This window comes from Aphis gossypii, chromosome 1 (genome assembly GCF_020184175.1).
Source record: "Aphis gossypii isolate Hap1 chromosome 1, ASM2018417v2, whole genome shotgun sequence".
Classification (NCBI taxonomy): domain Eukaryota; kingdom Metazoa; phylum Arthropoda; class Insecta; order Hemiptera; family Aphididae; genus Aphis; species Aphis gossypii.
The window spans coordinates 1-71,551 of record NC_065530.1 but is presented as its reverse complement, the minus strand read 5'-3'; the positions used below and the strand labels follow the sequence as shown (position 1 = coordinate 71,551).

Below are 71,551 nucleotides of genomic sequence, written 5' to 3'. Positions count from 1 at the left end.
TTTTGAAAACGTGTTTTTTAGGTGGCATATAAACAAAAAGTTCAAAATAATTATTACTTAAAACGTTAAACGAACGTATACCATAAGGAAACGTATGGTTATATGAAAAATAACCTAATGCGTTATTTAACTTTTTGCTTCTCAGATTACAGGTGAAATAATGGTCGTACGTACTTCGACCATAGACCCTTTTTGAATTTTCATACGATAAAATACTAAAATCTCGAGTTTCATAGTGATCGAATTAAAATTCAAAATCCAAAAAACACGTTACTACGTAATTTTCTAAGTACAAAAAACATATGAAAAATCATAACTTCCGAACCAAAAGTCGGATAACCTCGATCTTGGAACTCATCGATCTGGCGCAAAGTCCTCTTAACATTGAACTACAAAAACGGTTTGTTGCGCACAAATCTTAGTGCCCATGCCAAAAAAAAAGAAAAAAATGTAAATTTTGAACTTTCGAAGCACCAAAATACAGGAAAAAACGGCTTCTACGGTCTCGACACAAGACGCCAAATTTGATCACCGACCTTCAAACTATCCAATTCCCGAGTTTCAGAAACATCGTACAAAAATTAAACATTTTCAAAAACACATCTAGGAGGGGTGTTTAAAGGCCCCCGACTTCGGGAATGCGCATTAGAAGAGCCCAAACCGAAACGTTTGGTGAATAAATGGTACCCCCAAGTTTTCTTCCGAAAATTCTTCTCAATGCGATTTAAAATTTAGGTAATTTTGATATAAATATCGAGGGATTAAAGTAGTCCCGCGCAAAACAGTTTTTAACCATGTTAGGCGTATATTATCTTCCTTTGTTATCTCTGACATGCGGGTATAGTGTATTAGTGTCCTCTTAATGGGAAATCATTAATCAACTAAAAATAAACGTTCTATGTTATAACAGTATATCCGTTGGCCTACAAGGTCATGCATTCTGGGTAAAACCGTTCAGTTATTAATTTGATACTAATATATATATATATATATTATACTGAGTGTTATCGTCTATTATAAATAGAATTTAATTAAATCTAGAAGATTAAAATATTATTTTTATAAGTTATTATGTTATAAGCAAATATATTTGTAGTTTCTACAATGATATTATATAATATATATGTATCTATGCAGCATTTCGTCGACAATGTAAAATTAAGTTACTAATCGAAATAGTATGATATTATATTTAATAATATATACAGAGTGTAACTGAAGTATATGACAAATAACTTCAATGAGTATTGAGTAATAAGTAATAACATAATATTATATTACATTTGTCGACCGAGTGGATAGGCCGCGACATTGAATCCGTCGTTACTTGCATTGTTTCCGTTATCACTTTTACTCACATGGGGTATTTTTTTCTAGTTGTTTTTCGTATATTATACATAATGTATTATTATAGGAGTGTTAAATTTGAATCCAAAGATAGATATCATTGTATACGAAAAACGATTCTAAACGAATCTAGGAGCCTAAGGATACCATTTCGAATGGTTGGTGAAAAAGGTGGTTTATGTTTTAATGGTCTGAATACACCAGACTTTAAGTTTTTTTTAATTATTATAAGCTTTACTTATGGAAAATCTCTTATTGAATTTTCACTTCTTAGCTACTTATACAAAAATTTTTACATTTATACTGTAATGATAGCCACATATAATAATAGTGGCGTCATCATAATCCCTTGCATGTGCGTGGTCGCACATATGTTCAGTGAATTGTTCACTCGATAGTGAACATATGTGGTCAGACACTGTTATGTCCTTTGACCATTGTATAGTTTTATTACACCACCGGCCAAAGGAGACACCCATCAACCATCGGGCTCTGGTGCGCGACATCACTCTCCCTACGTGCGCCTTTGGTGATGGACATACGTTTAGAGCCAATTCATGTAAAATAAATGCTTGTTCGTGTCTTAATTTAAAAACAATAAACCTATTACCTAATTCAATGTAAATGTTATATCATTTGTGTTCTATTTTAATTGATATTATATTTGAGTGAGTTAACATCACACCTATCCACTTTTTCTACACTGGCTGCATTCAATTGCTGTCAAGTCTACAGTCAGACAAGGGTAAGTCAATTTACTTCATAATATAAATCCTTATATATGTATCTGCATGTGTGTGCAGATATATACATAAGAGGGTAGTAAATCATTTTTGATTTACTACAATACCAACAAAATAATTTGCAAATATTCATGGTTTTGACGAAGTTTTACAATGATGTATGTTTTTTATTTTTTTTGTGTCTGTGTACAGCATAACTATATAGTCGAAATAATGCTTCAATTTCAAACTTCGGGGGTGGTTTCCGATGGAAAAGTGAATATCCTTGGTGCATTATACAGGTAAAAAGTAAACATTTTCCAACAGTTTTCAAAAAAATCGAGAAAAACAAAAAAAAAAATGACGGAAAAACGGTAATTTTTACGCAAAACCAGTTTTCGACCGAATCGATTTTTTTATATGGTTGTAATTCAAAAACTAATCACTGTAAATACTTGAAATTTTCATCAAATGTTTATATTAACTTTATATATATATAATAATATATATTGTATAATGTATATATACGGTTAAATTTTAAAATATTTTAACATATTTTGAGTTATTTATAGACCACTGAAATTTTCGATTTTTATGCGAATTTTTTTTTGAAGTGTCGGTAAAAAAATTTTGGATGACCAAAAAAACTTGAAAATTTAATACAAGGTTCCTTGTGAGTTTTTCTTATTGTAGCTAAAAAAAATTAAAAATCGTTAATTTTTTTTATAAGCGTTTATAGTTCAAATTTTTACGAAATCTGTCGAAAACGCGAAAATTTGCAAATAATTTTGAAGTTGAAAAATCATAAAAATGTTTGTGTTAATAACTAAGAATTGAAAATACGACACTAAGTTTTCCATAAGTTTTCCTTCAAGTATCTATAGAGAAAACTCAAAGCATCACTATAAGAAAAATTTTAAGTGCGTTTGAATTTTAAATTTTTACGAAATCGCGTAACGATAACGATTTATCCTCAAACGGTTTTAAATATTTGTTATTATTCAAAAAGTATAAATCGTAGATACTTGAAAATTTTACCAGTTATTTAGATTGGCATTTTCTTTACATGATTTAATTTTCAAAATATTTTGAGTTTTTTTGAGCTATTTATAGACAACTGAAATTTTTTTTTGAAGTGTCGATAAAATTTTTTTGGCCCAATCAAAATACTTGAAAATTGTATACAAAGTTCCTCATATTATGTTATTCTTATAGTGATTAAAAAATTATAAGAATACATAGGCACAATTTTTTTTTATTAGCATTTGAAGTTCAAATTTTGACAAAAATTCGTCAAAATCATGAATATTTGCAAATTATTTTGTAGGTATAATTCATAAAATTGTATGTATTTATATCTAACGTTAAATATTCCAGACTGACAAATCATCTCCGTTCAGAATCGTTTTTCATATACAATGATACCTATCATTGTATTCAAATTTAACCTACTCTAGTCCGAGGTCCACCCCACCCCCTAATGTACAGCAGAGCGGTACCCACTTGCCGACTTTTTTTTTTGTTTTTCTCGATTTTTTTGAAAACTGTTGGAAAATGTTTACTTATTACCTCTATAATGCACCGAGGATGTTCACTTTGCCAATGGAAACAAATCATCCCGAAGTTTGAAATTGAAGCATTAATTCGACTACTTATGCTGTACACAGACACAAAAAAAAAAAAAAACATACATCATTGTAAAATCAATACATTCCTTACTCCGTGCAGAATCTAAAACACATATCATTGTAAAATCAATACATTCGTCACTCCGTTCAGAATCTAAAAATAGTTATAAGCTAATTATATGTAGTGAAGTATAATATACTTAGCCATAAATAAAATGACCATATATTTTTTTTAGCTAAAACGGGACAAAAAAAAAACCATATTTTTTCGTTATAAACAAATATTTTTAATTTGATAATATTTTTTTTTTTTTTTTTTTTTTTTATTAGGAAAGAACCCTCGGCAGCATAGGCCATTGGGCTTACAAAATATGAATATCTTAAATTAAATATTTACAGTAAGGATAATAAACAAGAGAACTTAATTTTAGATTTTGGATTGAAGGTTTGTTGCTGTGATGAAATGGATGATGTCTGTTATGGCCTTGGGATGATTTTGCAGTATTTCGGAAAGTGGTACGGTAAGGTTGAGGCTTGATCGGATGTTGTGGTATGTGCGGCATTCGGTGAGTATGTGTTTAATGGTAATTTGGACGCCGCATGTTGCGCATGTTGGAGGATCTTCCTTAGCCATTAAAAAGCTGTGCGAAATTTGAGAGTGGCCGGTTCTCAGTCTCGTTATGATGACTTCGAATCTTCTGGGAGTTTCGATGGGAAATGTCCAATTGTCTGTGTTGTGTTTTATTTGATTAAGCTTGGTGGAGTAAGATAACCATTTCTGATGCCATCTTAGATGACATTTGTTAGTTATCAGTGCTTGTATGTCCCTGTATGCGATGATATTGGTGGGAGAAGATAGTGTAGAGGTGATTGCCGTTTTAGCGGCAAGGTCGGCGCGCTCGTTTTCAATGATGTTGGAGTGTCCGGGGATCCAGAAAAGTTTGATTTTGAAGTTATTGTTTTTCTGTAGAGTGTATATTTTGTTTTGAATATGAAGACCGATGTCTGATGGGTTATTAGTATTGTTAATGTTGTTGATGGCGCTGAGGTAGTCAGTGAATATGATGGAGTCTTGGAGCTGGTGATCGGTTATTAAATCGAGGGCTTTGATTATTGCGAATGATTCAGCTGTGAAGACTGAGCAGGCGCTGGGGAGTTTTTACATGAATTCCATGTTATTCCAAACAACTGCAGCCCCGACCCCGATAAGGCTTTTGGATGCATCCGTGTATATTTTTTCGCTTTTTATGTTTTGTATAATGTGGAAATATTCTTGTTTATATATTGAAGAAGGAGTGTCTTTTTTTTTAATATGGAGAGTTCAGTATTTGCTACGTTGGGATTTGTCCATTGAGGAGTTAAAGGAGGAGAAATAGTTAATAAATCGGAGATGACTAGATTGTACTCCTAGAGTAGTGTTGTTAAAGTTTTAAATTTTGGATTGAAGTCGAGCGAAGGAAGAGTGTTAGCTAGCTTTAATTCGTGATTTAATGTTATTTTGAGTCTTCTTATATCGAGAGGAGGAGTACATGATAGGTTGTAGATGCTCGGTATTGGACTAGAGCGATAGGCTCCAATTGACATACGAAGTCCGGAGTTGTGAATTGTATCAAGTTTTTTTGTAATCGATTTATTAGCTGTTGACCAAATGAATGATCCGTAGTCAAGTTTAGATAGTATTAGGGATTTGTAGATTGACAACAATACGTGTGTTTTAGAACCCCATGAAGTATGGGATAACATTTTTATAATATTGAGACGTGGAGAAATGGCTGATTTCAAAAAATTGATGTGATGTGTCCAAGAGCATCTTTTGTCGAAAATGATACCGAATATTTTGATTGTATTACTATTTATTAATTGATGGTCGCCCAATTTTATCTTAATTGGATTTAGAGCGCGTTTGCGTGTGAAGACGATGCATTGTGATTTTTCGGGAGAAAAGGTGAAGCCGGATGTTTGTGTCCATTTTTGTAGGTTGTTGATGGCTTTTTGAAGATGGCATTGGACCAGGTTAGGTTAGGTTCAGTCGCGTGTAGTCGTTGCCAGTGAACGGACGTGTTTTGGACGAGTTCTGCTCCGAAGCCCGCCCCCAGTGGCAGATTAGTGCGTAAATAGTGTTCAAGCGCCGAGCGCTCCGAGGCCCGCTCCCGGTGGAAGTTTCGTGCACTTAAACTAGTGAGCCAAGTGGCGCCATCTACGTTGTTATAAAAAGTTCGTGTTCAGGCCGGTGTCGATTTTGAGTCGGCCTGATTAAACACCCCCCCGTGGGGCATCGTGGGACCCCGTCACACCCGGTAAGTCAATAAGTTCTTTTGACTATAACTCGGCAGGGAGAGGCTCGGGAGCAAAAATTTGCCCCCCGTACCCCCTCGTCGCGCGAGCCCAACGCAGATAAGTACCCGCAAACCCCGATCCTCTAGCCCCACCAGGGCCGGAGATAGGGCCTAGGGACGTTTAAGGTCCGAATCCGGTTTTTCGCGGATATCTCGGCAGGGAGTGTCCGGAGCGGCTCGGGAGCAAAAACTTGCCCCCCCAAAGTGCCTTGACCTCCCACGACCGTCACCGACAAGGCCCCGAAAACCCCGACCCTCTAGCTCTTCCAGGGCCGGAGATAGGGCCAACGGGACCGAGTTCGGCCCCGCCGCCAACCCACTAGCCAGGGAAAGCCCGGGACGACTAGGGTGCAAAACTAGCTAGGCTAGGTTGCTGCCCCGGTCACCAGCGGCCTCCGGCCAGGCCAGCCGTGCCCTCCTTAGGTTAGGTTAGGTTCCGGAAGGAAGTAATGCGAAAGCGGTTCCCTTCCGGTCGTCGATTCAAACCCGGAAAAAAAAAAAAAAAAAAAAGGTTAGGTTAGGTTAGGTTACGGCCACGGAGGTCCTAGTCGCTCTTCGGGAAGCCATCCCCGGCGGAGATGACCCAGTCGCGAGGGCGGAACGCGATACCATCGAAGACGTCCGCATCTGGCCAACCCGCTCCGGGCAACAGGTAGCGACGGCCAGGATGTCTAGATACGCCGCCTCGGTGAATAGCAAAATACCAGTAGGATGGACACTGTGCAGGGTCCGCCCCAGAACTTTACCTCCCGAAAGGTGTTTTCGCTGTCAAAAGTTCGGACACAACGCTAGAAACTGCACCGAATCCGACAGGGCTGGCGCGTGCTGGAGGTGCGGCGATACAGGCCACCGCATGAAGGAGTGCAAGGCGGCAGAGGATAGCTGTCTGGCCTGCGACTTGGCAGGTTTCACCAAGGTACCGCACAAGCCCGGTTCCGGCTCGTGCACGGCGAGGAAGATGGCGTCGAGTCCGATGGTTCCCCGTGATGGTTAACTTCCTCAAGTTAACCTCAACGGAAATTGGGCGGCGGAGCAACTGCCTGCCCAGACTGCAGTGTAAGGAGACGTTGATGTGCTCATCACTAGTGAACCATTAAGAGGAAAGGAGGAGGCAAGTGACAGGAGGGAGGTGAAGAAGGCCTGTCTGGTGATCCATCAGTCCGATGCAGTCCCTCAACCGAACAACGAAAAACTATTTGTAATATAATATATATTATGTATTATCTTTTTGTTCTGTTTTTGTACTGATTATTTAGAAATAAGTACTTTTATTGTATAATTGTTGTAAGGTGACAAGTCGGTAAGATTGGCCCCATCTTGCGCCATAATGTTTGTGTAATTTGGTTTCAAATAAACGATGGCGGCCGGAAGGAAGTAATGCGAAAGCGGTTCCCTTCCGGTCGTCGATTCAACAGGAAAAAAAAAAAAGATTAGGTTAGGTTAGGTTCAGTCATTCGCGCGGTAGTATTATCACAGAGCAGTCTGCTGTTTCTCGTATAGTCAAGCTCCGAGGCCCGCTCTCTGCGGCAAGTCACGGTTTAAGCTGTAATAGCACTTAAAGTGAATCGTTTTTTGTAAAATCTTTTCCGTTAAAGGTGTAACAAAGTTCGCGAAGGGTCGGTGTCGATTTAGAGTCGGCCCCATAAATACTCCCCCCGTGGGGACGGATTTCGTTTCGCCCTATCTTACAACACGGCCGCCCAACTTTGGTGAGTAACATTTAAGGTTACAACATACTCGTGCAAAACGCATGTTCCGGTCTCTCGGACTATTGTAGATTAAGCTCAAACCCATAACGCACCTGCGCGTGCGGGCATTAACAAAAAGTCCCATATCTTGCGTTCCACTTGACCAAAATCGTCGCGGACGACTGCAGCTTGTAGTGGGCACCCACCCCCACTACATACTAAAAGTCACCCCTCCGCTTCACCATTTTGGTTTAAGTATATCTCTGCGGCTATCTGCGTCAGAGACCCCGTTCCTGCGCAAATAATTTTGGTTATACAAAGGGAACAGGTCCCCCCCATAGTCGGGGCACCTATATTTCTTCTGAAGGGATTTCGGAAACCGCTGGTCCGATCTGGCCAATTTTTTCGGAGCATTCTAGGGACTAGGTTAGGTTAGGCATTCTAGGGACGCTACCTCCGTGATCGACGTTACTTTCTCTAGGGGCGTTGAGATCTCCGGATGGGAAGTTCTTGACGAATTAAGTCTCAGTGACCACTTTTACGTGGCGTACGGAATAAAGCCTGCTCTCCCAGCCCAACCCGTGGAGGCCTCAGTTGACGCTATTCACCCCGGTTGGTTTCTCAGAAGCCTGAACCTCGAAGCTTTTCAAGGTTACGTCAGGAACACCCCACTAACCACGGGTAGAGGTTTCGCCTCGAAAAATCACGCAAACGCGTCCGCCGAGCGTCTGGACAACTATATCGTCAGTGCTTGCGACGTCGATATGTCGCTAAGGACTCAGGGGCCTCCGGGTAAGCGCCCGATGTACTGGTGGTCGGACGCGATCGACGATCTGCGCCAAAAAGCATTAAGGCTACGGAGGGCATATCAGGCGAGTCTCAGAAGAATCGGCCACCCGGGCTCCCAAGCCGTCAGGGCCGAATTTACGGCGGCCAGGAGGGCTCTCAGGACTGAGATCCGCAGGTCCAAGGAACAGGCCTGGAAGGATCTGTGTCGTCAGGTGGACTCTGACCCTTGGGGTAGACCGTACAAGGTTAGGTAATTTGGTTACGGTACGGCGAGACTTGCATCCAAGGGGAGAGAGGACGCCATATCGGATCATCTGTTCCCGGCCACTCCAATCACGGATTGGGACAGCATGCCGTCTCCCGAAATCAGGAACCTATTTGATGCGATCGACCCGAAAAACGACGAGTTGGTCTTCACTCGTGAAATTCCTAGGTTCTCCGCTGACGAGCTCTTCAAGGCCGCCAGGAGGCTCTCCTCAGGCAAGGCGAGCGGACCCTTGGGGATCCCCAACGAAATTTTGAGGCGGATCGTCCAGGCTCGCCCACTGAGTATGCTCAAGGTGTACAACGACTGCCTCGAGTCTTTGACATTCCCCACGAGGTGGAAGAGTGCTAAACTCGTGCTCCTCCACAAAGGAGCGGGCAAGCCGGTAGCATCGCCATCAAGTTTTCGGCCAATCTGCCTCCTTGACACCCAGGGAAAACTCTTCGAGAGACTTATTCTGCAGAGGTTAGAGGCTCACCTTGACAAAAACGGGTCTGCTAGGCGCGCTCCAAATCAGTTCGGTTTCCGCAGGGGCATTTCTACGGAGACGGCAATCGCAGTAGTAACTGGACTCGTTGCCAGCGCGGCCCAGGGCACGGGACGGTACAAACCGCTCTGCGTCCTCGTCACGTTAGACGTGCAAAAAAAAATGTTTTCAACTCCCTGAGGTGGCCAGTGATCGATGAAGCACTAAGGAAGAAGGCGACGCCTGATTACCTTGTGCGTATGATTCGCTCCTGGCTTTCGGACAGGGAGTTGCTCGTAGGCGAGAACAGGACACCTAGGCCAGTAACTTGTGGCGTTCCTCAGGGGTCGGTACTGGGACCCACCCTGTGGAATGTCGCATACGACGAATTACTGGCGATGGACGTTCCTACTGGCGCGCATCTGGTGGGCTTCGCTGACGATCTCGCTGTGGTTGGTATAGCTAGGACTGGAGAACAACTGCAGGAGATCGTCAATCGTACGCTGCGTATGGTAGATGAGTGGATGGCTAGCCACGGTCTCCAGCTCGCGCATCACAAAACAGAGGCGGTCATGCTGACTAGGAGGCGGGCCTACAACCCTCCTCAGCTGATTATCAGTGGCCACCAGAATCTGAGGTACCTCGGCGTGATACTCGACAGCAAGCTGTCGTTCGGTAAGCACGTCGAGACGGTCGCGAGCAAAGCGGCTACCTCAGCTTCGGCGCTATCGAGACTGATGCCAAACGTGAGCGGCCCGGGTCAGTGGAAGCGGAGACTACTCAGCTCGGTGGTGGAAAGCCAGCTGCTGTACGCTGCTCCCGTCTGGGGCGAAACCGTCAATCGCTCGACGAAAGCGACTACCAACCTCCGGAGGCCCCAGAGGGACGGCAGCGCTCAGGGTGATAAGAGCTTATAGGACAGTGTCGGACGATGCAGCCTTTCTCTTGGCAGGCATGCCACCCGTCGATCTGCTCGCTCTGGAGAGTGGCTGAATTAAAGCGAGAGCGGCCAAACCCCCCGTTGAAGGAGTCCGCCCTACTTCCAAAGCGGCGATCAGATTGGCGGAGAGAAAGATTACTATACGTGATTGGAGCTGGAGGTGGCTACGGTCTAACAAGGCCCCTTGGACCCATCTCGTCATTCCCAACTAGGACAGATGGGTGAATAGGACGACTCCGAGGGTGCCCTTAACGTATCACATGACACAGGCGCTAACCGGACACGGCTGCTTCCAGTCCTACCTGTATCGAATGGGCAGAACCCCGAGTCCCCGATGCGTGCACTGTCCCTGCGAGTCCGACACTGCCGAGCACGCCCTCTTACATTGCCCTTACTGGGACGGCGCGAGAGTGAGTCTCCGCAAGTGCTTGGGGCGCTCTCTGACGGTCAATGATGTGCCGGGAATACTTTGCGGGCCTCAAAGAGAAGATCTCCCCGCCGATCATCTGAAGAGGGCTAACGCACTCCAGGAAGCGGAAGAAACTTTTAGGCGGTTCTACAAGATGGTGGAGGAGGTTCTTACTCTCAAGGAGGTCGAAGAGCGTGCACGACAAGCCGCGGAGGCGGCGATCCTGCATGATTGATTGAAGAAGAAGAATGTTGGTAACAAAGGAAGCTTACAATCAGCAAAAGCTGAACCGTCGGAGGTGTCACCGACCACCGCGTTCTTCTTTCTTCTATGGCACCACGGGAGGGACGACGATCACGGCTCGAACGAGACTCCTAGGGTGACGGGCTCCGGCCGGCCCGAGAAGCGGATCAGGTGAGAACGCGACACCGAGGGCGACGGGCTCCGGCCGGTCCGAGAAGCGGACCAGGTCAGAACGCGACATCGAGGGCGACGGGCTCCGGCCGGTCCGGGAAAACTGGAAAGCCGGTTTTGGAACTCGGAAGCTATTGATACTATACCTATTATGTATATTTTATTGTAACGAGCCTGTGCACCCGGACTCACTTTCAAATCGGGTATATAAACTAGCGCACGCTAAGGAAAACCGATTTGAAGTGCGGAAGGGTCAGCTATTGATGTATGTATTTAAATTTTCTTGAATAAACGATGCTGCATGGGGACCAAGTAATGTGCAAACAGTTCGGTCTCCATGTAGCGATGCCACAACAAAAAAAAAAAAAAAAAGGTTAGGTTAGGTCAGTCGCGTGTAGTCGTCGTCAGTGCATGGACGTGTTTCGCTGAGTATAGCTCCGAGGCCCGCTCCCTGTGGCGTTTTCTTACACTCGTGTCTAGTGATAAGGACGTGTCTCGTCGAGTATCTCCGAGGCCCGCTCCCCGTAGCGTTTTTTCGAACTACTGATAACAGTGATTGTGTTTACGCCGGAATAGCTCTTACGAGTCTAGCAGTTGACTACTCCGACTTGCGTCGATTTCGGAATGGGTGACCGTATAATGATATAATATATAACGCCAGGTAATAAGATTGACAATAATATAATACTTTAACTATTAAATATATCGAGACAATAATGAACTACGGCTGTCAAAGACGTCTCTTCGAACAGCAAACAAATAATAATATCAGTGTATCTTACGGATAAACAATACGCGGATACACCGTATACAAAATAATACAAATCAAATAATATAAAATACAACGATACCGCACGCTCCGTATAACGACGACGATGGTGTTGATAGCGGCTATTATGGAGGCAATCCCGGCGGCGGCAGATGATGTCACCAGACTATCAGCTATCTATAGAACTACGGCTGATTACCGCACTGACGGGGCAATGACCTCGCAGCGGTGACGGCGGCGGTCGCAATAAATATAGTTCGGTCGCGTTATGGATTGTCGGCTATTATAAACCGGACACTAATACGATCACTGACGCGAACTTTACGTGCTCGATGTTCCGCCGGATATCAATATATAATATCGACAGCGGCAATTGAATTCCGCCGTATTAATCGCACGGAGATATATACAAGAAAACCTCGGTAAAACGTTCAGATGGCACTAAGGTATCCGATAATCGGCGCAATATTAGCACTCGGCCAAACTAAAGGAAAACACTCGCAATTCGCAAACACGCGCGTGATGAAATATTGGTACGGGCCGTGCTGCACCGACACCGTTGAACTAGAGCAGCCTGATCGGCGGATACGAACGAACAGCGACCGGGGCGTGCGGAGATATCGAGCGCTGGCGGACAGTTCAGTCGCAATCGCAATCGCATACCGACGGATGACGAGAGCAGAGCACAAAGTCCACCAAAGTTCAGACCAACGGCCGGGCGCGCAATGTGCGGTTCAAACAGATTGTGATAAAAAGTGCGCGTACAGGCCGGTGTCGCTTTTGAGTCGGCCTGCTAACCACTCCCCCTTGTGGGGCCGCGTGCCGCCGCCAGTTGTCGCAGTCTGCCAGATCCGGTGAGTAAACCGATCAGTTACCTAGGTTAAGTTTCAAACCGCGATATCTCGGTAGGCTTTGGTCGGAGAGCTTCGGGAAAAAAAATTTGCCCCCCTTGAACTCTTGATCTCCCCAGGAGATAACAAAGAGCTCCGCGAAAACCCGAACCCTCTAGCCCTATCCAGGGCCGAGATATAGGGCCACAAAAACGGTCATTTTTCCGCAAAGTTCGGAGCCGAAAATTTCTGGCTGCGGGTACGCCGGCGGCATCCCCTCCAGGTTTCGGGCAAGCGGAACCCCACCCCCCTGGGGTCGCCCCCAGCTACCACACGGTACTCCCCGGGCCCACACTCCAAGATGTCGGACCAAGTATGGGAAGACGACTCGGAGGGGACTCAGGACATCGACATATGTCTAACTATGTCACCGACCAGTCATTACCTCGCGACGGGTAAGCTGGATTCACCACCGGACAGACAAGCCAAAAGAAAGGGGGGACCGAACCTAACCTAACCCCCCCCCCGTCTCCCACGGCACCCCATGCCCTGGAGGCAAGCCTCAATCGGATGAGGGAGATTATAAAATCCGCTGAGAGAACCATCGGGCGCGGAGCGGCAGAGATCGGTGCCCCTATGTTCAACGCGCTCGTGGGACACCTGGCGAATCTCATCAAGACTCTAGATTTCGTCTTAACGGAAGAGGGGAATTTGGTCTCTCCCCCAGCGTCGCCTTCCAAGAAAAAGCCTAAAACCGAAGGTGCAGACCCGCCTCTTCCGAGGCCCGCCATGGCTGACGCCAGTACGGACACTCCGTGCTGGTGGGACAGAGACGGGGACGTTGAAGCTAGGGCCGCCCCCAGGCGCAGCCCAGTGCCGAAAGTCTCCGGGGGGGGGGGGGTTCTAGACCCGTCAAGTCAACCTTGGATACCGAGATGGATTCAAACACGGAAACAGACACGGAAGTCTGGTCCAAGGTTATAGGAAAAGCCGCGAAACGGAAGACAAAGGCTAAGAAGGACCCAGTTCAGAAATCCTCAGTCTCCCCCCTCAGTCTGCTAAACCCGGCGCGGCGCAGAAAAAGCCTCCCGCAATTCTGATCAGGCCCCTAGCAGGGCAATCGTACTCTGACACCGTCCGCACGGTACGTTCCTGCGGTCTTTCTGCCAAGGACATAGGCGTTAACGTCAAAATGAGAGAAACCAGGGACGGAAGTCTATTGTTGGAGCTCCCCACTAGTGCTAACTCCGGATCTGCGGCTAAAACTATTACATCGACCATTAGTAATAAGCTAGGGGACACGGTGGGGAAAGTTCTCCAACTCGGAGTCAACGTTGACGTTGAAGTTCTGGATTTGGACGCCGCGGCTACAGCAGCTGAAGTTCTCGAGGCTCTGAGAGCAGCCATACCAGGAGGTGAAGATCCAGCTACGAAAGCCGAGAGGGAGGCAATCCACGACGTCCGAATCTGGCCCACCCGATTCGGCCAACAGATATCCACGGCTAAAATGTCGAGATATGCGGCGTCGATAATCACGAAAATTCCGGTCGGGTGGACCATGTGCAGGGTCCGGGCCAGGACTGTCCTTCCGGAGAGGTGCTTTAGGTGCTAGGCGTTCGGCCATAACTCTAGGAGTTGCTCCGGGACGGACAGATCTGGCGCGTGTTGGAGATGTGGAGACTCTGGCCACCGGATGGCAGACTGTGAAGCGGACCACGACCGTTGTCTGGCGTGCGAAATGGCGGAGTTACCGAAGGTCATCCACAAACCTGGGTCGGGAGTTTGCGCCGCCAGGAAGCTAGCGTCAGGTTCTAAGAATTCCAATGATGATTAACTTCCTCCAAGGTTAGGTTAGGTTAGGTTTCCCTATAGGGAAGACTAAAGGACGGAACTGGCGGAAAGAGTAGGGGCCAGGCTCTCGGTGGCAGCCTTCTCTAGTATCATATGCGGACCAGCGGAGGAGGATCTTCCTGTCGTCCCAGAGCAGAGGGAAGTAGTGATTAAAGAGGCCCTAGAAAACCTCAGGCTGCTGTACAGACTGGTGGAGAACCTACTATCCACCAAGGAGCAGAAGGAGCGTGCCCGGCAAGGTGCTGTAGCAGTTGGGGGCACATAGCCCGGCAATGTGAACACATTTTTTTTTTTATGTATATATTATTATTAAGTTTCTATTTAGATGTCATATGTATATTATGATGATGTACTAACACACTATATGTTCTGAAGTTTGTTACTAACTCTAGTTGTAAGGCACTTATTTTGTAAAAAACGATTGTAAGTAGTTAACACAGGGAGACTGGCCCTGGTTGCTACAAATTAAGTTGTATTATTGTAGTCCAATAAACGATGGCGGCCGGGAGGAAGTAATACGAAAGCGGTCCCCTCCCGGTCGTTGATTCAACCCGGAAAAAAAAAGGTTAGGTTAGGTTAGGTTAGGTTAGGTTAGGTTACGCAGACCTCTCCCCGATGGAACCCACCTTGCCGTGGTGGGGGGGCTCACGTCTCTTGTCGACTCCGCGAGCTATACCGGCAGGGTCACCCATACCGAAAGGTCGCGTACGATAGAGACATCTAAGAGGTTCCAAAGGGTAGGACGGGCTCTTTAGCCTTGGCAGGCATCCGTCCTAGGTGAAGGAAACACTGACCTCAAATCCCCCTGGCGGTAGGGCAAAAACGCAAGGGAGAGGCACCCTTCAAAAAACTCATAATGGACGTCTCGCACAGAAATTTTGTTTCCGCATCAGGGGATTCGGACCCCCAGATGCCGGCAGTCGGGGGTGAGCAAGTGGGCTCCCGGGGGTCGTCATCCATCGACCACAGGACTACAGGGGTGGACAGCCAGGCCCCTGTCAGTCTCAACGCTACTAGTGCTGAAGCCGACGGACATCAAGTCGGACACCAATCGTCTACTTATGCGTCTGTTAAGGCGCTTGGTATGCAGTTAATGGAGCAGGACAACGCGTACAAATTGCTCATAACCAAGGCGGGATTGCTTGAATGTGTCATTGAGAAGACGAGATCCGAACAGATCAAAAATGCGGTTCATGGGCTACTATCCGTACTTAAAGTCTTCAAAGACAGCCGTGAACAGGTTACTAGATCATTCAACGCAGTAGTGGACATTGTCAGGAAGGAAGAGGCAGACAAATTGGCAACTATCGCTGTCGCGAAACCAGCTTTAGCCGTGAAAAAGGATATTGAGACTCAGTCACCGTGCTGGTGGGACGTGGCCCCCCTTGGTCGGAGTGACGAACAGCGACATGTGGATGTGCCCCCCCTTGGTCGGAGTGAAGAACAGCGTCATGCGAACCTGCCAGGTCCTAGCTGGACTGAAGTGGTGAAAAAGAAGAAAAAGAAGAATACCTCGAAAAAACCACCTATGCCTGACGACTTGCCTGGAAACGTGGCGACCATAATCCAGGGTAGGGCTCAGCAACCTAGGGTTCGATCTCGCCCTTCGGCTTTAATGGTGGAAATCAAGGCTGAGGATTTTCCGGCACTAGCCAGTAAGATTCGTGGGGGAGTGGATCCAACAGTAATCGGCGATAGTGTTATGGGCATGCGACAATCTAAATCTGGCGGTCTCCTAATCGAGGTCAGGGGTGGTCAGGCCAGACTCGATGCGGTGAAGGCCGAGATCTCCAGGGCTGCCGGTTCGGAGGTAGCCGTCCGGACCTTGCAACAGAGGGCCCTTATTGAGATCAGCGATCTTGACCAGTGGTCCAGCTCTGAGGAGGTGCTGGAAATAGTAGCTAACGCCGCAGGTATCGAAGTAGGGACCCTAAAGGCAGTTGGCCTTAGGAAGCGTTTTGGGGGAACTCAAACAGCACTGGTGTCTCTTCCACTCGACGCGTCGCGGAAAATAATCGATGCTGGCAGGATACGCGTGGGCCTGGTTAGCTGCAGGGTGAGGTTGGCCGAGTCAAGAACGCGTTGCTTCCGCTGTCTCGCCTTTGGTCATACGACGAAAACTTGTGATGGCCCTGACAGGACGGCGTGCTGCAGGCGATGTGGTGAAGCTGGCCATTTAGTGGCTGGCTGTTGCGCCACCGCTGCAGCTGCGCGGGAGTTTGCGAAACGCATTGGCGCTGTCGGAGGAAAATCGCCATGATGAGTCTGACCGCCAGCAATACTAATGTAGTCTGCCCGGGTGGGGCTAACGTTGTCCAAATCAACTTAAATCACTGCTGGGCTGCACAGCAACTCCTCTTACAAACAATGGCCGAATCGAAAGCAAGAATAGCAATTTTCTGTGACTATCACAAACCCATGGGAGATGCTGAGCGGTGGGTGAGCAGCGAGGACGGAAAAGCGGCTATCTTTGTCACAGGCAACCCTCGGCCGACCATTACCGGCCATGGTGCTGGTCTTGGTTTTGCCTGGGCCGTGATCGAGGGTACCGCCTACTATAGTTGCTATTGCAGTCCAAACTGTACCCTTGAAGACTACGATTCCTTCTTAACGGGTCTCGAAGCGTCCATCCGCGAGCATACTACCAGGCAGGTGAACCTTGTGGTAGCTGGCGATTTTAACGCCCACTCTGCCGGATGGGGATCGGCAAATGACGACGCCAGGGGATCGCTCCTGTCGGACTTGATCTCCACTCTCGATCTCGCCATTTGCAACAGAGGCTCCACCCCCACGTACAGCAGGATCAACGCTGCATCGATAATCGACGTCACGCTAGAGAGGCCTTTACCTGGCAACTACCCACTGGTTTCTAACTGGACAGTGCTTGAAGGGACGTACTCGGCCAGCGATCACGCGTACGTATCCTACACGATCGGCGTTCCGCGAACTCCATCTACTAGAGGTAACTCGCGCGGTGTTCGAACTACTGGCTGGGCGATTAAGAAGCTCAATCCTGCGGCTGCTGAGCTATACTGGGCGTTAGTGGGTGTGCCCCCCTTGCTCTCGAGCAGTGCGTCGGGCGACGAGCATGCTGACCGTCTAAACGTTCTCCTCACGGGGGCGTGCGACGCAGCTATGCCTTGCAGGACGTTGTTTAACGGCAAGCGCCAAGTCCACTGGTGGAACAGCGAGATCGCGGCCCTTCGGAAGACCGCCATTGCTGCTCGTAGAGCGTACCAACGGGCTGGCCGTCGAGCCGTCGCCCCCTCCAGAGAACCTGAAAACGAAAAGTACAAAAAAGCTAATAGGGAGCTGAAGATAGCGATCAAGAAAGCTCAGGAAGAATGTTGGCGCGAACTCTGTCGCTCTGTAGACAACGACCCCTGGGGTGTTCCCTACAGGTTGGTGTCGAAGAGACTCGGACACCGGGCTCCGGACTTAGACTCTGACATGGTAGCCCGCGTGGCCCGGGGACTCTTCCCCGAATCACCCCCTATCTCTTGGGATCACGTCCCTATTGTACGACAGCAGCCCTCAGTGATTCTTGACCTGTCCTCGCTTTTGGCCGACTCCCCCATTGTGCCACCGGTCACAGTTGAGGAGGTCTCCGTGGCTGTTGACAGGCTGCCGACGAAGAAGGCACCTGGCCCGGATCACATTCCAAATGAGATTATCAAGCACGCATTCCAGAAACTCCCAGGCGTGTTCGTGGAATGCTATAATAGATGCTTGAGCACTGGGACGTTCCCAGCTCGGTGGAAGATCGCCAAACTCGTCCTCCTCTACAAAGGACAAGGAAAGGCGCTTGACCAACCCTCCAGCTACAGGCCACTAAGCCTGTTGGATGGAGCTGGTAAGGTTTTCGAAAGGGTGCTCCTGAACAGGCTGGAGGCACACATAGCCAGGGTTGGCACCCTTAGTGAATCGCAGTACGGATTTAGGCGGTGTAGATCCACTTCGGGGGCCGTGGTGGAGGTGCTGGGCGTAGCCCGGGCTGCCAATAGCGGACCATGGCAAGACAGGGGACTGTGTGTTGTCGTTTCCCTTGATGTCAAGAATGCCTTTAATTCGGCCCCATGGCTCTTGATCGACAAGGCGTTGCGGAGATGTGCGGTTCCCGAGTACCTCGTGGAGGTCCTAAGGTCCTACATGGAAAATCGAAGACTACTAACTTGCGAGGACGCGCACATCTCCGTGACATGTGGCGTACCGCAGGGTTCCGTCCTAGGGCCCACTTTGTGGAACCTATTCTATGATGGCATCCTGCGGCTACCGGTTCGGCAAGGCGTAAGGCTTGTGGCCTTTGCTGACGACGTGGCGGTCGTTGCTGTTGCCCACAACGCTGAGATGATCGAGGAGCTGGTCAACACAACGCTGGTGGACGTAGTAGTGTGGATGACCGCGAACGGCCTCCGCCTCGCCCCGGAGAAAACGGAGTGTGTCGTTCTAACAACTAAAAAAAAATATTGCGACCCACATCTTACTGTACAGGGTTGTCCAATACCAGTTAAGCCGGCGATAAGGTATCTGGGCATCCGGCTGGACACCAGACTGTCCTTCGTTGACCATACTACAACTGTGGCAGCGGGGGCAAGAAAGGCGGCGGCGGCCTTGGCAGGCTCATGCCGAATGTTGGCGGGCCAACACAGTCCAAGAGAAGGCTGCTGATGAGCGTGGTCATGAGCCGCTTATTGTATGGCGCCGAAGTGTGGGCAGAACCGGTCCTGGCGCTGCAGAGGACGTGCAACACGCTTCTGCAAGCGCAGAGGTGTGCGGCACTACGGGTGGCTAGGTGCTATCGCACAGTCTCGGACATGGCCTCGCTTGTCCTGGCAAAGATGCCGCCGGTCACGGTGTTAGCACTGGCGAGGAAAAGAGCTGCATGCGCCAAGAGGGACGGTGCGGTGCTGGACCGGAAGGAATTAATGGCGGACACGATTCGACGTTGGCAGGCCCTATGGGAGTCCACCACCAAAGCAGCCTGGACCAAACGCCTGATTCCAGACCTGTCTAGGTGGTGGTTCCATGGACCAGAACAGGTGAGCTTCCACTTGGCGCAAATCTTAACGGACCACGGATTATTTCAAAAGTACTTGTGGACTAAGAAGAGGGCACACAACCCGGCTTGTCTACTGTGTCCGGCCGAGGAAGACGATGCCGAACACACTCTCGCAGTGTGCGTCTACTGGAGCGGCGAGAGGCGGGAGTTGGAGACGTCTCTGGGGAGGCCGTTGCGCGCTGAAGACGTGGTGGACCTGCTTTGTGGCCCCCAGAGACAGTTACTCCCTGATGACCATTCATCCAGGGCGAGAGTGATGGCTGCTGCTGACAACCTCAGAATTCAATTCCTGGACATGGTGGAGGCGATTATGGGCAGGAAGGAGGAGTTGGAGCGTGAGCGGCAGGCGGCCAACCGGTTCCCACTTCACCCGTAGTCAAGAGATAATATTTTTTAGTTAAGTCATCTTTGTTGTGGGCTGAACGGCTATTTGGGTGGTTAGAGGCCCCCTTTTGTTGTCTGTTTTCTTTTGTTAATGTATATATATATGGCAATGTAAATAGTATTATAAGCTGTTCGTTAAATAAACGATGCGATCAGGGAGGCAGTAATGGGGAAACCTAGTTCCCTCCCTGATTAGCGATTCAAACGGAAAAAAAAAAAAAAAAAAAGGTTACGCAGACCTGGGAGCCGTTTCATTTCGGTCGAGGGTGACTGCTGCATGCAACTTTGCCCTCCCCCCACGCCGTGCCCACAAACCTGGAAAGCCTCCAGTACATTGGTGGACAGCAGAAATCGATTCCCTCCACTCCGAATGTGTTAGGGCAAAACGCCGGAAAGTGCGAATGATGGCTCGCATAACCCGTCTACGCCAGCGAGGAGGCGCTGAATTCGACAATGGACGCGCTAATGCAGAACTTGCGCGGACCAATGATGCATTCCGCGAGGCAAAGAAGCGGCTAAAATCCGCCATCTTAAGGAGCAAGAAAGCATGCTGGGCGGAGCTCATTTCCTCAGTGGATAGCGACCCCTTCGGGAAACCGTATAAACTCGTGATGCGGAAGCTGGGAGGCCCCCCCGCGTCAGTTACAATGGAGCGCCAGACGCTGGATGCAGTCATTGACACTCTGTTCCCGACCTACCAGAGCTGCGCGGGATCGCCGCCTCCGCATGCGGATTCTCCCACCCCGTTCACAGCTGTGGAGGTCGATGCAGCAATGTATAGGATAAGGAGCAAAAACAAAGCCCCCGGCCCAGATGGCATTACGTCAAAAATCCTTTTGGCAGTTCATAAAGCCGATCCTCGCATCCTGCTTGGGCTTTTCAACAAATGTCTACGCCGTAGGTTAGGTTAGGTTAGGTATTTCCGATACCTTACGAACTTTAGTTTCTATAGCACTTTCATCATCACTATTCATCGGTCGTTTAATTAAAAATTTATCCATATCGTTTTAGTTTATATATTATAAAATATTAAAATATTAAAAATGTTAGTTTAAAATAATACAAAATACAAATAATTATTACAAGCTATACAAAATTATAAGCATTAATACGATTAACTCAACGGCTCGTACATGACTATCGGACTATTTCATAATAACCGTAAGATTAAATAAAATTACTGATTAAATTCAATTTAAAAATAACCCATATACTGCGTGGTTCAATAGAACTTGTTATCGCAACATTAAGATATGACATAATGTCATAATATTGACACAGCTATCAACGGTACAAAATAATTTTACTTTGTATAAAACTATAAAATAATATACAATATACATAGTATAGTATAAAACTTTTTCATTTGGTGATTACTGGCGACCCCTTAATAAAATTTCGCGACCCCCAGGTTGCGCACCACTGGTCTACGGGATGGAACCTTCCCGTTGGAGTGGAAGACATCTCGGGTGGTGCTCCTTAGGAAAGGAAACAAACCGGAAGGAGTCCCGTCGTCCTACCGGCCTCTTTGTCTACTCAACGACGTCGGGAAGGTGCTGGAATCCCTGCTCTCTCAGAGATTGGAAGACCACATCACCCGTAGAGGCGGACTGTCAACTAATCAGTACGGATTCAGGAAGAAGCTGTCGACTGATGACGCAGTACTGGATCTGCACAACACCGTCGTCCGGGAAGTTAACAACGGAAAATTCTGCCTAGCAATAGGTGTCGATATTAAGAATGCGTTCAACTCTATCCAATGGCCAGACATCTTGTCCGCACTTGAGAGGTGGAAGGTTCCGGGACATCTGCATCGGATGTTCCACTCCTACTTCTCGGGCAGATCCGGAACACTACTAACGTGCAGCTCGCTAGGAGGAAGCACGGATGTCAACATTTCAGGAGGAGTGCCCCAGGGCTCTGTCGTCGGTCCCCTCCTCTGGAACGTAACGTACGATCCCGTCCTTAGAGAAGAGGTGCCACAAGGAGCAAAGTTGCTGGGCTTTGCGGACGACACCCTCATAGTGACATCGTCCAACACCATCTCCGAGCTGGAATCCATAGCCAATGCCACCATCAACCGGGTAGAAGGGCGAATTTCTAACCTCGGCCTACAAATTGCAGCAGAGAAAACCGAGGCGGTAGTGTTCACATACAAATATAAGTGGAACAAGCCTCTGCTAACGGTATGCGGCAGCCCCATCACAGTGGCAAACGAAATGAGGTACCTTGACATGATCATTGACAAGTCACTATTATTCAAGAGCCACATGAAAAAAGCCGCGGCCAAGGCAGAAGGGATTGGCACGCAACTGGCACGCCTCATGCCGAACGTAGGCGGCCCGCGCGAAGACAGACGGCGTTTGTTGTCCTCAGTTGTGCATTCTGTATTGCTATACGGCGCCCCTGCCTGGGCACACACCCTAGACCTCGTGCCCGGCAACGTCAGGCTTCTAAACAAGACCCAGCGTAGAGTCCTGCTGCGCTGCACGTGTGCCTACCGCACAGTGTTTGAAGCGGCTCTGAACGTGCTGTCGTCGACTCCACCGGCTGACCTGTTAGCCAGAGAACGGGAGGCTGAGTTCAGGAGGAGGCGGGGTGATGCGAGCGCCCTGGATAAACGTGATGCGAGGAAGCAAACCCTAGCCACATGGCAGGGAAGATGGGACACCGCCGAAACCGGGCGATGGACGAGGAGGCTAATCCCTAACGTGACCCAATGGTGCACCAGAGGGTTCGGAAAGACGAACTTCCACCTCACACAGTTCTTCTCTGGTCATGGTTGCTTCGGCGAATACCTGTTTAGGTTTAAGAAGCTGGACAACCCCAAGTGCGTCGACTGCCAGGCACTACTGGATGATGCCGAGCACGCCTTCTTCAAGTGTGATAGATGGTGGCGGCAGAGAAGGGAGCTGGAGGTGAAACTTATGGGCGATTTCACCCCGGATGCCGTCAGTAGGCTGATTCTCTTGTCGCACAACAACTGGAAGGCAATCGACCAATATGTGAACCTTGTCCTCAGCACCAGGGAGGAGGAAGAGAGGCAGCGTCAGAGGCAACCAGAAGTAGTGTAAAAATTAGTTAAGTTGATCATGTTGTAGGCCGAAGGCCAACTTATTGATGGTGTAGTTCCATCATTATTTTGTAAATAACCCCATAGCTTGTACCACTATTGCTGTAATAATATTAATTGTTGTTGTATTTAATAAATGATGTAGTGGAGCTGGCGAATTGCCCCACAGGTATTTCCGGCCCACTACGATACCGTAAAAAAAAAAAAAAAAAAGGTAACCTAACCTCCTCTTTGCCATCGAGAAATCACACGCTGTTGTTATAAGCTTCTCAAGTGCAGCGGCTGCATTATTATATAACACGCCTTTTTCAGGGGTGGAAGATGGTGGGTAATTGGATTGCTGTTGCGGAGTTCGCTGACCTCATTCTCTCAACCAGGGAAGAAGAAGAAAGGGAGCGTCAAAGAGGAGTTGCTGTAAACATACCGTAGTAGTTAAGCTTGTTTAATGTGGGCCGAAGGCCAACTTGGATGGTGTAGGGTCATCTATGTTGTGTATAATATTTAAACCAATTGTATGTATTTGTATTGTATTTGCAAATAAACGATGTATAGGAGCTGATGAATTACCTCACAAGGTATCTCCGGCCCTATGCGATTCAAAAAAAAAAAAAAAAGGTAACCTAACCTGGCTGATCGATGTGCTTCAGACTCGCCTGATACCGCCGGCGGAGAGCCAGACAGTTCCGGCGCAGATCCGCAATCTCCTCAGACCGCCAGTGGACAGGATTCTTACCCAGGGGGTCTGACCTTCTTCTGGGCATGGATGCCTCACAAGCTCCGATAAGGTACCTGTCGTAGGCACTAGCTGAGGCTAGCGCTTTGGCCACCGTCGGCTCGCCTGTAGGGATTTCCGGGTGAGATCTCGTGAAGTATTCGGCCAGGGCGACGTCATCACATTTCCTTACTGACCATCCGCGATGTTCATTGTTTGATGATTCGACTAATAGCTAACCGTTGCGGCGCCGTTCTATAGAACACTAGAACACAAAGGAGTGATCACTCAGGGAGTCGGCCTCTAAGACTTGCCAGTCGACAATCTCCACAGCCCCTGAGAACATCACGTCAATGACAGACGTAGCCGCTGTCCTCCGGAATATTGGGGTGGAGCCTGTGTTGACGACGGTGAGACCCAAACTGTTCACCAGGTCAGATAGCAGGGAGCCTCTGTGATTGTTGCACCTCGAACCCCACTCGACGCTCCACGCGTTGAAGTCCCCGGCGACTAATAGCTCGCATGCTCCCCTACCGCGGATGGCTGCTTCGAGGTCGCTAAGGAAGAGCGAGTATTCTTGGATGGTGATGCCCGGCCTACTGTGGCAACTGAAGACCATCAGGTTCCGGAAGGACATCCACGCAAATCCGTTGCCAGAGCCAAGGACGTCATGTATCATGGCGGTTCGGGATGTGGTAGCCACCGCCACCAACCGGTCTTCGCTGAAACACCATCTGGCCTCGTCTCCACAGCGTCTGAACGGTTTGCTGATTATCAGTACGTCCGTTTCGGTATCGACCGCGGTCTGAAACATTATCTGTTCCGCGACCCAGTTCCTGTTTAGGTTAATTTGGAAGAAATTAACCATCAACGAGATTAGTCTTCTGTCCAGCGGCACATTTCCTGGCGATGCAGGCACCAGATCCGGGCCTGTGTTTGGTCTTCGGGAGGCCTGCTAACTCACAGGCCAGGCAACGATCTTCAGACGTCTTACACTCCTTCATACGGTGGTCGGTGAGGCCACATCTCCAGCACGCACCGGTCCTGTCTGGTTCCGTGCAGCTTCTGGAGTTATGGCCAAAGACCTGGCAGCGAAAACACCTCTCCGGAGGCAGAGTCCTGGCGCGGACGCAACACAACGTCCACCCGACTGTCACTCTGGTTATGAGGGAAGCGGCGTGCCTCGACATCTTCGCAGTCGCAATTTGCTGGCCTGTGCGTGTCGGCCAGATTCGGACGTCGCAGATGCCCTCCCTCTCTGCCCGAGCCGCTGTGTCGTCTTGATCGGGAATGGCTGAGCGCAGTGCTTCCAATACCTCGGCTGCGGTGGAAACAGCGTCCAAGTCGAGGATCTCTACCTCAGTCTGGACGCCAAGTTGGGACACCTTCCCAACAGAATCCCCGAGCTTTGCGCTGATGGCGACGGTAATAGACTTGGCTGCAGAGGCGGATTTCGATCCTCTGGCCAGTTCGAGTTACAACGACCCGTCACGGGTCTCCCTCATTTTGACGCTCACACCGATGTCCTGTGCCGACAGGCCGCAAGAGCGTACCGTACGGACGGTGAAGGAGTAGGACTTGCCCACTGCCGGTCTGATAAGTATGGCTGGCGGTTTTTTGGACTTGGACGGCTGCTTTGACGTGACTGGGGGCTTCGGAGGTGCCTCGACGGCAGGGGAGCGGGAAACGGCAGTCTTTTTCCACATCGAACCCCTCTTCACCACACTGGACCAAGGGGCTTCTGCGTCGGTATCCATGGCCGACTCCACCTCGGTGTCTCTTGCTTTGCCGAGGTCATTGAGATTACCAATCGCTTTTGGCTTACGCGCACTCCTCTTCTTCTTCGTTGCTAGCTCTGCCTCGAAGACGGCATCACTATCCCACCAGCTTGGTGTGGAGGATAGTGTCGGTGCTAGCATCCTTCATGGCAGGCTTCTTTGGTACGTCAGGCTTCTCGGGTGTGGCGGTCTCCGACTTCGCTGTATCGCCGCTCTTCGGTTTCTTTGGAAACGGGGACGATGTAGGGGAGGTCGGCTTTGGCTTCTTGGTCGATAGCAGTTCATCCAGGGTCCTCCTAAAGGTAGACGCACTATGTATCTGCCACACGGTTGACGGGACGTGTTATTGATGTATATTTCCTCACACTCCAGTTCATCTGGACTACTTTTTTCAATTGTAGGGACATCCTCCAAAAAACGTTGAAGCGTTCTGTCAACGGACTCAGTGGTTGCACACATAGTGACGGTCATTTTTGTTGGTGTATTAGCCGTGGTTCCCATCAATACTCAACCAAATATCGTTGATAAGGCAAGGTTAGGTTAGGTTGAGTTATGTCACCTTCTTTCCTCTCCCCTGACAATACATAAGAAAAGACGTCTGCTCCAAGTAATAAATCGACTGGTAACTTAGAACATTCACTGTTAGCTGTGGACTATCATGACGAGTAGGACGTACCGTTATAGTTGTACTTCCACGTACTACGAGGACTGATGTACCAGACAGCGCTTGAACAGTAGTTGTTGTCTTCTCTCTTGACAGTCCTAAACGCTTAACACAGCTCTCTGTAATAAAGCTGCTTTGACTCGCACTGTCAAGCAAAGCCCTTACGGTGATAACGTCCCCATTGTCACTCTGCACCTTTACTAACGCAGTAGACAGTAAGATGGATGCGTAACAGCGCTGTACCTTGACTGCTGCGACAATAACATGTGCTGTATTGGTTGATTCTGGTGCAAAATTTTGTCGGTCCGTACCACTAAGATGAAGTAGTGAGTGATGTCTTTTTCCGCATTCAACACATAATTTGGTACTCTTGCATTGACTTGCTAAATGTTCACTAAAGCATAAAAAGCATCGGTTTAAATCTTTTATGATTTGATGACGCTCTTTTGGGCTGTTTTTCTTAAACTGAGCACAGTGTACGAGTAAATGCCCTGGTTGCGATTTACACACTTGACAAGAAAATGACTTCTTCTCGCGTGAATCCTTTTGGGTAGAGTTTTCTGGTGAACCATGTGAACCTGATTGGCTACTAAATAATGTGATTGATCTGGTTGACTTCATTTTGGTATTCGTTTTTCCATTTGCAGGATCAGTCTGGCCTAGTATAGCTGATTTGCAAAATTTTGTTAAAAAAACTATAAACTCGTTCACTGTTGGATCTTCAGTGGTATCAACAAGTAACTCCCATTGAGCTCTAAGCTGTAGGTCTAATTTTTTCTGTAGCAAGTGTAAAAGTATCGGGTCCCATTGGTCAACTGGGTACGTGAGATTTTCTAAAGCGACCGGTCGTTTCAGTAACTACATTAAGTAAATTTCGAATTGAAATACCATTTTCATAAAGGGCTTTAGGTGCGTTAAACAGTTCATCCAAATGACTTTCAGCGATTATCCGACGATTTGAATATCTAGCTGTTAACTGGGATAACGTCAAATCATAATTACTATTCGTCAACATTAGATTTCCCACCAGTTTTAAAGGTTCACCCTCTAGGCATTGATTAAATATACATAGATAACCCATACAATGATAATGTATGGAAGCTCCCAATAACCGACCTGGGGAGCCAGAAATCTAGTAGTATGGGAGCTAGACATCAGAGTGCGCTATTTTTGTAGTTCAGTGGTTATATTATACAGCTTTGAACCCAGGGGTTCCGATTTCGAATCCTGCAGAGTACTTTATACAGGACCTTTAATGTCTTTATCTGATCTTCTCAACTCTTCCTTGGAGGTCTTAAAGGCCTCTTTCTCTTTGGAAAACTCCATTTGTAAATATTTGGAACACTAAAATCTTGTTTCAAAATTGAAAATTCAAAATAACAACAATAACAGTAACATAATAAATATAATATAGTATATTATTGTTGTTGATTAATCTATTCTGTGATTAAGCATTGAAATTATTTGATTATTTTTGGTTCTGTTTTTACTTAACCTTAAAAACGTATAACTATCAGCCTTAGAGTAATATAGAGGCGGCGTTCTGTTGTAACACTTGTAACCATAAATTAAGATATCTTAATATGTATATCTTAAGAGGACGCCGCACCAACGAAAAACATAGCATAAAAACGTGTTCATGTGTTTCAATAATACCGCTTACTGAGTGGTTTTATAGCAAAACACCTTATTATAAAACTTGTAGCTAACAATATTTTGGAGACGATGACATAGTATTTTTTTAAATTTGTAATTTGCAAAATAGTTACAGGCATTTAAAAATTTAAAAAAATAGGTTTTTGCGTTGTTGATTGCTTGTTAAGTACTGCACGTATTAAAAATACAATATGTCATTGTATCCAAAATATTGTTCTCTACAACTTTTATACTATGGTTTTTGCCATAAAATCACTCAGTAAGCTGTATTTTTCAATCTAAAAACTAAGTTTTCACGCAATAATGATCTTAATTACGGCCGACATGTGCTGCTCTTGTTTCTAGCGGCAGGTCTTGCCGCCGTCTATGACTTCTGCGTCGACAGGACAGGTCAAAACCGGTTTGTTATCGGTGATTTTCATTTTACATATTATTATATTTATTTTTATATTAATTTCATTTTCATAAAATGAAATCAAATAATGTTATGATTAGAATATTATGATTGTTCTGGTAATCGAATACAATATACAACTCCCATTACACCCAACACATTTTGTTTGGCATAACAACGCATTGCACGCAAAAATAGCGTTCTGTTTAGCCGCACGCTTATTGACGTTTGCGTACATAGTGTATACTATATTGCTATTAAAATTGTCGAAGTCTTATATTTTTACATTCTTTTTTAAAAAAATGGGGAATAAGGATAACCAAGTAAAACGATCAAACAGAAAAAAAAAAGCCGATCTCTCGTATTAAATCGATACAATAAACCCCAAAAGTAAGTGTTTACGGCGATTACGCTTGTTTTTATACATCAATATTGTTTTATTGTAATTTTTAATATATGAAGTAGCGTCAACTTTTTTATTTAATTACTGTTTAATTAAATAATTGATTTGTTAGCAATATTAATATAAAAAATTTAACTTTTTTTTTTTCAAAGTAATAAAATAATTATGTACATTGTGTTTTATTTTTTTAAATGTAACTATAGTTATTTTAGCCCAGAAGAAAATGTAAATAATTCACCACAAAAAGGCTTTTTATCTCCATCTAAATCTAGGTAAGATTATTATAACTATAACTATACACATTTTTAAAATATATAATGAATCGTGAACAATATTATATTATACATTTTTTAATTTTATAAAATATGTTATTAATTAAAATGGTGGTCAAGTCGAGTACTATTCTGTTGTACAATTTACTTTTAGCTACCCAAATATTTATCCATGTATCTGCATGTTTAATACGAGTTTTGAAAAGGTAAAAAAATTAGGCACGTATTAGTCGTATCACATATTCTCTCATTGAAAAATAAAAAGTGTTTATACTTAAATGTACCGATTTACTGAATTGTACGTTGATTTTATCAGAAAAATCCTCATTTCTAACTATGATACTTTCGTATTTGTTTTATATGTCAATCTCGTATTTTTATGTATTTACGAATCTTTATTTTCTGTTAGATGTTCTTTAGTAACTTCTACGCCTATGCATACTAATACTTTGTTGTCAAGACGTATTGCTACAATAAATAATTTTTCGTTTGATGATAAAATAGTGGAACCTAGCTCATTTCATGGCTAAATAACATGGTATGACAGCAACTCTGACGATATTCAGTTGTTACGCGCATTCATTGTTATCACTTGAAAAATGACGTCAGCCGGTCCCACAATTTGAAATACTATTTAGCGGGAATTCTTATTGTATTATAATAATATATTGTATTGAGTTGAACATTTTCTATAAATATATTATACTATTATTATTACTGCTGCATATTTATAGTGATTATAATTCATAATGTAGAGTAATGGAAAAATGGAAAATACAATATTTGATTTCGCGCCTTTTTACCGAGACCGGATGACGTAGTCATCATGCGCAGTAAGCAGTTGCTGTCATACCATGTTATTTAGCCATGGCTCATTTAATCCAATTCTAGATAAGTATGTTTATTATTTATATAATATTATATAGTTATTTGTTATATAATTTTACTATTTTATTTATCTTTGCTATTGTATACATACTATATAGTGACATTACTGACATTGAATCAAACATTAATAGCCATAGTTTAACCATATCAAATGAACTACCCAGTACATCATCTTTCAAGTATGATTATATTTAAACATTTTTTTTACTTCAGTGATATTAATAACTATTTCTAATATTTTAAGTAAATCTGTGTTTATATATTGCTATTTATTTTGTAGTATGGATATTTTGAATGGCCGTAGAATAGTTGATATAGGTCATATTTTTAATGAAATTCAAAATAGTGGTCATAGTGGTGGATTTGGATGTTCATTTTTAGATATGATTTTTAAAAGAGAAGAAAAAAATGGTTTCTTCTCATTTTTCTATTTTCATTGTAAAATTTGCGGTATTGAAAAAAAAATATCTTCTGAAAACCCTAACAATTTTGAATGTATTCCAATAAATAAAGCAGTAGTAAATGCTACACTAGCTATAGGTAAGACTATCAAATATTGAAAACAACCATAAAAGTCCCATTTAAACAAAATAAGATTATATTAATAGGTATTGGATATGCACAACTTTTTGAACTTGCGGCCTGTATCGATATACCTTCAATGTCATCCAATACATACCAATCAATATTGTCATCAGTCGGAAATGTAGTGCATGCTTCAGCGTGGGATGAAATGAAAAAGGCGGGAGATGAAGAGAGAGAAATTGCATTAAAAAATGGTATATTAGATGAAGACGGTATACCAATGTGTACCGTTATTGCGGATGGCCAATGGTCTAAAAGGTCTTATAAAACTAAATATGATGCATTTTCTGGAGCGGCAACTATTATTGGTTATAATACACGCAAAGTTTTGTTCGTCGGTATTCGAAATCGTTATTGTTCAATTTGCCAAAGAGCATCAGATAGAGACGAAAATAAACCAGTACATAATTGTTTTTTAAATTGGGCAAGTAGTTCAACCGGGATGGAAGCTGATGGTATACTGGAAGGGTTTTTGAACAGTGTTCAAATGCACGGTCTTAAGTATAATAAACTCATAGATATATTTATAAAAACATAATTTGTTATAAAATTATAATTATGTAAATACAATAAACATCATTATTAAATAGGCGATGGTGACAGCAGCGTTATCAAACGTTTGAATGATGTACTACCATATGGTCCTCATTTTACGGTTGAAAAAATTGAATGTAGGAACCATCTGTTACGAAATTCTTGTCAAAAATTGTTAGCACTAACCAAAAGAACCGAATATCCCGTTCATATAAGAAAATTTATACCAGTGGCGGCGTGAACTTTTTTTTCCTATGAAGCAACTACCTCAAATAAGTACCCACCCACCAATTTTTTCACATTTAACACTTTACTTTTCACTCATTTTTAATGAAAGTTTAATATTCCGGAATGTTAATTAATTTACGTACTGTACATTTTACAGCAATTCAAAGAAAAAAAAAAAAATTTTTGTCATTGGGATACCCACCCCCATTTTTGCATGAGGCGGCCGCCTCATAGAATAGCTATTCACGCCGCCACTGATTTATACAAAACAATATTCTTCGATTTAGAAGTGACATAACAAAAGCTGTACAGCATCGTAAGACGAGTGATTTATCTATTCCAAACAAAATAGCAGGTTTAAAATTTGATTCATATTTAACTATTGTACATTAATTAATGTTTATCCAATACATTTTAATTGTAAAAATATAATTATATATACAGTTCACTTTTCAACTTAGTAAATATTTTTTATCAATTATAACAAATTAAGTGACAGTGTTGCTGATTATATAATTTTATTCAACAACAATTATATTCTTACATTCTATAATTATTTTTCTTTTGTTTAATACCCATTTAGATCTACGAAAAGATATTGAAAATAGTCCATATCACCGATTTGGACAACATGACAATTGTGACAGATATTTTTGTTCTGGTTCAAAATCCGGTGAAATAAATTTAGTCGGTGATGTAGAAAAGTGTGGATTAATGAGAGAAGTAAAAAATATTATTCTTCGTCTTGCTAATAATTCAAGCAGCCTGATTCAAGACGTTGATAATAATGCGTGCGAACAATTCAATAGTCTAATCAATAAGTTTATAGGTGGTAAAAGAATTAACTTTACTCAAAGAAACACATACACTACAAGAATTGAAGCAGCAATAGTTTCATTCAATTCCAAAGAATATTTACGAAGTATACATAAAAAAATGGTTTTTAAAAGTCCAGGTAAGTATTTTTTAAATATAGATACCTGCTATAATTTAAATACTTGATAAATTTACACAATTTATTTTGCTTTTTTTTACAGGACACATAGGAAAAAAATATCTAAATAATTTAAATAGAATTAGGAAAAATACTATAAAAAGAAGATGTTTATTTGTAAATACCGCGAAAAAAAATAAGAAAAAAAGCTCGTCGGCTCCAGATAAAGATTATGGTTTAGCTGAGCCCCTGATTGACACTATATTACCGGAGGAACTAGAAATTAAAAAAAATTGTTTTTTAAATAAATTAAAAACTGTTAACCTGCACCAGCTAAATTTGGACACTCGAGATCAAAGTGAAAATCAAAAGTGGTTTCAAGAACGAAAAAAACGTTTGACAGCTTCCAAATTTGGCGACATTTGTAAAATGAGACAAAATACTAGCTGTAAACGACAAGTCCATGCAATTATATATAAACCACAAATAAAAACGAAAGAATTAACTCATGGAATTGAAATGGAATCGTATGGTAGAAAAAAATTTGAGGATGTAAGTCGATTAAGTGTTGAGACTTGTGGACTAATTGTAGACAGCGAGATTCCATTTTTGGCTGCTAGTCCAGGTAAAATAATTTTTGTGTATAATATTTATATTGCCTTATTGGCTTATAATATGTTTATATACTATATAATATATACTTTTAATTTTCAGATGGTATGGTCGGGAATGATGCTATTCTTGAAATCAAGTGTCCATATATTGCAAAGGATACTAACGATGTAATCGAAGCAGTAAATAATAAATTGGTAAATTATTTCATACTAAAATAAATATACGTATAATATGTAACATATTAATTACTTATTCATCTAATTTTAAATTTGTCTTAAATTATAAAATATATTTAATTTTTGTTTAATTGTAGTTACAATATTACACACTATTGCATACAAATAATGGTCAACAGATTGTGCAATTAAAAAGAGACCATAGTTATTATTATCAGGTGATGGGGCAGTTACACATTACAAGGAGACAACTATGCTATTTTGTTATGTATGCAACTAAATGGATACATATAGAAAAAATAATTTATGATGCCGAGTTTTGGGAAACAAAAATGGTTGGAAAACTTACTGCGTAAGTATTATTACAGTTTACTTTTTTCTAATTATAAAAAAAGTTCATTTTTACCTACTACAATATTTGTTATGCCAAAAAAAAAAATAATCGTATTGAATTATTTTTCAGATTTTTATAGATTGTTTATTGCCAGAAATAGTAGAACCTTTATATGGTAAGCGACTATTAGTGTCAGATATTCGAGAACCCTCAAGAATCATTGAAGTTCAACAACTAAAAAATAAAAATAAATCAATAAAAAATCTAAAAAAAAAAAAACCTAAATTGAATGTATTAACTTTGATGTATGTAAATAATTTTTGTATTCTAAATTGCTATACCTATTTTTTTTAAATTTAATATTTTTAAACTGTTTCAGCTTTTAAAAACTGAAAAATAAATAATAATGTATAATATGATTTCAGTTTTGTCTGCCAATATTATAATTTTTCCGTACGTTATGCTGTAAATTAGTACCTAACGTATATTTTATGTAATTAATTGATTACTTTAGTGTTTACTATCTAATGCAAGTAACATAGAATCGCCAACGCCTTACACTTTTAAGTAATAAGTACAATGGTATAACGTAAAATGTACCTACGCAATACATTTACCTACTACAAAACTAATATTTAGATATTTAGGTAATATTCGTTTAGGTTATTGTTATAAATTAGATATTATTATTACTGTATTATATATATTATACATTTTATGAAGTAAGTATCTTATAATGTATTAAATACAAATCGCGTAGGTACCCGCGGATATTAAAAATATTACAGCTGCATTTTGTATATTTACGCGTTCCGTCATAAACGAAGGTTCAGATAATAATAAACATATTAATATCGCTCCCGAATGAGTACAATCGTCGGCCCGGTCGCGGACTACGAGTAGTGGGCGTGGCTTAAACGTCGCGTGCTTGCGCATCATGAAAACACCTAACAGCGCGTTCTATCGGCCGTTGTATACGTTTCACTTTCGGTGTGGCGTCCTCTTAATTCGTGGTTGTAACGTTGAAGCACAGATATATATACTAAACTAGATAGCCGACTATGTACTTGGCTATGCAACCAAATATGAATCCTGCCGCCATATGCAGTTTGGGCAATGTTTACAAATTTATGTTATCATTCCTCATGATAACACCACAGATATATATACTAAACTAGATAGCCGACTACTTTCAATAAATGAAGTCAGCCGCCATGTGTAGGTTGGGCAATGTTTACAATATGTTATCAATATAATGGTATGTGATAAACTGATACTCAAGTACTATTATTCAGAACGTAAATTTGTGAAATGTGGAAATTAATTGTTTGGTATATGTGCAGGTACATATAAATTTAATATTGTTTTGGAACACAAAAAAATCAAATTTCATTTATGTCACTGCTAGGATTAACAATAATACAGTCTGTAAGACAGACAATACAAGGTTAGGTTAAAAATCTTTTTATTGTTGCCAATGCTTTAAAACTTATTTCAGTATAATTATAGGAAATATATTATACATGCTGTATACAAATTATAAAGTGTCAACTTAACTTATAATAAAAATATAATAAATATATAATAAAAATAAAAAAACAATTAAAGAAAATGGATTTAACTTTTTTAATAAAATACTTAAAATTAACTATTAAGTACAAAACATTGGTATATAATATAAATTTAATTACATACTTAAATACATAAGACAAATCTAGGTAACGATTGAGTTAATGATTTGTGAATAAAACTAATTTATTTAACTTATGTCTATTACTAGTTGTATTAATTAATGCAGAATGTTGTTTACTAAAAGATTTAAGTCTTATGCTTAAATATCTATTAACTAAAAGAGTTATCAAAATCATTTTATGTGGTCGTTCCAAAATACTACTGTTACAATCTAACTTACTAAAAATATTATGATCCAGGGATAATTTATTACTACATTGATACATTATTTTTTTATTTAAATCAGGTACATTAAGGTTTGTTAAATTATTTGTTAAATTTAAAAGAATTTTTTCAGCCTCCATTATTATTTTAAATGAACTCTCAGATCCTAAAATTAAGCCACCATTTTGTCTTAAATTAACAAATTTACCATATGTTGATGAATTATGATAATTATGGTCTGATGTTTCTTTAAAAAGATTTGTTTTACAAGAATCACAATCAATTTTTTTCACTATTTTTAAAATAATATATCCTAATATGTAGTACAAAATATTTTCCTTAGCACTCTGCAAAGAAGGGCTTATATTGTTAATTAGTTGTATTCTATTTAAAATATCTTGATCAGGCTCAATTGATAGATGGTCATCATTAAATTGTACATTCTTCTTCCATTTGAAATCAAAAATACTACACATAGCATCGTCATCAAATGTATTACAATTGCCATTATTCTTCAATTTTAATGCATTTTTTATTAAAATTTGTTTAATAGCAGTTTTTAGCTGCACTACATTAGGATTATTATTTGAGCCACCTCTTTGTCTGATTTGACCAAATAAAAGTTCAAGGTGGTCTTGAGAAAATTTATAAGTGAGGACATAGTTAAAATTGAGGGAATTATTTACAAATATTGACCTTGCTATACTGAAAAGCGATTTAACGGCAATGGCAAAACCATAAATAAATGTTTTTTTATTCGTTGTATGTAAAAGTTGATTATTAAACTTCAAAGTGTACAAGTATTCAACCAATGGAATAATTTTACTTTCAAGAACATCAATATTATTTTTAGTGATGGGAGATTTAAAATTTTTAGAAAATATACTTTTTGAGTTTAAAAAGTCAAATATTTTATCAATTACTTCACAATACTCAGCAGTTGCTTTTATATTTTCAAATTTAGGAACATTCTGTTGATTTAAAAAATTTAAAGCACTTGCTGTAGAAGCAGAAAGTGTTTGAGCAGCGTAAGATACTTTCATTTTATTATTATGAAATTTAATATGAGAATTTGAGAGCTTATTAGCAAATTTTAGCTTAATTTCTTGTTGTATATCATGTAAATTTGAAATATGATTCCAACGAATAAACCCAGTATCAGATGTAAGAACATAGCAATTGCCAAGAGTATTTCTTGCTAATTTTAAATTATGACAAGCATCTGGAATGAAATAAACTTTGTCATTACTTATAGGATGTAGAAACCAACTTTTTATTTCACTATAACTTTTTCCAATGATGCAACCTAATATTTTCATCATGGCCATGTTTGTGTAAGCACCATCACATGTGATACCCCAAACAGTTAAACCAGCTTTGTGAGTATGCGTAAGTATAGATTTAACAAGTTCTGCTTGAGCAACTGCAGTGGTTTTATTTTGAAGAACATAAGCTATAGGTAATTTCCACTTACCATTTAGACTGACAAGCATAAAAAATAAAGCCTCTGTTGCTGGAGTATCCGTTCCTTCCAATTGTAATTCACCACCAAAATCACAATAACCAATAAATTTATTGAATTTATCACTCCATAAAATTTGTTTTCTCAATGACATAGCATCTAAACATAAATTACAGTGTTTATCTTCTGCACTTAAAGTTTGTAGAGATTGCATGACTTCACTAAAAATGCCAGGTTCTGCATTGACTGATGAAGTCCAGTTCATTATAGATTTACTACTTGGTAATATTAGGACTGATCTAAAATCAATAAAACAAATAGTTATAAAAAAAATTATTTAAAATGATTGTATCTTAGTTAAGTTGAAAACAAGCGGTGGTAAATAATTTGTATAAAAGTTAGATTAAAGCATTAAAAATCATTTGCCCATCTACAGTTAAGAAGTTTGCAACTAATAAACTAAAAACATGAATATTACCAAAACTCTACACACACATGACACATAACAAATTGTAGATATAAATTACCTTGCATACTCATAAGCTTTAGGCGAGTAATAATGCAGAGTTAAAGAAAATTCTTTAATTTTCTTACTGAATCTATGGCCTTTTAATTTTTTACCTTTATTTTTTACAACATTTTGGAAAATATCTAAAGCTGTACCATCAAATTTATCCATTATTAACTCTTCTGCTTCTTTATCAATTAAATTCTTTTTCTTTAAATCTTTTAATAAATCTTTTAGATTTTTAATAGACTTATTTTGTCTTCGAACTTGTTGTTGCAGTAATTTTATTTTATTCTTTAATTTAGCTTTAGATGGGGAAAAACTTGGGTGTTTTGCTGGACTTGAATTAAATAATGGACGGGCACATGATATTTTAGATGGTGTGATTAATATTGGTCTAGGTGGTGATGAATTTTGTGTCAATAAGTTTTCAATATTTGAGGTCGATAGGTCTGTCAAAATTGTTTCATTGCCTGAAATCGATGATGCATCTCTAATTAAACAACTACTATCATTAAGCTGAACATATTCTAAAAAACAACAACAAAAAAAAGTAATTTTACAAAACGCGTTGAATAAGTAATAGTGATAGTATTGTTTATATTTTAATGTAATACTATGATGTTCGAACATATATTTTGTAGTTGGTCTTACATTGTGATATTTGTTCAATTAATTTTGTTTTAAGTGTAAAGAGTGTATTAATTATTTGTTTGTTTAACTTCGTTTAATTATCTTTGAGGAATAGGAGGAGGCACAGTTAACATGTCTATTTTAATAATAGCTGGGTATATTTTATATCCTATGAACCCTATTATTATGGTAAGCACGGATAACCATGTAATATAAATTATGTCGCCTAAGAAATCATCAATAAGTGGTTGTGGCATTTTCTTTAGTATTATATCATTAAAGTATTTTTCGGGGTCTTGTATTTGTTTTGTTACGTGAAAGTTAGGAATTTCCTCGATCCAATTTTGATTTAAAATTTCCGTCAGGTTTGAAAAGGAAATACTTTCTTTTTTGTTCTCATGGTTTATTTTTAATGATTTAATTTTTGTCAATGATACTGGTAATACCCTTTTAACTGAGTATGTATTTAAATTGTTGGTTTCGCAAGGGTACATTTTTGGTATTAAAATGATATCATTTCTTAATAGTTCATAGTTACACGGAAAGGTTATTTTTATTAATCCTGGGTAATTGTAGTTTAATTTAAGTTCTTCTGTTTTAGTTATATTTAATATTTCTTTTCTTATGCTTAAGGTAGGTTGTGGGTTAGTTATGGCGTATGTGTTTATTCCTATTTGTTTTATTATTATAGAGTCGTCATCATATTGTTTAACGCATTGGAAATAGCAGTATTGATTAATTATATCTAATTTTTTGTTTTTAAAAATTACTTCTACGCATTTTGGGGAAAGAGTAATATCAGATGAAAATTTTTGAATATAACATAGGTCCGTGTTTGGTGGGTCACAGTGTTGTAGGCCGATTCCTGATATTATCCTGTGTTCACCATTCATGGAATTTATTGCTATATATGTTTTTTCTGAGTATATAATACAAATAGACTCGTGAAACTTAAAATGAGTAGGAATATATTGATATAATGTCCATTTTGCCGATTTTTCTTGGATAGGTATTTTGATTTTAATTAGAATTTTCGATTTTGAAAATTGACATTCGGTAATTGGTAAGTTATAATATGTATGAAAATGTTCTAATGGTATAGTTAATTCATATCCATCTCTTTCGATTGCTCTTTTTAATTTGTTAAATCGTTATACAGTATTTTTGATTTTATGATCCTTGCTGGAATTTTATGTAGCTTACAGTGTAAATAAATATTTGTATCTCTTTCATTGTTTGTAATTTTTAGGATTGCTGAAATTAAATTGTAAATTATTTCTTGGATACCTTGGACCATATTCTCCTGATTTGTTTTTTCTTGTAAGTTATTTATATTTTCTTCATTTATAAATTTTGAAAAACTATCCTTTAATAATTGTATATTGTTTTTAGTATTTTTTGTGTATTTATTGAGTTCTGTAGTTATGTTAGTTAGATCTTTATGGTCTGATGCGAAAACGTTTTTAAATTTGTTAATTTGTTGATCTAACAATTCTTCATTTGTGTAAAAAGTTTTTAATTGCTTTTCTGTTGCAACATTACAACAGAAGTGATATAAATTCCCGAAAAATTGAATTCCCCTTTTAGATCTACTATTTAATAGACCTTTATTAAAATCTAACATTTTTGTATCGCTTTCTCTTATGTTTTTATTTATGGTACTTAATATATCTATTGTTTGGTTCACAATGTTGCAGTAGTTTGTGTTTTTATTTTCACAGTAATTTTCAACCCCCCAGTTTTTTTTATATTTTCCAAATTATCATCTGGGTAATCGTCTTGCAATTCCTGTGTGTAGATTAGAGGAATGCTTTTGTCATATAAAATGGCTTCTGGTACCTCGTCAAAAAAGGCTCCAGTAGATACAATTACAGCTATATCTTCTTCTGTGTTAGCATTGATGAGTACCGCAATGGCTGTGAGGATTTTAAAAAACATCTAGAACCAAAGACTTAATTAAACATAATTATAGAATAATTTTCTATTGCTCCGTACGTTAAATGATCACCTATATACAATTATAATATACCTGAGTACATCAGAAAATATTGTTATAATATAAGTATATATATATATTTTTTTTTTTTTTGGTATTAATTATTTTTATAACTTATACTAGTTCCTTACAGTACTTATAACTAAAGTTTACTACAATGAAATATTTACTATATTAAAACGCTAAAATGTTGTATAAGGTTTTAATTTTTAAAGACTACCTATTGTCAGCAATTTAGTTTTTAGTTTGTTAAATTAAGGTATATTATTTTCCTCTGTGTTTGATACTTCTGTTTCATAAAAAGGTTTTATTCTTTGCACGTGTATGATATTATCTATGTTTTTTTTCCCTTTAAAATTAAATCTACTTTGTAATTTACATCAGATATTTTTTCAATAATAGTAAAAGGACCTCTATATTTGTTAGCTAATTTCTTTGATTTATCTTTTTCGTTGAAATCGAATTTTATTAATACTTTTTGTCCCGGTTTGAAATAAATATTTTTGTGACTTATGTCATATTGTTTTTTCTGAACAGCTTGTTCTTTTTCGACAATTTTGGGAATAGTGTCTCTAATTTTCTGAAGTTGCTTTAGTGCTTTAGTAAAGTCAAACAACTCGTCTTCCGTAGTTAATTTATTATCTATAGGTTGGGTTGCTTCTATACCGTGAAGTAAATAAAATGGGCTTACTTTTAATCTCGAACTTGGGCTAGTATTATAGGCAAAAATGATCATTTTATAATATAACTAGCTGACCCGACACGGCGTTGCCCGTGTGTTACTTTCTTTTTTTGCATTTTCGTATGCCGTGTGTTAATTTTTAATTTAATCTTATTGATAGTGCTAATATTACGTCGAATTCACGACGAAAGATTTGTAATGTGGCAGTTTTTGTGCCTACGTATTTTAAAAAATTCTCCTGAACAGAACCGTCACCTTGGTGATAGGGCGTTGTGAATAAAAAATAATTAAATAAAACATATATAATGATTTAAAAGTAAGTAATCGCTTTATTGTTAATCATGTGAATCATAATTATTATTATTATCATTGTAGTGCTTTGTGGTATACGATGTTTTTTGTTTGATTACCTGGCGCATAGATAAACAAATCTGATGGTTTTCCAACACGGGAACAGGCAACATACAATTGACCATGTGAGAAACATGGGTTTTCTAGATTAATACCACAAACACTTAATGATTGCCAATCACAGCCATATCACTCCCTTTGGTTACATATTTGCAAATGTATTTAATAGATTTCACTGAATGGCAAGATTCAACGTTGATGTGTGCTTTGAATGTCTTTGATAAAATGGGTGAATATGGAACAATCCAACGATTATCTATTTCAATATCTTGTTGATTTAATTTGACAATTGTTGATTTTCCATTGTCTGCTGTCGATCTGCGACGATACAATGGATAACCGTCATTACCAGTAATTGTTTCCGATATTAATGTCCGTGGATATCGTTTTGAACATTCCATCCATCATACACGGTGAATTTTGATTAAGAGTTCCACAGGGACCATGTATCATGTTTTTGATAACTACCTCATGCAATCCAGGATCTACTTGTACATTAGGGATTTCAGCTGATATCACTGCATCAACTTCATTTGGCCTTATATTTTCAACCAACCAAATCAAAATGTGTGCATGTGGCAATCCTCGTTTCTGCTACTCCACAGAATACATCCAGCAGCGTGTCTCACCAAACACATTATGTTTTACGATGAAATCCATTAAAGATTTCAACTTTTGTCTAAAGACTCTGGCTGTAATATCATGACGATCAATGGGTGATTGCCCAGAGAATAACTCCTGATTGATTTCTTTTCATTGCGGATTGCATGTAAATGTGATGAACAAATCTGCTGTACCATAATGACGAACATACGACATGGCATCTTGAGCATATTCGTGCATATGCCGAGGGCTTCCGATGTATGTTGCTGGAAGAATAGTCATCCGACCGACATTCTGTGCATTTCCATCAGTATTAATCGCATCTCGAAGGTGAATATACTCTTCAGATCGGAGTTTGGTTTGATTCAACCTGATGAATGTTAATCTCTCCGTTTCAATTTTAACATACATGTCAACAACATATTTGTGATATAATCGCCGACATTTCAATATGTGATTATTTTCATTTTCCCGAATCATTAGGCGGTATGAATAATAGTTCATTGAACTGACTTTTTTGTTGGTTTCAGAACCTGTAAATAGATTTTGTTTTAATAACATTCAAATATAAAATTAAAATACATAATATAATAACTGAGATATTATCGCCATAGCTAAACTAATATTTTAGTTACCTGCGATGGGATTTATCATTTTTATTGAGAAATCGTAGCCATCTTCACCTTGCCAAAATATAATGGGATATTGCAGTGCATCATATGAGCGGTGTGTTTCCTTTATACGTTGTAATTGATCATTCCGACGATGTAAAACAATATCACGGGATTCCAAGTTTTCTCCAACTACAACGATAGCAACTTCATCAATAGTTGGTGCATTAAAACGTCTTGTATGTTGACCTGCAGGTGTTTTATCAGCTCTGATTACAATTTTGTGATTATCGGATGGCATCAGATCCAGGGCAGTTTTAAACAATATAATCAATTGATTGTGTTGATGAAATAAAGTTTGTAATTGTTCTACAATAGACCTCTTTACTAAATTGTTATGTGCACAACGCAGATCAATTTCTTGTGGTGAATTGCCCATAAAATAAATTTGCAGGAATTTGTTGTCGCTATCTGACACTGGTAACAGTGAACCTGCTCTGTGATATATTTGCCCTTGTATCTGTAAATAAAAAAATAATATTATGGTGTGGTATAAATTAATGGATTGTCGGTGATCAAACTTAAATAATATTTGATCTTAAAAAGTATATATTTAGTTTTAACTAATATCTATCAAATATAAAATATAATAAAAGTGTCACTAAAACTGAAACACCATATAATATGATGACTAAGTGATATATTTCGTAATGATTAAGAAATTGAAGATTAGTGACACATCTTAACTTTGGTGACAGAAAATTTTGTTCGCTAAAATAATTATGAGTAACTGCTATAATACATACCTTGAAAATTGGCATAAAATTTTCCCGAACTACATTTGTTGCCCCAAATGAAGTCATTTGAAAGCAATTGTTATATTGTTGGATATTTGTCAAAAAGTGTATAGAATCTGTTCCTATTCCTGAAACCAATGAGTACAATGGTTCTGATGGTGGATCCAATGGTATCAATTTCACTTTACCATTTGCGCAACACAATCCATTGGCTTCGTTTTTGTATTTTAATGCCTTACAGTGTGAGCAAACCGAGTTCATAGAACCAATAACAACACATTGGTAGTTACTGTAGTCAATTGACACATCGTAACTGAAAGCAGCTCGATTCAAACTTGCGCGATTATTAGTTGAATGTCGCGCTCCACACGTTTGTGATATCCGAATTCTTTCACGTTCATTTCCGTCGTCACGTTCTTGTGCAGTACAATTTAGATCGGTAATTAGCTTGGTTTGAAGCATTTCTGGTTCTTCTACCTAAATTGCTTCGTCTTATAGGAGGCATATCAAATATAAATTATTTTTTCTCTAATCACGAACTAAACAAACACTAACTAACTAAACACTCTGCACAAAACACGATATACGAATTTGTTTCGTGTAACAGTTGACAAAAGCAAACTCAGTAGATTAGGTAACAGACAACTTTTTTTTTTTTAAATTTGATATGACTTAAGTCAAATCCTTTTAAGCCGTACGAATTGTTTTATTTATTTAAAAATAATAAAACACTGTTGGTTGCCATGGATACGATCAGTATTATATTATAAATATTATAGGAAGGGCTATTTTAAAAAGAAAAGGGCTATTTTTAGGGGTTTTCCAGCAATAATTCTAATTTTTCTCGCCGTAAAAACCATCCTTGGACTGCTGACGGTTGACCGACGGCTGCGATGGGCTGGCCAGATGGCCGTCGACACACACGCGGTCGACATGGCCCATTACTTGTATGTCTATTTGCTTGCATTATTAAAAACATTTTAAATAAATGATTTATTTTATTTAAATGGTTGCCATTGACTACCAAAAATAATTTAGTTGACTATTTACTGGATAGATGGCGCTTCTGTAATTTCATCACCACCTCGTCATATTTCTCTAACCCGATAACTTTCTCAAATTTTTCGTCCGTAAGAACCTTCTCCTGGCAATTACGACCCAAACAAAAAAAGAATGAGCGAAATCGGTCCAGGCGTTGTTGAGTTATGCGCTTACAACACTTTTGCGATTCATTTTTATATTATAGATTATTGAGATATACACGATTTTTAACTTTTAATTTTTTTCCAATTCAAGCAAGGCATGCATGGTTTAATAGTTATATATTTTTTAATGTAATATTTATTTACAGGCTAAGTCTTCAAGACTGATGTGAACGATTTGTGGTGTTGTTGGTTGTGCTCGGGGTATATCTTCTTCATCTTCATCGTCCAATCCATGAATAAGATGCAATACTAAAAATAAAACAATATTAGGACGTTTAGGTATAGATGGTATAGTTGTATCACTTGTATCATAGTGAGTTTATTAAATTTTACTATTAATTTGTTCATTGACAATAGGCCATCTTTGTAAAATAAATTCCCTGGCATCAATTTGATTTTTAACCACAGGTTGTACTTCAGGAATTGGCTGGATAAAAAGTGGTGGTCTAACTACCCCAAAATTCGGAGTGACATGTTTGGTACATGCCAAAAATTCCATTACCGAATAACGTCCTTCATTTAATAGCCTAGAAGCTAAATCAAGATTTCTTTGATGATCTATCCAGAATTGACGTTGTGGTTCTCGGATCTGGATACCATCAATTGCCAAATTATAATCGGCCAATAAACCACTTGAGTATGCAATTAACCCGTCTGTAAAATTAAAATATTTTATAAACCCTATAATAGTAGATTATGTTATTTTATCAGAAATTTGAAGTTGTTTTAAAACTATAAAGGAAAAAATGTTAAAAATATTTTTACTAAGAACAATAGGTATAAGTTATACCATATAAGGTAATAGGTGTACATTAGTAAAAAATAAAATAAATTACTTAAAAACACCCATGGTTCTGGTTGATGTGCATTGCCCATATGCATACGGAGATGTTGATGGCTAACTTCCAGCACATTATTTGTTCGCCAAATAACACCATTTACAGACAAGATGTCTGCATTTGGTCCTATATAATGTAAAAGTAAATATTATATATTGTGTTTTTAAATATACTGACAATATTATTCAATATTTTTTTATCACTATTAGTATTTAATAATTTATATTTAAACTATAAATTATTTAATGCTTATTTAATTTTGAATCAACACATTTATAATTTAATTTATTTTTGATGAAAATCTAAATAAAGACTATTTTATAATAATAAAATCAAGTATATTATTAAGTCATAAATATATAAAGGTTTTCAACATAACTCTAATATTTATCAAATTTAACAAACCTTGAAGCCAAGTTGATTTGTAATATTGGAAATACCTATTAAATGCATTACAGTTTTCCAATGATAAATGGTGTTGAACATTTTGTACGTAAAAATCTGTTACAGATACAAACCCTTCCATCAATTTATCCCTAGGCAATAATGGTAATGCCATTAGCATGTGGACAATGTCATATACATTTCTATTTGTATTGCACATTTCTATCATCCCTGTAATAAATGTAAGTTTGTTTAATATACATTAATATTTATTATTTAATATTGAACTATAAAAAATATTTATAAATTTACCTAATTCTCCTACTTTTCTCCATAAAGCTTGAGAGCTATGGAACCAACATCCTCTTATATTTGTGTTTCTAAAAATTGTTTTTATTGACACCTGTACTGCTCTTTCAAAGTCCACTATTATAGTTTTAGGTTTCCATTGTGGCTCAATTTCCAACAACCTTTTAAATAGAGCATCATAAGCCTTCACTGTTTTTCTAGACATTAATGCAAATGCTATTGGAAAACCCTAAAATACAAACATTTTATAATTAAAAATGTGTAAACAGAGGTAAAATATGCATGGATATGAAATTTATACACAAGTAAAGAAAAATACAAAGAAATAATTATCATATAATATTTATATTAATCAATATAATGATTTTTAAGTTTAACTTACAGTGTTAAATGTTATACCCATTATAACATATAGTTGTTGACACTCGCGGTTGAATGAAGGAGCAGCAGCAAATGTACCATCCATTAAAAAAGTTGATCCTGTCCTCAGTATACTAAAAAGGAAAATAAACAAGTGAGTATGCAGTAAGTTATTTTAATTTGTTCTCATAGATATCAAGCTAATTAATTTTTTAAGTGCATAGTATTTACTTTTTAATTTGTGGTAGTACAAATAGCAATGTGGTTCCTTCTTCAGGATTAGTGCCTATTTTTCCCATATAAATTGGTACATTACTCATTACTGGAAGATGAGCATAGTCTCCAGTTAATTGGTTATGAAAATCGATCATGGTTCGTGGAGATGTTGGTTGATTGGCTTTTCTATGTCTTTGCATTGTTCGTCGATGCGATACAAATGAACCAACATTCATATTAACAAATTCTGGCATGGAACTTGTCTAAGAAAATAATAATATTTGTAATGATTAATATACAAATATTTATGTATATTTTAAAGTATTACAAATAAATAAAAACAAATTTTACTTCATTATAAATTATACGAAGAGAAATATGTTCTTTCTTTGCGCGTTCATTACAAATATTTCTAAATTTTGTCACTATACTGTTTTGTTGATGATTTTCATGACCAATAGCCAACACAAGTTTAGTTGTGTCAGTTTTTGAAATTTTACCTTTTGCTTTACACTTAAAACAAGAAAAAATATTGCTTTATGAAAAATATTTTGTAGAATAAACAAACTTCAGCTACGAGAGACTTGATTTAGGTTTTTTTTCTTCAACTTTTATTTTAATCATTATTTGAAGACTAGCAAAGTTATGTTTTGAAAGATATATATTATAGATACTAATCAAAAACTTTATATTATATAGTGTTTATAATTGAATGCAATCTAAAAGTAAGCTCTTTAAACTATTTTATAAATGTGAAATTGACTAGTACGCCATTGCTCATTTTTAAATGTAAAAAATTAAAAAAGTACCTATTCAAACCTACAAGTAATACATTAATAAAAAAGTTTCCTTTCATTATTACAAGTACATTTATATTAATTTTAGTTATATTTTTTAAATTATGACAGGTATTTCATTCTTGTATAAAAGTATAACAACATTTGATTAATATAGATTAATTTAAGTTTAACTTCTATGTAGGTAAAAATAACTAGTGACTAAAATGGTTTTAATAACACAACGTTTAAAAATGTATAAAATTTTGAATATTTGACATGAATGGCGGACAATTTCCCCCCGGACATTTTTCCCCCAACATATTTTCGATGCGGACATTTTCCCCCCATTTTTTTTTTTTAAGTTTATTATTTAATATTTAATAAGAAATTATTTGTTTCCAGTAAAATATAATCAATTATACTATAATTATCTATTCTAGTAGATGTATATTTTTAATTCAACTACTTGAAACAATAAAATAATAGTAATATTATATTTAAAAGATTGTCTAAATAAAAAAGCAATAGTACTAGCATATTGTATTATTCGCTAGTATCTAAAATTAATAAACTATTAAAACTTAAAACAGGTACGGTTTTTTTAACAAAAAAAATAAATATGAAAGACGATTACAAAATATATCATTTGTATGTCAAAATTTTTAGACTATATTTCATAAATATTTTTTAACCTTTTATAATTCTATAATTTTTTTACGTTTTATTATATTTATGAAAAAAAATGAAATTTTTAATCTATTTTACTTATATACAATTTGTTTACGTTTTATTATATTTATGAAAAAAAAATGAAATTTTTAACCTATTTTACTTACCTATATACAATTTTTTTTACGTTTTAATTATATTTATGAAAAAAAAAATTTCTTATTAAATAATAAACTTAAAAAAAATGGGAGGAAAATGTCCTACTATGCCAAAAACAGTCGGGGGGAAATTGTCCGGTTACCGCTTGACATATATATTTGTGAAATAGATATCTTGTAACTATAGTTTCTATTAAAAGTCATAATATAACTGACATTATTATGATGTATATTAATTGTTTACTGATTCAAAATTTATAATACATATGTAATCCATACAATAATATTTGAAATTGAAAAAGGGTAATAAGAAATTATCAAACAATGTAATTTTATTCTGTTAAAACATATTCACCCGGATTTCCATAATGAACATCTAACAGTAATATAAAATTTACTGTCCAATTTCTTCCAATAAACAAATCCATCTTCATATTTATAAGTATTTCCTTGGCCTCTTGCTCCTTTTAAGGTAGAAATTATTTTTTCCATATTTTAAATTAATTTAAAAGGAAATATTAAAATTTAATAAATGACTAATTTTTTGGTTTAACTGTTCGCAATAAAATTGTTGAAGCAAATGAGTATATAATTTGTTCAGTGGGTCTTTTATAGCTGTAATACTGTCAAAATATTCAGATATATACCTATATATATTCTTCTTAGATAAGCTGGTTGGTATACATTTCTAAGATGTTTAGAAAATGAAACAGTACTTATATAGATCGTTTATAAATTATACCTAAATATATATCATATTAATATATTAGAATTGTGTGGTTATATAGTGTAAGATACATTATAATTTTTAGAACCATAGTTAGTTTAATCTTAAATGAATAAACCTATACTTCGACAAATGTCTACTATTATAATTTATAGCTTAAAAGAAGTAAGAACTATTAGATCCATGTTCCAATTAAACGAGTCAAGTCATTAGGTACTCATTATAGTCCCGTTAATTGTTTACATGTATCTCTCGTATCAGAATATTATGTGAATTCGTGCAACCACAAAATAGTTCTGATTATTAAATCGATTTCGGTTTACTTACTCCATTTCCAAAAATTGTCATTTGGTTTTATAGTAGGTAATAGTATGGGCAAAATTTAAGAGAGATACAATTAATTCAGTACATGCTTACTGATTAAAGTGACTTGTGCATGGGCGTAATAGGGGGCGTCATGAGAGTTTAGCTCTCCATTGGCCATCTCAAACCCTCCTTGAAATATTTTTATATTAAAGCATTGTCTAAAAGAGATAGATACTATTCTTAATGTAATTAAATAATTATTTATTAGGTAGTTGTCGGACATCAACATTTCGATGCACTGTAACTGCGGATGCGGGATGCATCTTAAGCCATTTTATAATCCCCTTAACTCTGTTTTCAAGGTTTTTTAAAAAACTGTTACTCCACACATGATTTTTTTTTTTATTATTTGTTTGTTTATTGTTTTATACAATATATTAAATTATTATAGTTAAATACAAATAATATTAGATACTTTTTAATAAAAATCATTTTTTTTTCAATGATGTTAAGACTTGTTTACATATGTGTTGGCTCGCCTTTAGCTTTAATAATAAGTAGATTAATGAGCCTTAGCGGCCTGGAGATAGGCAACACAATATAAGTACTACCTATCTCAGCGCAACAATAAAATAATAAGTATAAAAAGAATTGGTTGTATTTTTAGGTATATTAAATAAGATGACAATAAATAAATAATAGATAATTGCCTGTTTGGCTCAACAATAAAATATTACAATAAATAAATAACTCATGTTGTGAATGATATTATATTAAACTAAGACCCGTCGGTCATACACATAAACATTTGGTCGACCAATACTCACATAACAGTTGAGACACACACCTGGTTTTACACCTACGCTACCGCACCAGGGCCTGTATATAATAAGTCAAATAAGTTACAATAAAAACAAATTGACCCTGCGTACGTGCGAATGTGTGTCGGCAACTGTTCACGAAGAATTCACACCAATGAAACACTGGATGCAGCCGGGACAGGATCTTTAGCATACACTACTGTCCCCACGAGCAACGAGGTACACCAAAACACGTTGAATCACTACACAAATCGCTGGTAATCTTGACCACCCTAAACTGGGGACAACAAATTAATGGTGGCAATAAAATTGCAGAGAACGATAATTACCAGACGATGAATCACAAAATTCACAACAACGTGGTTTGGGACGACTGCAAACAGAACATGAAAACTAGTGTTGTTGAACACAAAACAACCGGTGTGGACAGCGGAAAAAGAAAGAATGCCCGAATTCATATATAACGAACAAGAGAACGAAGAAACTCAAAAGAACGGTCTTTCAGTGTCACCACACTAAAACAATAAACAATGGAAAAACTAGAAACTTTGTGACACTGAAAGCATGACTAGATGAAAAACTTAAAGTTTTGAACATAACCGAATATAAGAAAACATTGATAATGATTCCACAGCTGGCCGGTCGCACACCAACGCCTGATAAGCGTCAGCCGACGAAGACTGCAACTGTGGAACGCACCGTTACGTACACATGAAAACGATAACAGAAGAAAACATAGATAACACAAACATAATAACAAAAAAGGCCATATTGGCACAAACAATATGAATATATGATACATAGGAGATTAGGAGAAACTAATATACCTAGTATAAATACAGAATACCGACTGCTACTCTCAATAGTTTTTATCTAAAAATTTTGATTTTATATAATATTTATTTTATTCAACTGTAGATAGGTTGTTTCTATAATGTTATATTAATTTGGTGTATGAGGGGAGGGGCAGATTCACTTTACAGTTTACATTTGTTTTTTAAACCTATTGGGCTCAAGCACTTTATACTTGATCAATGGCAATAGTGAAAATATTTTCATCGACATTTATGAACTGTGTCAGATGTCAATGTTTGCTATCCTATATTCCAAATAAAATTTTAAATAGATGAATATTTGAAAATGTTGATGTAGCTACTAACCATGTAAGTATCCAAACCAACAATTGAATGAGTAGTTTTTGAGTTATTTAACTTTGTGTAGTGTAATATTAAGGATAAGTTCATCATCTATGATAGCGGTTCTCATTTTTTTTTCACGGAACCCCGAAAAACTTAAAATTACAATTTTAAAACTCGTAAAAAATTATGGATTGATAATTTGCTAATATACAAACTTTATACAATATAATTAATGTAACTCGTACTTAATTCAGATGTACCTGTGAAGACCCTAGATTAGTTTCATGGAGCCGTAGGGCTCCGAGGAGCACAATTTAAGAACTGCTGGTCTATAATATTATATAATTTTGGCCGTTTTGAGACTATGCTAATTAGAAAAATATGGTAATTATATGTAATAACAATGTATCAATATTTTATACTTTGCAAAAACTTAGTATTTAATTATAATTATTAGATTAAATATTACATACATAGTTATCTCTATTTTGAAGTTTTTTAAAACCATTTTTCAAGACTACCTATGTTATGTTAATTTAGTTGAATAAACATTGAAAATATATCCTTTAGGTCTAGTAAACTTTAAAATTCGAAAATATATTTATTATTAAAAGTATAAGTATAGCCTTACAAGGCTTGTAAATTAATAGTCACCTTGTGTACTATAGGTTTTAATTTACTTACTTTTTATTGTAAATATTTGAGCAAGTTCTGTAAAAAAAGACATGACCAGATATAAAATTTTAAAAATTAGGTTCTCTTTTATCATAACTGCCCAACAAGTATACTATTCTAGATTTTTACAAGGTTTATTCATACCATAGGTTATGTTCTATAAAAATTGTGTTTTTTTCATTTGATTACTCTTTATTATTATTATTTTTACTTACTGTAAAAACTAATTATTTGAAATTATAATGTAAATTTATTTGATGTGTGTCTTTATGATAAAAATTCTAAGTATAAATATTAAATTATTCTTTAAAGATAATACCAAATGTAAAATGTAAATAAATAAATACAAAAAATTGTTATTAAATAGGAAACATAAACAGATAACAAATTAAATAATTAAATTAACTAGGTATGCTACTAACCGATTAGAATACATTAAGTTGAACCATAAAATATAAATTAATACCAAATTATAAAAATTATTAACATGTATTAGCCAATATTTTCAATAATAAAAAAGTGCAAAATTGTATGTACTTAACACTATTGTTAAGAACACTAAGCCATGCATCAAAAAAGAGAATTGTCCTATGAAAAATAGTATATCTGGTCACCAATCATACATATACATTATACATAAACTTAATCGATAATTCATGTATCGTGTGCATTAGATTAGAATATGATGAAATATTAATAATATTACTACTTTTTAAAATATCGAATCAAATTCGATGCATATAATTATAATGAAATTAGAGATTTTACGAACTCCATATAACTATAACTTATATTTTTCAATAGTAGATTGTAATTTGTATTTATATATATAAAAAAAAAATATTAATTATCATAATATTTAAATATTTTTTTTAATTTCAGAAATTTTAAAATTACCGCCAATAACTGAGTATCTAAATGTCGAGGGAGATTATAGCTAATATGGAATCTAAAATGTCTTTGAGGTTCTAAATGTCCAATGGGATCTAGTTGACGTACGTGGATCTACTTGTCACGGGATCTAGGTGGTACGTAACCCACAGAGTAATAAGAATATAGAGATGGCAATGTGAAATTATCATGAGGCTCAAGCGGACACGATGCAGTGTGACCATTATAGATAAAAATAATTATGAAATAATTCTATTAAGGTGAATATATCCACCTTGAATTCTATATTATTTATTTTAAGCTTTAATAAATTAATACAATAAATTCATTTGTAACAAATAACAGTGAAACTTAGTAAACTTACATAATGTAATAAAAAAATAGTATGATAACTATCTGACTCCAGAATAATCTTATAAATTTTGTCCCGTCTTTCGTGCTTTAATAGACATCTTGGACATTTGGGTTACAACTTACAGTTAAATGTAAAAAATGTCATTTCATATTATTTTTAAGGCACTGCTCCACTATTAATTATACTTACTATATGTTGTAAAAACTAAAACTTAAAAAACGCTTGGGTTCGTAATGTGTGTATCAAAGGAGATCAATCTATCGTCTTCATTGAAAACTATATACTGCTCATTTATATGCATAAGTGCAAGTAGAGGCCAAACACTGGGGGTGCTAAAATTATGCAGGGGATACAGACCTGTAAGGAAGTAGTACCCAACCACCAGACACCTACCATACTTAAATTTTATAATTACTTTAACCATTCCAATACACACTGTAAAACCATAAGCACACTAAAATTTAAGTATTTAAACAGTAATATACCTTGTAAATACATTAGGTGTATTATATAATTTATTTAGGTGATAAAAATAATAACCAAGTATAAACAGATTAAAAAACTATTTTATTTAATAAATAAATGAATAATATTCTTAATATTTCATGTTATATATATTAACTTTGATTATTAATTTTATGTTCAATAGCATTTAGTTTTCTAGTAATATGATATCTTCAAGATATCTTGGATCGTTCCAGACGATCAAAATCTGAAATCAAAAACAAAAAACAAATTGAATTAAAGTTTCATAAATAAACTGGAAAATTAAACTAAGTAAAATTGTTGTAGATTTTAGGACATAATAGTCCAGGACTCTAGGGCCTAAATATAAATAATAGCCATAGAGTAATAACAAGATTATTATTACTCCATGCTATTAACTTTTGTCTGCTTGTTGATCTTATAATCAACAATATTTCTTGTTAAACAAATTTGATATCCTCAAGACATCTAGGATCGTTCCAGACGATCAAAATCTGAAATCAAAAACAAACAACAAATTTAGGTTTATAAATGAACAAAATAAAAGTTTTTTATTATACATAAATATTATAAATGTATAGCTAATTCACAATAAAAAATATCTATAAGTTCAAAAAAAAATAATAAATAAAATATTTAGTCATATAGCAATGAATAAAAATAAACTACAAGCTCATAACATAATAATAAAAACAAAATATTTATCAATTCTTAAAACTATAGCTACCTAATATCACAATTAAAGATATACCTATAAATCTTAAATTGTGGTTAATATAATATAATAATTATATAAAAAAAAAATAACAATATATTTTATATTAGCTTATAAAACTCTAGTTAAAAAAAAAAAATAATAATTATTAAATCATTGACCTTTAAAAATGACCATTTTATTGTACCATGTACGTAAAGAATCTGTTTCGTTTTGTTTTTTACATATGTAATTAATTTTTAAGTCATAATAACATGATATAATAGATTTAATAAAAGTATAGTATGGTTATTAAATGGATCATTTTCATTATGAAACTGTATATTATTAAAAATTTGAGAATCATTGATAAAACAACTAAGTGTTTTATTCTGAATATGTAATTTATTAAATTTTTCAAATTATTTAAACCAAATGTTCTCATAGTTTTTTCTGTCTGAACACAAATATCAATCACATCATTACTTGGATAAACTAATCCTCCATTATCTTTTAGATTAATTAGTGATTTTAAAAAGTTTTCTTTTTTACCAATTAATGCTAATAAACAAATTTCACACTTTATTTTACTGGTTAATTTATGAGAAACAAAGCCACTTATATAAATAATTATTTCATGAGAAAAATGAGATAAGGAATTATTGTTAATTATGTAATCATGATCTTTCAAAAAATATGTCTCAATTTCACATTCAATATCATTAACATAGTTAATATTTGTTTCATTAATTTTCTCATATGGTTCTTTTATACTAGAACTAGAATTTACTAAAATATCAATATCTTCTAAAGGAATGCAATTACCTATACCTCCTTGTTTAATTTCGGCATGAATTAAAAGTTTAAGATACGCAGCTCTTAACTGTCGGGCTGTGGGATTATTATTGAAGCCTTGATGAGACCTTATTGCTCCAAAAAATAGTTCCAAGTGATCCTGACTCATCTTATAACAAGGAAGAAATTTTAAGCAATTGGATTCAATAAGTTCTTTATACAAATATAATAACGAATTAAAACACATAAGAAACCCTAAAAGTCCGGTCTTTCTGTTAGAATTTATTACTAAATTACCATCAGAAAACTTTAAATTTTGTATATAATTGGAAAAATGATGTATAAATATTTTACAATCATTTATATTCTTGTTGCATAAAGCTTTTTTTTCCCATATTGTTTAAGATTTCTCGAATTTAATATATCAAAGGCATCATTGAATAACCTAATAAAATGAATTGTAGGACCACATGATTGAAATTCATCTAGGTGCAATACATCTTTACAAAATTCTAATGCATCGGCAACTGACTTGCTCAATAATTGAGTAGCCAGTTTAACCTTCATTTTCTGTTTAAAAAATATAATATGCTGTTTTCTTAATTTGTTACCTAAATGCAACCCTTCATTTTCCTGAAGTATTAAAAGTTTTTGAAGATAACTAAAATTAATTTCATTATTGTTGCTGTCTAACAGAATTTTTTTTTCTCCAAATGTATTTCTTACCAGCTTAATCATATGAGCAGGATCAGGAAAAATGTAAATTTTTTTAATTGAATTATTGTCTTTTTTAAATTCAAATTCACTTTTTAATGTTTTAATATTAAAGTTGCATCCTAATTGTTTGGCCATATTTATATTTGATGAACATCCATCAAAAGTCAAACTAACTACTTCTACACCAGTCTCAAATACTAACTTTAAACATTGATTAATTAACTCATACTTTTGAGAGCTATTTAAATGGTTAACCAAAAAATATCCTACTGGAATCTTCCACCGTTCATTTATAGACACCAACATAAAAACAAAACATTCAGAAGCAATATCTGACTTATCACTATCAATACCAGCTCCAAAATCAACATAACCATGGTAGTTTTTTCCATCCCATTCTACATGATGACGTATTGCCATTTCATCAATAATTAACCCACAAACAATTGGGTGATCAGAATTTTTACATTTTAAGTTTAAAATTTTAAGTGTTTCACTAGTAAAACCAGGATTAGCATTAGTATGAGCATACCATTTACTTAATGTACGGGGATGTGGCATAACAGTACTAAATTCGTTTCTAATAAAGTTATATGCCCTGGCAGAAAAGAAGTGCAGTGTGATGGCAAAACGTCTTAACTCTTGACTATATTTTTTTTTTTAGCTTTTTACCTTGATTATTATCAACAAATCTACATAGCATATCTTTATGCTTACCAAAACTGGAAGACAACAATTCACTTGTGTCATAATTGACAAGGTTATTTTTTTTCAAAGTCTCGATCACTCGTTTCATTGAAGCTATTTTTTTGCCTTGACGTTTCACTTTTTGATTGAGCAGTTTAATCTTTTTTGACTTCAATATATTAATATTTGCCAACGATGATACAGTTCTCTTGAGTCTAAGACGATTTGGTGAGTCATTTATAACGGGCTTACACATTTCATCAATCATCATTTTACTAGATTCCTTTTAAAACATATAAACAAATCAATTTTCATGTTAATATTTTTTAGTAGTTCCTTATTAAGTTTTAATAACTAATTATACCTTTGAAATAACAGCATTCAATAAAGTGGAGTCACAGGTTAGAGATTCTGGAGAGTTGTGCTTTTCAAATGTTGTAATTTGTTTGGCAGATCTTTTAAAAACCTAAACAATTTATTTACAATTAATTTATTTAAAAGAATAAAAATAAAAAATATGAAGCAATACTTGAACAACTGTTGGAGAACTACATTCACTAGATCCTGTAGTTTCTTCAGAAATAGGATGATCTGTCAAATCGCTGCAAGTTAGTGTTGAGCTACTACTTTGGATACATAGAGGTTCGTTGATGCAAATAGGTATCTTAATTTCTGGGTAGAGAATTTTAGCCTAAAATTATTATGATTATTATTTAAAGCTAGCTGATTCTATAATGCTTTAATATTCCTAGGTTGCATTGCATATTTATATAGGTGAATAACACGACATATAGATGATAAATAAATATTGTATAATAATGTAGCTTACACATTTTACTCTTTTGATCATAATTGTTGGAACAGCATTCAATTTTAAATGTGTGGTATTAGTATATCTCTCGAAACAAGAAGCAGTGAAGTGGGCTGAACAAAATAAACTAACAGAAGGCTTCAATAAGCTCTCATGGATTCCATTTTCCCTGGCAAATGTTAACCATTGTGCTTGAACCATAGTAGATTGAGGAAGCCTTCGAATTATAGACAACAATTTCAGTATTAACCATTAGGTAATAATAATAAAAATAACCTACTTATTTTAATATTCTTATAACTCTATGATACAAACAAGATTCTTATTTAATAAGTATAAATCCAATTTAGCTAAATGAAAGGTATATTGTATTGTGCTATACATATAATATTATAATATATCATTAATATCTTACAAAGTTACTACTAGTAGTTATCTTAATATCTTATGTACTATTGTAAATTTATATAGTATTTACCTGTGAAATGTAATATGCTCCTCTTTAGTTTTTTTATTTCTGCTTCTACCACAAATAGCGCAGCTCGGCATTTTAATAGTAATAATGTACTATTATAGTCTATAGTATAATAAGTACCTATTTATAATTATTTACTGTACGCCTTACGGGACACGGGTAATATATTATAATTTATAATAGGTAATAGTATTATAATATAATAAATATTATTGAATATTTACTTATTTGCTATCACTTGGACTATTTTTGTCTAAAATAATAAATAGGTAGAACGCAGCGCTATCTAGCTTTATATGTATTTGATAATAGACACACATGGCAGTATATTGGAGATGACACCACTGCTACGTACTACTACTGCAACGACATTATACTACACCGATATTTCATTATCAATACTACGTATACAACTATCTCGAATGTCAATTGTTACGAATATCAACTACAACGATATTAGATTGTGCGGTGAACTACAACTGCTACGAATGTTATGATATTAATTATCATTTATCACAGAATATATAAAAAAGTAAATAAAATTTTATGTTTATATTTTATAAAATGAGTTCCCATGAGGCCATGGCCCATGACTAAATAAACTAACTTGTTGTCGCCAACATGGCAATTTGTATTATATTCGTTTGGCGGGGTTTTCGTTCGTCCATTTTCGTGTTGAGATATCGGTTCGTATCGTGCGACACCGCGGTGCGGTTGACAGCAGCTTGCTGTTGTGTGATAACCGTCCGGTGCGTGCGTGCGGCCGTTATCTCGTTTTTCGTTTAAAAATATGTCTTCGTTATTTCGTATCGTGCATGTGCGGTCGAAATAAATTCGGTTATGTTTCGTGTATTTTCTTCAAGTCATTCAACTCAGTGTCACCGATAGTTCCATAAGTTCGCGTGTTTTCATTTGTGTAGGTGACACTGAGCTTTCGTTTCGTACTTCATTTTGTCGTGAGTCCGGTTCGTTAAAACTGTGTGACGGACCGGCTCGCTCTCGTTTTTTTTTTTCGTTGTGTTGTTACGGTGAGGAGCTCCGTGTGGACTCAAATTCGTTTGTTCATTGTCTGCAGCGGAAATCCACGTTGTCTGTGATTTTCGTGAATTGGTTGTTGGTAAATATCGTTCGAACAATTTATTGTCAATTTTTTTCTTATTTTATTTCCCCAGTTTTAGGGTGGTCATTATTGTTACCAACAATCATTGTGAGTCGTGGTTTTCATATTCGTCCAGTACTGCTGTGTGCACGTCTGTGCCTTTCGTGTGTTTTGAATTCGTCGTTGGTGGCTGTGGCTAGCTAATCGCGCACGCGGCTGTCATTTTTATTGTATTAAATTATTATTACGTTACCGGTGCGCGCATTACCTGACATAGCCATATTGTGAGTATTGGTCGACCATTTGTGTTATAAATTTAAGTTTCTTTGTATAGCCGACGGGCTACTTATTATTATAGATGGCATAGTGGGTTATTATTATCTGAACCATTATTATTATTATTATTATATTATTTTATCGAATTGCTGTTTCTATTTATTGCTATAGCTTAATTATATTATTTATTATTTATATTATATTTTATTTATTTGGTTGGTAGTGCATCACCTTGGGTGGCCTGCCTTCCTGCCGTAAAGGCACCTTAATATTATTATTATTAAAGCTGAGTGCGGCTACATAACTTAAGGTTATTTTGTCATGTGAGTTTCTAGTTCCTGCATACTACATAGCTATTAGTTCTCGAGTCCTGTCGTTTTAATTTAGTTTAGGTAATTTGGAATGCGTAATGCACCTATTTAAATGGAATTGCTCAATTGCGGTAAAAAATCTCCGCAAAAATAGGTAATTATAATTATTTTTTTATCTCCAATATTAAATGTTTATCTTTTTTAATAATATTTTTCAATTTTTTAATTAATAGGTAGGTATATTAAAAAACTATAAATAACATATTTTAATTACTAATTAGTATTATGAATAATTAATCATACAAAAATACATTAAAATTGTATAATAAACCATTGTTGCATCATATATATTTTGAATTATAAAATTTATAATTGCACTGTTCTTGCCAGGTTAAATAGTGTTTAATTATTCAAATACAATTCTATAAAGTATGAAAATTTTATACATATTCAACTTTGTATTTTTTTTTTTTTGTTTTTACGTTAGATAGATGCCTAATATAAGATTTTTTTGTTAATTTTAAATATTTATTAGGTATTATGATAACTTATTAAACATTTTATGTTAGACACTAAGCCTTATCTTAAATTAATAATATGCTAACGAAGACAGAAACTCACCCTATCACTTGTATTGTACTATAATCCTCATATAACTACATCATTTTTTTTGTTTTGCATCCTTACCGATTATTACTTAAGTGTCTTGTTTACTATTATATCTTACACTCATCGATCACATTATATACCATATATGTAATACGTGTGACAAAAGCCAAAAACCATTAGACTCATATTCATTCCATGACATTGAATTTTTTTTTCAGCCACAGATTAGGTTAAACTTAGCATAAAAATAAAATAATAAAAAAATCTTTTAGCTGTACGATAATCTGTAGCACCAATTTTTAAGAAAAATCCACAGATAAAAGATAATTACCTTACACTGTTTACCTGCCTATTTAGTATATGACATTTTATTGGAAATAGGTAAGTTTTAAAAATATTGATTTTCATTTAAATAAATAAAAATACTTTTAAAATAGATTTAGTTAAACTGAATTCTGAAATGTTTAATTATTTAGGTTATTAAATATAGGGTAGTTTAAATTTAAAATTATTATGTTCAGTTTTTCTCAAATTATATAAACCCAATATTATTAACATTATAATACTTTATTTTTTTGATTAAAATATGTGAATAAAGATATCCATAATGAAAAAAAATTAATTACTTGTACTTATTTTGTAATTATTTTAAATTGTCCATTACAAAATTCCTCACCCTTTTTAAAATTTGTTTATCCCTTAACCTTAAATAAGATTTATACAAATTTTTAATTAATAAAAAACATACATAAGCTTAGGTATTCAAAGTGTAATTTATTAAATTTGATTGGTTAAATATACAATCAATACTATGTACTATGGTCATACTATGTACATTTGGACTACACCATCTATTTCTTCCCTGCATATCTCGCAATTGGGTGGAGGAGGTATGGCACAATCCACACAAAGCCATCCGTGTCCACAATATAAATATATATACCTTGAACCGTTGGGTACATCCCTCATGAAGGGTAAGCATCCTAGGCATTGGCTTCCAGTTGGATCTGTAATATTATGGTTTTCTATCCACCCACCTGTAATTTAATATACACAATAAAATACTAATTTATTTAATATTTACCAATAGCATGTACAATATGAATTGGCTGTGTTCTCGGGAAAGGAACTTTGCAAACAGGACAACGCTGTATACGTTCTGCACATCTGTCACAGCACCACCCATGGCCACATGGTAGAAAAATATTTTCTGTGCCAACCACGTCATGGTTTTCTAAACAAACAAAACATCGATTTTGGTCTTCACCTACACAATAAAACAAAACAGTAGGTTTTTGTTATATTAATTAATTATTGAAAAAGTTATTGTAGTTAACAAAATTATTTATTATAGGTACCTCCAATTGGTGGAACAGTAACCATAAATAACGCTGGTACTTCTGTAAAAATTGAATAGAATATTAATTTTTAATTTTTGATTTTTATATATTTATCATATAAATAACTATTAATTATTTAATTACCATTTGTTAGTAATTGATTTTCGGCTACATCATCATTGCCAGTTTGTCCGTGATCATCATTTTGTTGAATTGGTTCAACCACATCTTCCACTTCCTCAACTAATATATAAAATTAAAATACTTTATTCATTATAAAATACTTATTTAATAATTATTTTTCTTTTATAGAATTACCTATTAGTGGATTATTTATTATTTGACCTTCAGCCTGTATGCGGCCCATTGGTCTTCCTCTACGCTGTAGAATCCTATTGTCAGTTTGTCCGTTATCATTTTGTTGAATTGGTTCAACCACATCTTCCACTTCCTCAACTAATATATAAAATTAAAATACTTTATTCATTATAAAATACTTATTTAATACTTATTTTTCTTTTTTAGAATTACCTATTAGTGGATTATTTATTACTCGACCTCCAGCCTGTATACGGCCAATTGGTCTTCCTCTTCGGCGTGGAATCCTATTATTTTCAACTGGACCAATAACTTGCATATTACCACGACCACGGCCTCTTACCCTACGAGGTAGTAGTGGTGGTGGCAATGGTAGAGGTTCCAAAATAATGGCACCTACTTGTTGGTTGATATCTAGATTAAAAGAAAAAGTATATAATTTTAGCTGGCTGTAAAAACAATACTCATTTTCAAATTTACTATTTGGAATGGGGCCTATTTGCTCATTTAAATAACTATTTATTGAATATGATACCCTTCGAAGGTAGGCCATAGTATCATACCGTCCATTTTGTACAAGCCTTAATGCATCGGCCAAGATATTATTGTTAGTGTCCCTCGAAGTAATAATTGATCTCCTGACCTAGAACAGTATGTTTCAATAAGTGTTACAATTGTATACAATATTTACAATGTATTGATTGTACTGACAGCGTGTATGAAAGAATAATTTTTATTAGATAGGTAAATTAAATTCATTACTTGTTGACCATTAATTATTTGACGAGTTTCCCTTCGTACACGATTTTCTACAGAACGCAGCCTATCTATAATAATCAAATTATATATGGAATTGTGATTAATATACATATCTATAATTTAAGTTTAAATAAGATAGAGTTAATGAAAAAAAAATCACCCCAAAAAGTCCAAACTGGAGGATGTTGGCCAATAGAGGTTTTCAACATACTGTGGAAACTCTCAATAAAATTATTGGTCCGGATATTCAATCCAAAAACAGAAAATCCATCTGGATGAATAATATTCAACCAAAAATTTTGTATATATTCAAAAATATCTGTCAGATGTAAAGATACATCCATGCTTCTTGCTAATTCTTGAATGGCCAAAAAACCTCCAACAATGTGGAAATTGTTTGGAAGGTCTGGATTTATTTCTGATGGAAAATGAGGTAATGCTATAACCTGTGAAAAAAAAAAAATATATATATTTTTATTTATTTCCCAGACTTAAAATGTTTAAAAAATTTCAATCACCATTCTAATAATAGTAGCAATATTGCTATTATTGCGGACTAACTGAATCATGTTATGATTTTGAATAAATCGTACTATACTCTGTAATCAAGTAAATTAATTAATTTAAAATATAATTTTACAGGATATTATATACAGACCTGACTAAAATGGAACCAACATCCAATCAGTCTGCATTCAGGTACAATTCTCCTTACTGCATTACGCATTGCGGTTTCAAAGTCTGTAAGAATTTGTAAATTTTCCCAATCAAAAATATCGAATGGCAAATCTCTTCTCAAGAATTGCCATAACCGAATATATACATTTTCTGTTCTGCGATTCAGAATGGCATATAATACAGGAACAGACTAAGTATGAATGTATGATAAAAATAATATACTTTATTATTATAATAATATTCAGCTACTAAACATAACCATATTTACAATGTTGTCTAATATCACATGAATAGTGACAAACTGCTCCATATCGGCTGGATAACGAGGAAGAACACTAAATGTCCCATCTACTGCTACAACTCGAGCTTGGCGAAAATATGGTGCATAGTGTTGAAGAAATGCCACATTAGCAAATATTAAACCACCAAACACAACTGCATTATTATCAAGGTATTCAAGATTACCTTGATAGAATGGGACATTGTTAATATCATCCAATACGTTTAAGAGACGTCCATGCCATCTTAAAGACATAATAGTCTTTCCCATAGCCCTCAAAGTATTCGGTACTTGTGGACTAAATCTACGCTGAACATGGCGTATTGCTCTAAGTGCATGTTCTCTTGACACCTCTATTGCTGCATTGGGATATCTGAAAACGGTTAAATTACATTTTAATATAACTAATTACACAATATTTTGTAGTAATATATTTATTTACCTTCTAGAAACATCTTCATAAATAGCTCTTGCTGGTATACCCTCGTTTGAAGCCCTCAGTCTTAATGCTGCTAAAAAATAGCCAATTTCAATATCATGACCTGGTCCATGGTTATGTGGCTGGTACATAATAATTGGATCATTTTCGGGGATCAATGACATGGACGCAGTTGATCCACAACCTTGTTCGTATCTTGAACATCTTAACTGCCTAGAGCCATAATATTTTTATATATAATTTTTCATGTATATTTATTATTTTATTTAAATAAACCTTCGATTGGTGGATACATTATTTTGAATATAAGTATAATCTTGTGTATCTGCATATATTAAATTGCCTCTAATACCTGGAACTCTTCTAGATTGCAAGTTATTGTCTTCAACATTTCCCAAAACATGAGCAATGTTAAAGACAATTGGAGATCGAGATCTAGAACGTGGTGTTGGATCATCTTGTGAATCTAAATTATTTAAATTAATACAATTGAATAAATATCTTTAATGCCAAAAGTATAATTTTATTTTATATAGTTATTGCTGTGAATTTTACTGTTTTCTGTTTCTTAAATACATGTAAATTTTAAAATAATTGGTGTATAAAATTTGAAACCAATTTTTAAACTATTAATCAGTACAAATGTAAAAATATATTTATATAATAATAGTCCTACCTGTCATGTTGAATAATTTAGAAACTTTTTTTAAAAGAGCATAAATGTTCCATAGAATAAGAATTTCAAATTGGCATTCGCGAACTATGTCTGTGGAATGAGTTCAATAGTTCAATCAAGAAGGAATCTAATGTAGCGACTAATGGGTTGATTAGGGAGAATATTAATATTAAAACTTATTAGTAGATTTCTAGGAATATGTTTGAGACACATTGTAAGATTAAGTTAATAATTAATAGTTAATTTAATTAAACACTGCAATCTTAAGTTTGTATGCTGGTACCTATACTATATAGTAATTATACCTACCTGTATCTACTAAGTTTCTGGAGATAGGAAATTTAAAAATGATTAAATAATTGCAATATTAGAATTTTACATAATAATTTACTTTGTAATTTGGTCATTTGGAATGAATTGAATCAAAATATTATTTTCAAGCAAAAAAAATTAGTGCTGAACCTACTTCCCGATTCTATATTAGACCATCATTACCTATATTTTATTTGTCGTTTAGTTATTTTAGATTTAATTTGATAAATAATAAATATTGTATAGGTATTAATTATTTTTGAAATTAAATTAATACTATTATGAAATATATATATTTATACGTATATATAGCATATCTTAGAGTTAGGGGGGGGGCTTCAGCCCTAGAATTGTTATAAAAAGTAAATTAGGTGGGGAGCTCCGCCCCCACACCCCCAAACACATTACATCATTCATTAGACATGTAACATGAATGAAAATTAATATTTTATTATATTATTATAAAACAAATAAGAAATAAAGTGGTATTGAGGTTAAATATTTATATATTAACATATTATTAAGTATTATTTAAGATACTTTTATAGAATTAAAAGATTTTTATGTACAAAATTATTCCAATTTACAGCTTAAGCCTCCGCTCAGTATTGGAAAATTTATTTAAAACCAAAAATATTAAAAATTTTCCAAGATATTAAAAAAAATATAAAACGATATTTTAAATTTAAGTTTAAAAATGTTAATACTATTGACGAGAGTGTGGGACTAGGAATTTTGACGGGGGGGGGGGGGGGGCTAAAATTAATGTTGGGGAGACTAAACCCCACAAGCCCCCCTAGTTACGCCTATGGTTACCGTATTCCTATTATGTATTATACAGTTACTTAAGACTCATTGGTAAGGGGCAATAATATTTTGACTTTTTTTGAGCTATTTATAGACAACTGAAATTTTCAATTTTTCTGAAAATTGTTTTTTTATGTGTCGATAAAATCTTTTTGGCCCTATCAAAATACTTGAAAATTTAATGCAGTGTTCCTCATAAGTTATTATTATAGTGATTAAAAAATTATAAGAATACATAGGCACAATTTTTTTTTATTAGCATTTGAAGTTCAAATATTGATAAAAATTCGTCAAAATCATGAATATTTGCAAATTATTTTGTAGGTATAAAATTCATAAGAAATTTTTGCATAAGTAGCTAAGAGTTGAAAATTTAATACAAGGTTTTTCATAAGTTTAACTTACAATTATTATAAAAGAACTTAAATTTTGTTGTATTCAGGCCATTAAAACATAAGCCACCTTTTTCACCAACCACTAGAAATTATATCCTAGGCTGACAAATCATCTTCGTTCAGAATCGTTTTTCGTATACAATGATAACTATCATTGGATTCAAATTTAACACTCCTATAATATATAATAATGATCCATACGGCACCTAATGTACAGCAGAGCGGTACTCACTTGCCCGCTTTTTTATTATTAACATTATCGTAGGCCCCTAGCCCCTGCAGGGCCATTGTCAAGTATTTAAATTATTAAGAAACCTTCTCATTGGGAGAAAAAGTGTGAAATCTCTGTATTAAGCTTTTAAAAAGAAAAATAGGCATTTACAGCATAAAAATCAAATTTAAACTTTTACAACTTTTCATATAGAAAACAGTTTTAGCAAATCCTAAAAACAATTCATTTTACTCCAATATATATATAATTAAATTTGCAAAAAGTATAAAACAAAACCATCCTCTATTATACTATTATGCGTTTTACAATAAAATCATAGCCATAATTTTTCGTAGGCCCTAGGCACAGTGCCTAAAGTGCCTATGCGCTAATACGGCCCTTAATATACAGTAAAACCTCGATAAGACGGAATCGCTTGGGACCATGCAATTTTTCCGTTTTAACGGGGTTTCCGTCTTGACGTGGTTCAAAAAATTAATTGAGTTAAAAAAAAAATTATTTAACCATTATATATTAAACCAATATATACATAATACATTTTATATTATATTTTATTTATTTATTATTTAATCTTTATTTTTAATCAGTATATATACGTTAATAATTATTATATTTTTTGAATAAAATCGGTTATTGGTTTTGTTTTTATTCCGTAAGGCGCCTCACGTTTCACACACTCTTTGGCTCTCGAAGTCAAATCCAAAAGCTCAAAATGTTTTACTGTTTTGACACTAAATTTTGTTACTATAATACTGCAGTGGTTTAACTTGACATTAATTAATAATTAATTGATTTTACTAAATACGCATCTATTAATTTTATAAATAATAATAGATTGTTTTAAAAGTTAATACACATTTAGTTTTATTACTAAACAGCTGGTAAGTAGGTACCGCTCTGCTGTACATTAGGTACCGTGTGGAACACTATTATATATTATTGGAGTGTTAATTTTGAATCCAATGATAGTTATCATTGTATACGAAAAACGATTCTGAACGAAGATGATTTGTCAGCCTAGGATATAATTTCCAGTGGTTGGTGAAAATAGTGGTTTATGTTTTAATGGCCTGAAATCTGAATACACCAAAATTTAAGTTCTTTTATAATTATTGTAGGCTAAACTTATGAAAAATCTTGTATTACATTTTCAACTCTTAGCTACTTATGCAAAAATTTCTTATGAATTTTATACCTACAAAATAATTTGCAAATATTCATGATTTTGACGAATTTTTATCAATATTTGAACTTCAAATACTAATAAAAAAAATTGTGCCTATGTATTCTTATAATTTTTTAAGAATATAAGAATAACTTATAAGGAACTTTGTATTAAATTTTCAAATATTTTGATTGGGCCAAAAAAATTTTATCGACACTTCAAAAAAAAATTTCAGTTGTCTATAAATAGCTCAAAAAAAGTCAAAATATTTTGAAAACTATATCATGTAAAGAAAATGCCAATCTAAATAACTGATAAAATTTTCAAGTACCTACGACTCATACTTTTTGAATAATAACAAATATTTAAAATCGTTTGAGGATAAATCGTTATCGTTACGCGATTTCGTAAAAATTTAAAATTCAAACGCACTTAACATTTTTCCTATAATGATGCTTCGAGTTTTCTCTATAGCTACTTGAAGAAAAACCTATGAAAAACTTAGTGTTGTATTTTTAATCCTTAGTTATAAACACAAAACATTTTATGATTTTTCAACTTCAAAATTACTTACAAATTTTCGCGTTTTCGACAGATGTCGTAAAAATTTGAACTATAAACGCTTATGAAAAAAAAAATTGTGACTAACGATTTTTGATTTTTTTTTAACTATAATAAAAAAAACTCATGATGAACTTTTTATTAAATTTTCAAAACTTTTTGGTCATCCAACAATTTTTTATCGACACTTTAAAAAAAATTTTTCAAAAAAATCGAAAATTTCAGTGGTCTATAAATAACTCAAAAAAGTCAAAATTCTTTGAAAATTTAACTATATACAGATACTACTGACATTAACATTTGGTGAAAATTTCAAGTATTTTCAGTGATTAGTTTTTGAATTACAACCATAAAAAAAAATCGATTTGGTCGAAAACTGGTTTTGCGTAAAAATTGCCGTTTTTCTGTCATTATTTTTTTTGTTTTTCTCGATTTTTTTGAAAACTGATGGAAAATGTTAACTTTTTACCTGTATAATGCACCAAGGATATTCACTTTTACATCGGAAACCACCCCCATAGTTTGAAATTGGAGCATTATTTCGACTAGTTATGCTGTACACAGACACAAAAAAAAAAAAAAAAACACACATCATTGTAAAATCAATACATTCATCACTTCGTTCAGAATCTAAAAATGATATTATCTGCACTTCATAAGTTTACGGATTATTAAGAGAGTACTTTAGGGTTTTTAAATCATCCTCTAAAAATCCACTCATTTTTAATAATTTACATAAGTTTATAATTATTACTTTTTCAAAAATCCATAAATTGTTTTAAGTGTGTTGCCATTGTGGCATTGTTCATGTTGTATTTATGTAAGTTTTTTTAAAAGTGGCGTTCTTTAAGTTAAAAATATGTACATAGTAAATTGTAAGCATATTGATATTTTATTATACAATTTTATAAATTATAAAAACATGCAATGTAATTTTAATTAACAACAAACTTCTGTATTGAGTTAGTTAGGTAATTAAATTGTCTACAACCATACATATTATATACATTGTACTATGTAAATGAAATTATATTACAAGATCTACTTAAACAGTAAATGGTTTTCAAAGAAAATATAAATGTATTTCAATGAACAATGTTACAATCAGAATTTGTTAATTTGATAGTCGGACTATAGTTTCAAAATTAAAACTTTTTGAAGTTTGCAATTTTCAGCATTTTACGCTTACGCAAATTATTCTTTGAACACTTTAATGTAGGTACTTACCTAAAACTTTATTAAATAGGTATAGTATGACGTACCTAATTATTATTTTAATACTTGCATACGTTACCTAATAGTTCATACATGTAACACGTACCTACTTAGGTAGGTAAGTACATACAAATCACAATTAATAAGAGGTTTTTATGATATAAACCAATTTTTTTTTTGTGGAGGGTTGATAAATGTTTTAATCCACCCCCTAAAAATATGACACTAAGCCACTAAGGCTGATAGACTGTATTCGCTTCCTCATTTTTTTGTGATTGAATGATTTTGTATCATTGATCATTGAATTCAAATTTAACACATCCAGTGAATGTCAGACTGTGACTCCTCTAGACATTATTCTATAATTGTACAGCACTAGGTTCACTATAGGTACAGCAACAGCATAGCGTTATCTACTTGGCTATACTTGCCAACTTTAACTTTTTTTAATAGATTTTAAGTTTTAACGAAAAGTTATTAATTGGGTATTTGTAAGTACAAACTAATACAAAGTAAGTAGGTAGGTTAGAATTAAAATATTTTTCTCAACTAGGTATTACAAAAATTGAAAAATGTTATTATCAGAACAACCAAATTACTCATAGGTATGTAAAATACTAAAATGTAATATTGGTATATTATTAATAATTAGTCATTAAATAATAATTATTAATTAATAATACCAAACGAAAAATTTAGTAAAGAATGCTTTTAGCTTAGCTCGTAAATTATATAGGTAATATTATACCTAGTGTTAACTGTTAAGATTAAAATCGAAAGCCTGAAATTGTACAATATATTGTATACAAATCATACCTACTTAAACAACTTTATATAAATTTAACTTAATGTTATACATAATTTTGAAATTTGGAGTCATCTCACGATTCTCACGTCAGATCAATATTTTCGGAGTAGTTGTACATCGTAACAATTTTTAATAAGTAATAATAATTTATATAGAATTTCGGTGTAGTTTTAGTCGTGGCATTATATGTTCGAAGTAATAAATTCGGAGTATTATTAAATCGGAGCAGATGATTCTCGAGGTAGTTGTAGCAACCCGTATATTGTACATATGTGCTAATGTACAATTGCCATCTCTATATTCTTATTACTCTGTGGTTTAGACGCTCCTTGACAGTCGCGATATGTTTCATAATAATTATATGATAATATGATAATAATCCTTACTTGTTTCTGATTGGTCGCTGAATTTTGCTCTCGATCCTCTCGTGTTATTATCGATTATGACCGTTATAGGTATTGTTAAATTGAGATAAAATTTCGTTTTGACTCCTGGTTTTTACTGTTGGGTTTGTGAAATTGCCCAGTAGCAGTAAATTAAACGAATATTGAAGCATTAATAAGTCGCAAACGGATTACTCAAATTAAATTCTATAAATGTTAAAATTATTTTTTTCAGTATGTTTATAGATTTTCGTTATCGAAAATAGGTATTGCAATTTGAAAATCGAAAGTTGATAGTGTTTTATCAAATAAGGATTAAGGGAGGAAGTTAAAATTATTAAAATTGTAACACAGTGTAAAATAGTAAAACCTAAAAAGTTAAAAAAAAAAATTATTTTAAAATTCCTAATAGGTACTTCCCGAGATATTAACTGGTTCACGATAAAAAAATCACCCTGTATACAGACACAAAAATTTTTTTCCTGCGAAGATCCATTCGTGTCAAATTGGCTCCCCGGCGGGAATAGAACCCCGGTCTCCCGCGTGACAAGCGGGGATACTTACCACTATACCACTATTTGTTCTAATATATTTTATTTTTATTAGGAAAAAACATTATACCTATATTGTATAAGGTACAAACACACACATATGTTACTTTTTTTTTAAAATGTTTATTATTTTAATATATTAGTGTATACCTACTTTAAAAAAAAATAAAAGTTAATTATTAGTCGCTGTCATCATTTATAAAATATTTGGCCTTTTTTATGAACCCACCAATTTCCTCTTCAGAGTCACTGTTTGTCAACGATGACTTTCTTTTATGATTCTCATCAAAACCTTCTTTATCACTCCCATCTAAATGAGATTTCATAGTAAGAATTGTGACATCTTCTAATGAGGTATTTGCTTTTTTTAAATTATGGTAAGTAGGTTCAGTGTCATAATTGGAATCAAAATCATCATTACTTTCATCACTCGACTGGTTTTGATTTTTGATAGCTAAAAAAATAATGAAAAAAGATTATTTTTATTATTTTTTAAGTACTGGTAATCTCTTTGAGTACATTTATAAGAATTCTTAGATTTTTTTTTTATCAGCTCCTTTCGATCTCTAATCAAACCCAATTCAAGCATCTTATCAATTATGTGATTTTTTGGACATTTCACATCTAGTTTATTCATGATTAAATTTATTGGAACGGTTGCATCTTTAAATTCTTGAAATATTTGAGTAATTTGTACAATTTCAGCTTCAGAAAATTCTCTGACCATTTTTTTGGTTTTCTAAAAAATAAAATAAGAATAAAAACATTTAAAGTACTTAAAGAGTTATTAATATAAAATATTTAAAAACACTTACTCTTATTGGTATAATTTCAAGTTGTTTAATTTTTTTAATTATACTTATTTTTGAACGGTCCTGTCTAATAAGGTTATTGTATATCCAAGCTACTTCATCTAAAAAAAAAAAAACAATACAATTCATTACATTGACTGTAAGGATATACTGTACTTCAGTGGCAGCTCGTGGTTTGGACGACGGGACGATCGCACCCCTACTAAAATTAGTTTAAAGAAGAAAATTAATTGTATATTCTTAATTCTACATTTTTAAAAAATATTTTTTATTAAAAATAGTAAA

General features: G+C 35.7%; 5 protein-coding genes and 1 long non-coding RNA gene across 11 annotated transcripts; 2 read left to right on the top strand and 4 right to left on the bottom strand.

The window, feature by feature from the left end:
• The first annotated feature begins 27,735 nt into the window (after positions 1–27,735).
• On the top strand, positions 27,736–33,180 carry LOC126549075 (uncharacterized). The gene is made up of 6 exons (XM_050197481.1): positions 27,736–30,277; positions 30,346–30,516; positions 31,668–32,039; positions 32,122–32,643; positions 32,733–32,827; positions 32,947–33,180. Exons 1-6 carry the CDS (start codon positions 30,019–30,021, stop codon positions 33,163–33,165), a joined length of 1,638 nt encoding a protein of 545 aa, XP_050053438.1. The 5' UTR covers positions 27,736–30,018; the 3' UTR covers positions 33,166–33,180.
• A 3,480-nt stretch (positions 33,181–36,660) lies between these two features.
• On the bottom strand, positions 36,661–50,169 carry LOC114119920 (uncharacterized). 2 transcript variants are annotated; one of them, XM_050197143.1, is made up of 11 exons: positions 48,017–50,169; positions 46,407–46,568; positions 46,071–46,318; positions 45,862–45,973; positions 45,483–45,708; positions 45,305–45,401; positions 45,192–45,226; positions 44,784–44,912; positions 44,281–44,601; positions 44,092–44,196; positions 36,661–36,800 (listed from the first exon to the last, which is right to left on the bottom strand). In XM_050197143.1, exons 1-11 carry the CDS (start codon positions 48,035–48,037, stop codon positions 36,790–36,792), a joined length of 1,467 nt encoding a protein of 488 aa, XP_050053100.1. In that variant the 5' UTR covers positions 48,038–50,169; the 3' UTR covers positions 36,661–36,789. The 2 variants fall into 2 exon arrangements, with proteins under 2 accessions (XP_050053100.1, XP_050053099.1); XM_050197142.1 differs by having other exon boundaries at positions 45,192–45,401.
• LOC126548976 (uncharacterized) lies at positions 41,136–44,085 on the bottom strand. Its single transcript, XM_050197144.1, has 3 exons — positions 42,752–44,085; positions 41,970–42,465; positions 41,136–41,867 (listed from the first exon to the last, which is right to left on the bottom strand). The coding sequence occupies exons 1-3, from the start codon at positions 43,202–43,204 to the stop codon at positions 41,485–41,487; spliced, it is 1,332 nt and encodes a 443-aa protein (XP_050053101.1). The 5' UTR covers positions 43,205–44,085; the 3' UTR covers positions 41,136–41,484.
• Positions 50,170–50,332: 163 nt separating the features above from the next.
• Positions 50,333–61,024, top strand: LOC126553292 (uncharacterized). 2 transcript variants are annotated; one of them, XR_007606465.1, is made up of 5 exons: positions 50,333–50,678; positions 50,909–51,038; positions 52,212–52,480; positions 60,626–60,822; positions 60,890–61,024. It is a non-coding gene; the product is annotated as an uncharacterized LOC126553292 (long non-coding RNA). The 2 variants fall into 2 exon arrangements; XR_007606464.1 differs by lacking the exon at positions 50,909–51,038.
• On the bottom strand, positions 53,409–58,153 carry LOC126553283 (THAP domain-containing protein 1-like). Its single transcript, XM_050208430.1, has 6 exons — positions 57,244–58,153; positions 56,784–56,982; positions 56,484–56,645; positions 56,319–56,420; positions 55,985–56,237; positions 53,409–53,555 (listed from the first exon to the last, which is right to left on the bottom strand). Exons 1-6 carry the CDS (start codon positions 57,312–57,314, stop codon positions 53,530–53,532), a joined length of 813 nt encoding a protein of 270 aa, XP_050064387.1. The 5' UTR covers positions 57,315–58,153; the 3' UTR covers positions 53,409–53,529.
• Positions 60,290–64,382, bottom strand: LOC126553261 (uncharacterized). 4 transcript variants are annotated; one of them, XM_050208411.1, is made up of 15 exons: positions 64,026–64,377; positions 63,626–63,815; positions 63,353–63,562; positions 62,899–63,283; positions 62,611–62,820; positions 62,471–62,551; positions 62,113–62,398; positions 61,905–62,020; positions 61,674–61,836; positions 61,407–61,607; positions 61,194–61,331; positions 61,020–61,118; positions 60,894–60,935; positions 60,620–60,802; positions 60,290–60,560 (listed from the first exon to the last, which is right to left on the bottom strand). In XM_050208411.1, the coding sequence occupies exons 1-15, from the start codon at positions 64,030–64,032 to the stop codon at positions 60,358–60,360; spliced, it is 2,514 nt and encodes an 837-aa protein (XP_050064368.1). In that variant the 5' UTR covers positions 64,033–64,377; the 3' UTR covers positions 60,290–60,357. The 4 variants fall into 4 exon arrangements, with proteins under 4 accessions (XP_050064368.1, XP_050064371.1, XP_050064374.1 ...); XM_050208414.1 differs by having other exon boundaries at positions 61,956–62,020; positions 64,026–64,374; XM_050208423.1 differs by having other exon boundaries at positions 60,426–60,572; positions 60,633–60,802; positions 64,026–64,373.
• Positions 64,383–71,551: the final 7,169 nt, after the last annotated feature.

What these genes read in the sequence shown, in the direction of transcription:
- LOC126553283 (XM_050208430.1), bottom strand. Translation starts at nt 57,314, where the DNA reads ATGCCGAGCTGCGCTATTTGTGGTAGAAGCAGAAATAAAAAAACTAAA. An exon ending in GAGCATATTACATTTCACAG is followed by an intron (nt 56,983 to 57,243) that starts GTAAATACTATA and finishes TATAATTCGAAG; the next exon opens with GCTTCCTCAATCTACTATGG. An exon ending in ATTGTTGTCTTCCAGTTTTG is followed by an intron (nt 53,556 to 55,984) that starts GTAAGCATAAAG and finishes TTTTGATTTCAG; the next exon opens with ATTTTGATCGTCTGGAACGA.
- LOC126548976 (XM_050197144.1), bottom strand. Translation starts at nt 43,204, where the DNA reads ATGCTTCAAACCAAGCTAATTACCGATCTAAATTGTACTGCACAAGAA. An exon ending in ATTTTATGCCAATTTTCAAG is followed by an intron (nt 42,466 to 42,751) that starts GTATGTATTATA and finishes TTTTATTTACAG; the next exon opens with ATACAAGGGCAAATATATCA. An exon ending in AATGATAAATCCCATCGCAG is followed by an intron (nt 41,868 to 41,969) that starts GTAACTAAAATA and finishes ATCTATTTACAG; the next exon opens with GTTCTGAAACCAACAAAAAA.
- LOC114119920 (XM_050197142.1), bottom strand. Translation starts at nt 48,037, where the DNA reads ATGTTCATTATGGAAATCCGG. An exon ending in TTCGTATAATTTATAATGAA is followed by an intron (nt 46,319 to 46,406) that starts GTAAAATTTGTT and finishes TTATTTTCTTAG; the next exon opens with ACAAGTTCCATGCCAGAATT. An exon ending in CAAATCAACTTGGCTTCAAG is followed by an intron (nt 44,913 to 45,191) that starts GTTTGTTAAATT and finishes TACATTATATAG; the next exon opens with GACCAAATGCAGACATCTTG.
- LOC126549075 (XM_050197481.1), top strand. Translation starts at nt 30,019, where the DNA reads ATGGATATTTTGAATGGCCGTAGAATAGTTGATATAGGTCATATTTTT. An exon ending in AGAAATTGCATTAAAAAATG is followed by an intron (nt 30,517 to 31,667) that starts GTATATTAGATG and finishes ATACCCATTTAG; the next exon opens with ATCTACGAAAAGATATTGAA. An exon ending in AAGCAGTAAATAATAAATTG is followed by an intron (nt 32,828 to 32,946) that starts GTAAATTATTTC and finishes GTTTAATTGTAG; the next exon opens with TTACAATATTACACACTATT.
- LOC126553261 (XM_050208411.1), bottom strand. An exon ending in AATGTATCCACCAATCGAAG is followed by an intron (nt 63,563 to 63,625) that starts GTTTATTTAAAT and finishes TTATGGCTCTAG; the next exon opens with GCAGTTAAGATGTTCAAGAT. An exon ending in AAATCAATTACTAACAAATG is followed by an intron (nt 60,936 to 61,019) that starts GTAATTAAATAA and finishes CAATTTTTACAG; the next exon opens with AAGTACCAGCGTTATTTATG.